At 39.9% G+C, this 66620-nt stretch overlaps 1 protein-coding gene across 1 annotated transcript; it reads left to right on the top strand.

The window, feature by feature from the left end:
- Positions 1-6151: 6151 nt before the first annotated feature.
- Positions 6152-53266, top strand: USP45 (ubiquitin specific peptidase 45; the record flags this gene model as incomplete). Its single annotated transcript, XM_081998386.1, has 17 exons — positions 6152-6251; positions 7546-7715; positions 9905-10008; positions 10511-10611; positions 19789-19934; positions 21194-21289; positions 23418-23548; positions 36917-37004; positions 40586-40667; positions 41667-41758; positions 43821-43877; positions 45216-45359; positions 48437-49106; positions 50762-50859; positions 51242-51328; positions 51779-51932; positions 53133-53266. The coding sequence occupies 17 exons, from the start codon at positions 6152-6154 to the stop codon at positions 53264-53266; spliced, it is 2454 nt and encodes an 817-aa protein (XP_081854512.1).
- Between the last annotated feature and the right edge of the window lie 13354 nt (positions 53267-66620).

The raw sequence follows: 66620 nt of genomic DNA, 5'->3' as shown, positions 1-66620 counted from the left end.
GTCCAACCGTTAATCCAGTGCCACCATGTTCTCTAAAACATGTCTTGAAGTGCCACATCCACACGTTTTTTGAACACTTCCAGAGATGGTGACTCCACCACCTCCCTGGGCAGCCTGTTCCAATGCCTGACCACCCTCTCAGTGAAGAAATTAATATCCAATCTAAACCTCCCCTGGCGCAACTTGAGGCCATTTCCTCTTGTCCTATCACTAGTTACTTGGGAGAAGAGACCAACACCCTCGTCGCCACAACCCCCTTTCAGGTAGTTGTAGAGAGCAATAAGGTCTCCCCTCAGCCTCCTTTTCTCCAGACTAAACAACCCCAGTTCCCTCAGCCGCTCCTCATAAGACTTGTGCTCCAGACCCCTCACCAGCTTCATTGCCCTTCTCTGGACACGCTCCAGCACCTCAACATCCTTCTTGTAGTGAGGGGCCCAAAACTGAACACAGGATTCGAGGTGCGGCCTCACCAGGGCCGAGTACAGGGGCACGATCACTTCCCTACTCCTGCTGGCCACACTATTCCTGATACAGGCCAGGACACTGTTGGCCTTCTTGGCCACCTGGGCACACTGCTGGCTCATATTCAGCCGGCTGTCAGCCAGCACTCCCAGGTTCCTTTCCACCAGGCAGCTCTCCAGCCACTCCTCCCCAAGCCTGTAGCGTTGCATGGGGTTGTTGTGGCCGAAGTGCAGGACCCTGCACTTGGCCTTATTAAACCTCATACAGTTGATCTCGGCCCATCGATCCAGTCTGTCCAGATCCCTCTGCAGAGCCCTCCTACCCTCCAGCAGATCAACACTTCCACCCAGCTTGGTGTCATCTGCAAACTTACTGAGGGAGCACTCGATTCCCTCATCTAGATCATCTATAAAGGTATTGAACAAGACCAGCCCCAGAACCGAGCCCTGGGGAACACCGCTTGTGACTGGCTGCCAGCCAGATTTAACGCCGTTCACCACAACTCTCTGGGCTCGGCCATCCAGCCAGTTCCTCACCCAGCGAAGAGTAAACCTGTCTAAGCCACGAGCCACCAGTTTCTCCAGGAGAATGCTGTGGGAGACGCTGTCAAAGGCTTTACTAAAGTCCAGGTAGACAACATCCACAGCCTTTCCCTCATCCACTAGGCGGGTCACCTGGTTGTAGAAGGAGATCAGGTTGGTCAAGCAGGACCTGCCTTTCATGAACCCATGCTGGCTGGGCCTGATCCCTTTAGAATATCTCAGGTGAATCTAGGGATTAAGGTAAATGTATTTGTACCAGTTACTTTGAATTCAAGCGTTCACTGGTGGAGTAATTAACAGTACTGGTTTCACAGTTAATGGCCAGTCCTACTGGGAGAGTTTTACTTGTATCCAAAATAGTACTGGGAGACTATCTGTAAACTCATTTGGCTATATTTCATAGGGTAAGTATGCTTAGATAAGCTAATGGTTATTACACAGTTTATATCTTGTTGTTTGCATTCTAGTAATGCAAATGTATTCTTCCTGTTATTCATGAATCTGGAAAAATGTTGTGATAGCTATTATACAGATAAGAACAAAAATGTGGCACTTGCCTGAAAGAGCTGGCACCCTAATTATAAGAGGAGGGGAAGGTGGATCTGAAAAGGTGGAATGGAAGCAGTGATGTGGTGGTTGTCAGCATGGCAGGTTATTCCTCTAACATACTGAAGATCTGGTTCAGGTTTCTTTTAAGCATCATAGTGAAGGTACAGCATGGGAAAACTCACTAAGGTGGCACATTTCAAAATTTACCAGGTGAGCTGTAGACATTGCGGGAGGAGGGACTCAGCCTCTAATGAGTGCAAGATTATTATAAGATGGGAATGGGTTTTGGGGATTGTAGACAGTGAAGACATAGTTTGCTTCTCCACCTCTCTTGCATAAAGGTGCTGTGAAGAGGAACAACCTGTTTGGTTTTGGTTTATTTGTTTTTCCCAAAAGAAAAGTGAATTCTAGTTCACACTAGCCTTTTATCTTTTATTGGTCCTAGCTCTACTGAGTTCCAGTAAAATATAAAACTTTAAAAATAACAATTACTTATTTTTGGAACTACATCCAGCTCTTTTTAGTTTCCAAATATATGCTTTATGAAGAGGGTGCATTTCTAAATATAGAAGTATTCACACTTTTAAATATGGACTATTTCAGGCATACTTTGCATTTGAACTAGTCTAGGCATACCTTAGATTTAACGTTACAAATTTATCATGTTGATTTTTGGCACTTTATCATATTTTGAAGCTTTTAAAATTAGACAGATCATTCTGTTGCTTTTGAAGTGGTTTGTTCTTTCTAGAAAGGTGGAAATGAGCAGCTGTAGTGTGGAGCTTTTGATCTTAATCAGCTTTTTGTAGGCAGACTGCCATTAGCAGTCTTAAGAAGGAAAAAGTAGACGGAGAATAGCAAATGATGATGATTACACTTCAAACTCTTGTATGCTGAGCTCAAAGAATCTGAACGCGTTTGTCAAGGACTAGTTCTTAGCTTTGTATGACATGATTGCTTAAAAGGAAGAGATTTAGCTCTTTCTATTTTTATGTTTTTTCCCCCATGAAACTGCATAATTTCTACTTAAGATTTTTTACTGTGTGCCAAATAGAGATCAGGGTGGAGCTAATATACTCTCTGAACTCAGATTTTTCTACCACAAAAATCAGGGGGTTTTATTTGTCAGATTCATTAGTCAAATATAATTTGCACTGTGACTTGATTTTGTGTACACAAAATGAAAAACTTACTGTATTTGTTTTTCCATCTCAAAAAGAAACTACCAAGTAAGGATCCATGGAGACTTCTTTCTGCACAGGGAAAGAGGAAGAATCTGCCTCCTTTAGGACACTCCACATCTGATGGCTGTAGCCACAAATTACTCATTGAACATACTAAAAAAATAGGAGAATGAGTTGGAAGGAGGCAAATCTTGGGAGTATTGCCAAGGTTTTTAATCTTCATTATATCAAGTTCATTTTGTGCAAATCATTAATTTCTCCTCTGCCTGCTTGTCCTGAGTGGCTTGTGCCTGTGGTCAACAGAAACCCGGAGAATTTCTCACTTGTTTTTTTCTTAGCTGTATTTTATGCTTTCTTTGGTCTGTGTTTGTTCAGAGTTGTCATTCCAATAAAATCCCAATCTTTTATTTCCCATGAACTGAAACATTTCTGAGAAGTAATTTCTGAAGCATCTTAGGTTTCTTCCCAGTTTATCTCAATTAGATATAATAATCAAATTCCTGGAGTAAACATTTTGATTTTCAATCATATTTTCAATTGTTAAATGAAATCTTTCACTTGTAATGTTTTCTGCCCCCAAATATACTGGAAAAGGGCAGAGTGTACTGCATATATACTGTGCTACTTGCATCATAGATGCTTCCTGCATAGTTTTTTTCTCTTACCCTTTTATCCCACTTACATCCTTTTCAAAATCAGGCACAAACCCCGCCTGGCTAGGTCCTTAGTATACTGTGTCTTTTCTAAGAGCTCACAGGTCAGTAAACATTGTCTGATGGATGCCTGTCTATATGTGTGTTCATGAAAACTGATTAATCTAATGGTCCGTGTTATCTTTTGTTCTGCCTGCTCTTCCTGAAAAAACACTGAAAAGTCTCTGGGTTGCTTGGTCGGTTCCCAAACCTGCAGTGTGAATGCTGGCTTCTTATGCCAGCGTTCATTTCTAATGCCATGTTGATTACGTTGGGCTAGAAATGCTAACGTTTTCACTCGTTGTGGGTACCAGCTGACACTCTGTCTTTTCCATGTGTCCTGAAGGACCCTAGAGAGTGGCTTGAGCAGTGGGCTGTGTGTGCCCTGATCAGGATCGTATCACCTGGCCTATGGGCCACAGGATTTCACAGGTGGTAAAGACCTGCTTGCCTTTCAGCTGGTTGGGCCCATAATTGTTCTTTCATGAAGTTATCCAAGCTCTCAAAATGTACTGATGTGAACATGACTTCCATTTGGGTGAAATCAGTGGTTTGGACAGCCTTACATAATCTGTCAAAAGAGATAAAAATTAGTATGCTGAAATGAACTTGTAGATCGTTTATGTCAATGCTGAATAACGTAAACACAACTATGTTCCTTTAGGGAGGATGTTTTTGCTGTCTTTGCTACTGACTCTTTACATAATTTAGTGTAAAATCATGGGTTTTCTAACAGTAGCTGTATTGGCTTTACTGTTTCATGAATGTCTCAGTGAATCTTCTGCTCAGTTAAGTGGCAGTGTGACAAGTGGTGATGGGTAGTTCTACATGAACCTTGGATATATATGATAAGATGCCAAGGCAGAAATACACAGTTGAAGTTGTTTCGGTCTGAAGCACGTTTTCCTTCTTCTAGGGATGGTGTGATGTGTGGTGATTGATGTACATTAAGCAAGCAAAAATTTGTTGACAAGAGCTGGAATACTCAGATCTCTCTTATGGTATGAACATGAATTGCAAACCTAGAAAACCAGCAGAGGTGAATTCAGTGCCATTGTTCACTTCTGTGTCTAAGCATTTGAAGCTTTATACCCTTATGTACCAGAAATTTTGAAATCTGCAATTTAAGAGCATCACAGTATTTAATATAGTATAAACTGATTGCTATGTAAATGAAGCATTCTGAAAAAATGAATTGCATTTTGAAAGGTTGAGGAGTCATGATGCCATTGATGCAAGGAAGCAGAGAGTAAAGGTTTCTTTCATACTCTACAGAAATTTGACTTGTCCAAAGTAAATCTCTGATTGATACGTTCATGCAGAAAACATCCAGCCCTAACACTATGCGTGGCAGATGCAGAGATGTCTGTCCAGATCTGTAGGAACCTGGAACAGGAGCTCTGAGGTACAGATTGCCTGCTTCGCCTTCGTGAGGGTTGTTCAGATACCAGTGGCGGTGGTGCCCTAGTATCGATATTGATGATTGTTCTGCTGATTGGCTTAATGGATAAGAAAGGAGAGGGAATACCGAGTTCAAGATACAGGTCAATTCCTGTGTCTCTCACAGTTTCAGTAGTACAAAGAGTCTAAATGCATATACAGAGAAGATTCAAAAACTTAGGTAGACAAACTTTTTAAACTTTGGCAAACTTACCTACTTGATCTGTAGCAAGAATATATCTTTTGCTATTCCCAAATGTAGGGCATTCTAGAGGTTTCCTATACATAAATGAGGTAGCACAGTTGAAAATGTTTGGTACTGGTGGTTCAGGTGACATTACTAACTTGTATGTGGTACACAACAAGATGTGATTTTTTTTTTTTTTTTTCTAAACAGAGTGGCTCACAGGTTTGCAATGTATGAATATTTGCCTATCTTACATTTATATGCTTTGTGTATGAAAACATAAATTTGTTTTTATGAAGCATGTTGTCAAAAGACAACCTGTAAATTAAGCCTCAGAAACTGTTTGTGTGATGCACAGCTACAGTCCTTTAGTGAATTCACATTTGGATTTTGATTAGATGACTGGTGTGCTGAAATCTCTGAGGATTTTTTTTTAAGTTTAGTGGCAAATAGTTATCCTTTGATTCTGTTCCTCATAGGACTCCTTGATTAATGACCCAAATTTCCTATGAGACACTTGATCCGTGTGGATTCTCTGATGTTTACTAGAGGGGTCAGCTCTCACTCTAGTCTCATATGAGAGGACATTTTCATGAGATTTGGAATACTTTTGTATTTTGTTAAAGTGTTTGAAATTGCTTCAAAGCTCTTAGGGAACGTGCAAGGGTAAACGGTGACAGAAACCTTTCCCAAGGGAGATATGTTAAGGAAGAGAAGGCTTTATTTTAATGAAGTTTTTCTGGTAAGGTATGGCTGGAGCTCTGTAGTAGTTTACAATAACAAAAGTAAAGAAAACCTCAGTATCTTAAATATTTAACTCTGCTGGCTGGAAGTGCATTTCCCCTGTAGCTACAGATAGAATTTATAATGTCATGTAATATAACCAGCTGATCTTGAGGCATTCCTAGGAGTTCGTTCCTCACACGTTCGTACTCCTTGTTACACAATAGCTGACATTAGTCAAAGCCTAAAACAGTGTTCTTGAGGCTTGAATGTGTGATTTGATCTCATGGTTTTAGCGTTCAAACTCACTACATTTGAGGAAGCATTTAGACAATGAAGCAACCCCTGTTTCTCTTTCACAGTAAGTAACAGATGCGGGTGAAAGATCCATCAAGAGCCAACCCTGAGAAACCAAAGAGAAGCAAAAGGCCTAACAGGCCACAGGATGAAGACTCTTCAGATGATATTTCAGGTAAATACAGTTAGGTGATGAAGGCTAATAACTTCTGTGTTGACTGATGAAAACCACAAATCAGTGGTACTATGAAATACTTTTTTTGTTTGAATTTATGGCAGAAATATCCTCAGTTAGGTGTTATGACGTGATCGGTTGTTACATCATGTGACAGCCCTGAGGGGCTGGAGACTTGGTTGATCTTCAAGGACAACCTCTTCAGAGCAGGAGAATGGTCCTTTCCAGTGTGTGGAAGGTCAAGCACGTGTGGCAGGAGGCTGTTAGCTGAACGGGGAGCTTCCACTGGACCTCAGAGGTAAAAGGAAGGGCAGAGAGAGTGGAGGCAGGTTTGGGCTGCCCTTGCAGGGGCCCTGACTGTGCAGGGATGAGATTAGGTAAACCAGGCTCAGGCAGAGCTGAATTGCGTGAGGATTGTGAAGAGTAAAATGGGCTTGTATGGATACTGTGACAAGAAGGCTAAGGCAAGCTGCTTGAAGGGGCAGGGACCTAGGGACATGCGAAAAGGCTGGGGACCTCAGTCCTTCCTTTGCTTCTGTCTTCCCATGTAAGCTCTGCACTTGGTCCTTCCTGGTCCTTGAGCCTAGTGGAAGACTCTGGGATTTAAGCATTGTCCAGAATAGAAGATTGATTTTCTAGTGAGGTGATGAAACCTCTGTCCTTGAAGATATTCAACGGACAGCTGAACAAAGCCATGAGCATTCAAATCTAAATTTGTATTTGACCCTGCTTTAAATGAGGGTTTGGACAAGCTGGCCTTCAGAGGTCACTTCAAACCTAGGTTATTCTGTGATATTATAGTGGCATTTGTACAAAAAACGGGACAGAGAAGAGGTTGGTGATATTCATGTTTAGAATGGGCAGTTGGATTAAGGGTGCATGGGTATTCGGAAATCTGTCTTTATGGATGGGAAAGGAGGTCAACCACCTGTGTTGTTATATGCTAAAATAGTAGGTTTATGTAGTATTTTTCTGTTGACACCCCCCTCCCAAACAGGGAAATTAATTTTGTACAGAAGTAATTCTTGTACTTTTGTACAAAATAGTTTATCTGTTTTTAAGAGGTGATGTTTATTGACTTGAAAAGGATTTTCATTATAGAAAGACCGAAATAGATCCTTCATAAAATTCAGTATATGGAGAGCAGGTGGCTGATTTTTCCTGTTTTAGTTCTTTGCCATTTTTTTCCCTAATGTTGCATTCATTGAAGACTCTACTCCCTTAGTATACACATTCTCCCTTTCATAGCTATTATTTTTAATGGATGGAAGTGAGTATGTGTCATTTTCTTTAGGCTTAACCTGCCAGCACGTGAGCCAAGCAGTGGATGTGCATCATGTGAAGAGAGCGGTAGCTCAGAGTGTTTGGTCAATATGTGCAGAATGTCTGAAGGAGAGGCGGATGAGTGATGGTGAGCCCGTGGCACCTTCAGATATATGGCTGTGTCTCAAATGTGGCTTTCAGGTAAGCATATGTTGGAAATCTATGGAGGTGGATAGGCCCCGATTTTCTAAAGGATGTGACCAGTATAGCTCCTTGTCTGTTTGGCATCTTATTACCTTCAGTGAAACAGTGTGACACAAGTGCTTAGTTGTGGGAGTCCATGCTTCAGCTTCTTCAGTGGAGTGGGATGTGGCCTTACGTTCTTCTTGTCTGGTTGTCGGCCGCGTTTTGGGTAGCTTTATGGATCATGGTGTGTTTCAGCATCACAAGTAGTAAGTGACGGTTCTGCCTTTTCGCTGTTCTTCATCTGCATGCTCTTGCCACGTACAGAGAATTTGCTCCAGGAACTTTTTGGTTGCAAAATGTATCCATTCAGATGGCCTCTGCAGAAGATCCTGAAAATATAAATGAATGAAAAAATGGATATGTATATTGCTGAATCGACTTATACTATGGACACTCAATTGCTAGATTTGATTGAAACCAAGGAGAAAGGACTGTGCAGGTGTGAGAATGCTGCTTTTAGTGGCAGCTAGCCATTAGATTAGATCAGTTACAATGTCAAATCGTGGCTTCAGAGTTTAGAATGGCAGGTCCTGATGCCAAGGGCTTGTGCAGATTTCTGTCCTGTGAGTGAAGTAAAGCTTGATACAGAAAAATTTGGTTTACAGGCAGTGTCATGCTTGGTTCAGCTAATAGTTGCCCGAACAAAGCATTTCACAATTTTCTTAGAATTTTGGTAGGTCTTGAAGGACAGAAGCCAGCTCCTACTGGTATTATCTGAACAGATTTACTTTTGCAAAGAAACATACGAAATCATTAGCATAAAATTAGCAAAACTATTAGCCAAAAATATTGGCAGGCTTCAAAATATAGTTAAGTGGATCTGAGAAGGACTCATATAGCTTGTCTGAAAATTTTTAGTTAAGGTGGTGTTGTGGTTTAACCCCAGCTGGCAACTAAACACCACGCAACCGCTTACTCACTTCCCCACGGTGGGAAGAGGGAGAGAATTGGAAGACTAAAAGTGAGAAAACTTATGGGTTGAGATAAAGACAGTTTAATAGGTAAAGCAAAAGCTGTACACAAGCAAAGCAAAACAAGGAATTAATTCATCACTCCCCATCGGCAGGCAGGTGTTCAGCCATCTCCAGGGAAGCAGGGTGCATCGCATGTAATGGTTACTTGGAAAGACAAACGCCAGCACTCCACCAGTCCCCCCCTTCTTTTTTCTTCGTCCCAGCCTTATATACCAAGCATGACATCGTATGGTATGGAATATCTCTTTGATCAGCCTAGGTCAGCTGTCCTGGACATGTCCCCTCCCAGCTTCCCGTGCACCCCCAGCCTTCTTGCTGGCGGGCCAGCATGAGAAGCTGGACAGTCCTTGACTACTTAGCAACAACTGAAAACATCAGCATGTTATCAACATTTTCTCATCCCAAATCCAAAACTTAGTCTCACACTAACTTCTGTGAAGAAAATTATCTCTATCACAGCTGAAACCAGGACAGGTGGGCTTTTAAAAGGAGTTAAATCTGTGTGCTTTTTCATGTTCATGCTGTTAATAGCCTCCAAAACTCATGCCTCATTCAGAGACCAGTCCTGAACCTTCGAAGTCCCACTCTGTAGATACTTGAAAAATTGCAAATGCTTTGTCACGAAGTTGCTGTACATAAATGGTGTGTTATAAGTACCTTTTTAGTACAAAACCAATTTATGTGCCGTTTGTATTTGGTGTCTGGAATGCATTTGGCATTCTTGAACAGTGAGGGTTATCTGTGCTGTCCTTTCCCTGATATTCTGTGGACAAAATATGCTACATAGTAATTTAATTCACTTTTTAGAGAATTCATACTTTTGTGAATGGCATAATTTGCTGTCTATTGATACTTATTGAATTCAGAAGCTAGGAGTTATTTCTATTAAGTTAAAACAAACTTAATAATTTCCTATATTTTTAACTGATTTTCCCAAGTAGAAAAGATGAGGTTTTGATTTTAAAAAAAAAGTTAATTGATATCTTTATAATACTGGATTATAAAGAACATTAAACCCTCTCAATCCTTGAGAATGCTAAATGAGTATTTAGGGCACTATAGCTTTCTGTCTAATCTTGAAAAGTAAAGTTTTTGCAGTTTATTTACTACTAATATAGTTTTCTCCTACTTCCCTTTTTCCCCCTTACTGTGTGATGTTTCCATTTTTAGGGATGTAGTAAGAACTCGGAAGGCCAACATTCTCTGAAACACTTCCAAACAGCACGCGCAGAACCTCATTGCATTGTTATCAACCTCAGCACATGGATCATATGGTAAGAATGAGCATGCAGGTGTTTGTGTATGCTTGTCTGTAAGGATTATTCATAACTTAAAGCAGAGCCTTCTCATGACAAAGAATGATTCTGACAGATAATGTGAATACTTTATATGGAGGAAAGGCAGGCTTTCTAAAGAGAAAATTAGTTTGTCCTTAGGACTCTCAGAGGGGTCACAAATCAATACTAACATAGAAGTTTGAGTCCATTGTGCTCTGTAGAGACTTGGCTGGTTATAGGAGTTTGTCCTTCCTGATTGTTTCTATATGATTATTTGCAGGACTATTAACAGAGATTATTTAAATCTGTATCAGTGAATTGGGGCTAATCTATAGGAGAGCATATATGGGATGAGAGAATTCAATTTTATTCCTCTTTTTAGTATGGAAAATTGTAACCTAGAGCTTAAGTAATTTGCGTAAGGTTGTTAGAGAGGTTTGTTAGAGCTGAGAGGTGCATCCAGATATCCTGAATTCCAGTTCGTTTCTTCTTTTGTTAGGTGTTATGAATGTGATGAAGAGCTGTCCACACATTGCAACAAAAAGGTTTTGGCTCAGATAGTTGACTTTCTTCAGAAACATGGTTCCAGGGCTGAACCAAGTAAGTTTACACTTAGTTTTATTTGGAGACATCTGTAATGTACTGTCTCTAAAAATGAGCATTTCAGATTTTGAATCATGTTAAACATACAATTGAATGATGTGAGTATAATACAGCCTGTAATTGCACAATTACTTGGGCAAGTAATGCCTGTTGAAACATAATTTCATTGTTTTTTCTACAGTATGATTACATTTTTAAAATATTTTGGGCAGCATAGGACAGTTTTTCCAAATTTTGCCTTTAATGAAGAAAGTTTGTTGTAGAACAGATGTTACCTTAAATAAGATGCCATATAAATTAATGCACAAAACCTATGTGGGAGCATAAACGAATTGAATTCTCCTAGTGTGTATGTGTCACACCTTAAATTTGTTCTGATTTAAATTTGTTTTCCACAGTTAATTAAATTTAAGTGGATTTTCTAGTACTCTGTTGGATGTAATGGTTTCTGTTCATTTATGTTATTGGGTTTTAGTTAATAGGACACTCATTTCTATTAATTGAAAATAGTAGGAAATTGTTTTCTTATGTTAGGAGCCTACTGTAACTTCTCAATATATGTAGTAGTAGATAGAACTTTGTTGGCCCTCAGCTGTCTACTTTTGATAATGTTGATGTTATTCATCCCTACTGTAACACACTTGGCATTGTGACTTAGTGCATCTGATTCCAGATTTTCTTCACAAAAAACAGCTTAAGTAAACTTTTAAAACAATTGGTTGCAGTTTTTAGCAGAGATTATCAACTGGTTAGAAGTAAGAATGGAAAAGAATTGCCGTACTGAATTAGACTAGGTATTCCTCTAGCTGCATGTGTATAAATCCTACTGGTTTTAAGAGGTGTTACACATTTTTTTGAGGGGAAAACAATGAAGGGCCACTCAGAAATACATATTATATATTTTGATCTAGTCATAAGTTGTATGTTAAATTACGCAATTTTAATAAATTGATAAATTGCTACTTTTTGCATCTTTTCGCTTGGAGCAATGAAAAGCCAGTACGTGCTTTCACTTCTCTTCACAGCTTCAGTTTCAAGTTTACGTGTAATAAATGGGTGTTGGAGCTTGCTTGCAGATGAAAATGCTGTAGTGTTTGTTTCAGTTAATTTAATGGAAACAATTTTATTCTGGTTTTGTACTGCTGGATAAGACTTTCAGAGTAATATGACTTGGTGTGCTTCATGGTTTAGATTTTTAGTGTATAAATCTTCAAAATATCTAAAGTTTTCAGAGTGTGGTGCTTAGAAGTTTTCTGTGAAATGTCTTAAATTAAGCAACCAAAATTCCAAACTAATTCAGGAAAAGTAAACTTAAATTAGGCTCATATTTTCTTAAAAATCAGGTGTTTATAGAAATATATTCTGCCCTGCTCTTCTGCTGTTTATGTATTTGTGTTTCATTTTGATACTCTGTTTTGAAAATGCATATATTTCATTTAAGTATTTACCTGATATGGCTGGAAATGCTTTTCTATAACTGCAAACAAAATTGTATTGTTTTTGTCTAGGGCATAAACATTCTTTTTTTTTTTTCTTTTTTTTAATTTTTCCTGTTTTAGTTAAACCAGTTTTCCCCTCAGTTTCCGAAACCAGTCATTAAGATGAAAAACTAGCTATCGTACAGCTTCAGTTTGTGGTCGTACATTTTGTGGTAGCAGTGCACTGAGTTGGACCTGCTTGCTTTAGTGCTTTGGAAAAGGAGGTTCATGGCAGTGATGTAAAAGGTAGAGTTGGGTGCCAGCGGTGACATCAGGCGAGCTGTGTGTTGTGGGCAGCGTGAGGGTCCTCCAAGAACGTGGTGGGAGGTGCAGGACAGTTTTAAATTGGTGGTGGACTGCGGAGTCTGCTTTCCCAGTGTCTCAGGCTGTTTGTTACCAGTCTGTATGGTTACATGTCATCCTTCAAATTCATGCACGTGCCTGGTTTTGAGCATGCGAAACGTCACGCCAGCATCCTTCAAAGCTAAGGAGGTCATGTGCAAGCCTTGCAGGGTGGCCGCCTTGACAGCAAGAGGTCTTGGTGCATGGAAGTTGTTCCTGCAAGGCAGTTGTGTATCCAGCTTGACACTGGAAAAGGGCTAAGGCTCCCGTGCGAGCCTGTATTCCCGTAAAAACCAAGTACGCGTGTGTATACGTCCATAATGCTTTGAAGGTAGAGGTCAGTGACCCTCTCTGTGAGGCAGAGAGTATGGCTGTGCTGAGCAGTTTGGATCCCGTTCTTGAGAGCTCTGGGTACGTTGGCCCAAAGACGATCTGTTGGGTTCTTAAATGGCAGGAAAACGAGGAAAAAGCCGTTTGCCTGGCATGGTCTGTTGCTTTGGGCCAGGCTGCTCGCTGGAAGAGGCTGGGAAACAGCCGTGTATTGGTAAGTAAGCGGCATGCATGAGAGGGAATTCCCAGGCAGAGTTGGCATGCCTGTTTCACTTTGGTAAGTGTAACAGCAGTGCCTGTTCTCTTTTATGTCAAATACTCGCGCTGACACATTTGGTACTTCCTCTAAAGAAATGTAACTTAAGTAAGAATTCCTCTTTCCTTTAAATTAGGTGGCCTTTGAAGATTTTTTAAAAATAAAATCTGAAATAGAAATGTTAATTCACGCTGGTGTCCAGAACACAAAGGACACAAAGTATAACAGTGAAAATTAACTCTACTTATCTTTTAGTTTTCTTAAGTGTAGTGTTTTATTTCGTGTTACGGTGATATTTTCACTGTAACTGTCATCCTTTAAATTACTAGCTGGCTTAGTGTTTTTAAATTTATTTTGTATATTCAGCCATTATAAAAATAAACTGCTTTAATTTTAAATAAATGAAAAATAACTTGTGAGAAACAAGTAGTGTAAAACTTGACAATTAGTAATTCATGTTTCCCACTTTTGCTTTTCCCCATTGCTTTTCTATGTCTTCCTAAAAAAGTAGCCAAAGTGAAGACACTGTTACTTAATTTTCTTATCAGAATGTGGCACTGTAACAACAATTCATCTTATGTCTGGACTTCTTCCTGTTGTAACAACTGGTTGGCATGGTGTGTCAGTAAAATTCAAATAACATTGTGTAGAAATTTCTGCAGAAAGGCAGTATGAACATGGATCTAAGTAACAGATGAGGGTTGCTAGGGTTTTTTTTTTTTTTTGGTTCTCAAAAGTGCAGGAGTCATTTAAAGATAAAATAATCAGCTTAAACATGTAAGGGAGGGTTATATAGATTTCCTACTTAATGCATCTTGGAAAATAAACAAAAGCAAAATGCTTGTCATTTGGTACTAATGTGGTGGAATAGCGTGGCAGCAGGATCCCTGCTTTTCACTCGGCCTCTCATAAAGATTCAACTTCACTTCAGCTGTAAAAATGTGCAAATTACATTACTACTACATGACTGACTTTTGTAATTACATTAAGCGATTGAGATAAATCCCAGTGCTGGGTTCCCAAAAGAATGCTTGCAGCTGTGTGATTTTCGCATCTGATCCTATGGTTTGTTGTACCCAGCAGTGCCTGCTTCCCCCGCCCCACCACCATTTTTTTTCCTTTTTTTAGAGGAGTCTGTTTGCTTAAGGGGTCATGTTGGGCACAAGATGGAAGAATAAAGCAAGATTGCTTTCTAGGGTGTACCACCCAGAAATTTGTTTTGTATAAAAGGTTAGCAGGCCATGATGATTTCCACAGAAAGGCAGGTGCAGTATTGTCCGTGTGGCACACTTGTGAGCTTCACATGGACATAATGCACATGTAGTACACAGAAGCCATGCTGAGACATTGCGATCTGCGTGTCTGCTCATTTGCTGGAGAAAATAAATTGTTTTGCAGTCTTAAAAGTGAATATTATGCACATTTTCCTTTACAAAAGCCAAATTAGACGTTGGTGGAGACATAAGATTGCATACTCAGTTTTTTTTATAGAGCAGTTAATTAAATTAGTTTGTGTGGCAATAGAATGGGAAGGAAGAATATTTATTCTCAAATTTTGTAGTTAAATTTATTGTTGGGAAGGTCAAGCAGAGGAATGAGATTTTGCTAGTAAGTTCAGCTGCCCAGATGTGCCAATAGATGAAACTGTATCAAGAAGCTTGACTTCTTTTTTTAATGGACGTAACCCATGTAAAACAAAGATGAAAAAAGATACAGTTCTACAGTACAAGTAATAGGTGTTAACTTGTGTGGAAAAACAAATAGTATGATGAATAGATTTTTAGATTTGCATTCATCTGTGGGTAGTAGCAGTTGACAAATGATCGCACTGAAAAAAATAATTGTGCTCTTTCATAACTGATTTTTACTATGTGTAATTTGGAGCTTGAAGTCATATAAGTCCATTTTATCTACTTAAAAAGAAAATTAACTGTCAAAATAAAGCAGTATATGTTGATTCTCCAAATCTGAGATATGCTTCAGGAAAAAGACATTTCTGTTGTTGGTCATAAATTTTTCTTTCCAGTTTACTTACTTGTTAGTGTGCGTTGTACACGTTGCAAAGAAACGAAAACTGAATCATTGGCAAAAAAAATTTTAGACGTTCTGTCATTTTTATCCACGGATTCTTCCCTTTCCTGTCCACATACTTGTTTACTTGTGAGGTGTAGCACAAGTCATCTAAGCGTAGGGGATCAAAACTGGTGCTTGAATAGCTTGCTCTTTCACACTGTGCAGATGTGATTTTTAGTTTATAACATTCGGGTAGAGTCAGAAAAATAAAATTGTAATTGTAATCTTTAATTTGGTAGGATTGTAACACTGCAAGAGAAATTGGGCTTTTAAAATGTAAAGCTAGTGACCATTTCAGAAGAGAACTGTGCTGTTTTTCTAGGGGTTAGATTCTCATTGTTGTATGGTGTTGAAAAAAAAATTTAAGTTTCTTAAATAAAAAAGGAGCATCAGACAATTTAGTAGCATTTCATAATACAGCATGATGAGAACTTGGTAAAAGAAAGGCAATCTATTAACCTTGCTTTTACTGTGAAGACCTTCAACTGAAGTACCACAGTTGTATTCAATAGAAAAGGCTTGACCTTGGAATAAAAATGCATATTCCTGGAACCCTCATTTTTAATTAAAAAAAAAAAAGTTGCATTGAAAAGATGAGGAAAAATGCTTACTCCCCTGGCTGAAAGAAAAATTGGATGTCATTTATCTTTTTGCTTGCATACCATCTGCACCCCCAGGCACAGCTCAGTTTCAGCAAGTCCACGTGCACTGCATATGTTTGAAATACTGGCAAAACAAGTTGATAGGGAACCTGCGATAAGTTCTCTGAATATCTTTTGCAGATGGATGTGTCTGCACTGTCTGTATTTGTACACCTAGTCTGGTGACTTGCTCTGATTCATGGACTGAATCATTGTCTATGTTAGTGTTGGGCTTAGAAATCTCAGTCACATACCCATGAGGTTGGTGCTGTGCAGCCGTGGGACAAAACGCTGTTGTTCCCTGCCTCTCAGAGACCTTACGAGACAAGACTACAGGTAAGCAGAAGTAGATTAGAAAAAAGCTGGAGAAAAGAGTGCATTGCAAGCAAGAGCTGCAGTAGAGGAGCTGCTGTCCTCTCTCCTGTGGGTCTGGTGGGAAGGGGGGTTGCTAGCATGGATGACGTCGGGAAGCTTATCCGAGCCCAAAGGCTGTGCCTAAGCAGAAACGCAGCTGTCTAAGGAGTAAGTGCAGGAGGTGGACGTCATGGTGGGACCAGAGGCAGGCACTGACCTGGTGCCAGGGAAGAGGTGGTCAGTAGGGTGGGATGGGTTTAGCAGAGAGCTGGGCAATGGGTCTTGGGCAGAGTGCTCTGGTAGAGCGTCTCTGCAGCCAGGTATGCTTCGTTGAAGGGAAAGGAGGTTGTGGTCATCAAGGTACAACTTGGGTGAGAGTTTTCCCTGTGTGACTGGATTAGGAAGGCCACCTCTGCAACACAACTGCAGGAGGAGACTGACAAGAGAGGCTCATTCTGAATGTGAGCCCCAAAACAGTCACAGTCGGGTACGCTGTCCTGCTGTGAAGGGACAGGCCTGCCTGGGGCTGATGTCCACAGTGCCTGAGAAGGGCAGAGAGGTTGAGGAGCACCATGTCAACTCTTTAAAAGATGCAACAGTGAAGTACAGACAAAAATCAGTCTATGAATTTAATTACTTTTGTGCTTTTCACCTGCCTTGCTCTTGTTAACATTATATATATATTATATATTATATATATATATTAAAAAAAATATAACAGGTATTAACTGCACGCAGCCAGATGGCTTGGAGTACTACTTTTCTCAAAATACTGTTTGGCGAGGAGCTGAAGGCCCACGTGAGCAGCAGCGGATGACAGCCATTTCGATGGAATCCTCCTGCTGGGGTCCTTGTTGTGCCTATACCGGCATAAAGGTCACTTTTCATATCGAAAAGCATGCCTGTTAAAACATTACAGGGTTGCAAGATTGTGTTGGCAAGAGTCTATGGAACAGTTCAGTGCAAATTCACTTTAAAAAATTACATATTACCCTTTTGATTAATAACATGCTTGTAGCCTTGGGTTAATCTTGCAGAAGGACCCTACAGCTCCAATCTGTAGAAATATTAGCTATCACAGCCATTACCAGCATCTTCTATTAAGACTGACCAACTCTTCACATGTCAACTAAACATTCAGCTTCAGGCCTGTCTGTCATTTGTCACTGAGCTGGGGACACTGAGCAGAGTTAAATTAAAAACTACTGTCCCTCCTCCAGCTCTGTATATGTCCTTAAAAATATCTGAACGGCATAAGCAAGGCAGCAGATGATTGTAATGGCAAAGCAACATTTTTCTGTCAAGACTTCTTCACAGATACAACAAACTAGTAAAATGTCACGTGGATTATGTTTGTAAAATCTATTAAAAAAATCAAGAGGCAGTAATTAAAACCTTCTGAATGAAAGGAGTTGCCTGGACTTCAGTAACAACATACAGGCCTTTTCTTAATTTGCTACTACTTCTCCTCGTGCCTATACTAATTATCCAGCTTTGTGGCAATCGGATGTCTGGTTCTCATTGATTGTGTTTTATAATGGCGTATTCGTCCAGCTCTTATTGCAAACTGGGATGCTTCGGCTTTGTTTTCCCCCTTAAACAATTTATATGTGAGATTCAGCAAATGGAACCTTGCTACTTGTGTGAAGCTGCCATTTAACCATGAAGTGAAGTGCTTTTATGGAGTTTGCCCTGCAGATACGGTCTGCTGTGGCAGTGCTGTCCATATTTGGTGGCTGTGCAAGGAGAGCCAGGTGGTGCTGCAAAGCATCGCACAGTGAAGCGTGGACAGATCTAGGTTTGACATTTGTCATCCTCTACTGCTAAAGGGAAGGGAAAAATCTGCTTTTCCATATGCTTATGCTTTAATTTTTGCCTGCAGTTTTGTCCAGATGGCCTTGTGAACATTGTTTACTTTAAGATGCTGTCCCAGATGTTTTTGAATGCCAATGGATAAATGCAACAACTGTGGTACACTAATACACAAATTATTTACACAATTTTGGCTTTCCCCCCCCCCCCCCTTCTCTTTTTAACCATCTCTTCTCCCCAGCACTTCTCTGTATGGCACACTTTTCTGGGGGGAAAAATTCTCCACTTACTAAGTTTCTGAGAGTGAGCAGTGCCTTCGAGTTGCAGACACTTGGAGCTCCCATTCTCCTGCTGAGGTTCTCTTTGAGCTCTGGGTGGGTGGACAAGTCTGCGACACCATAGTGTGCCCCTTGCAACTGTGTAAATTAAAAGGTGTTGCTGCACGTAGCCCATAAAACAGGGGCCGTTTCAGGGTGTGAGCAGCTCCCAAGCTATTTGTCATTCGTTGCATTCAAAAACACGTCTCCTTTTTCAAGGAGAACTTGATCTTTTACTTTGCCTTTGTACTGTCTTAATGTTCCACACCAGTGGAAAGGAGAATATTTTAAAGCTGTGTAAGCAGTATTAACAAGAACATTTAAACATGATTTTAAACAGCAAAGCAGCTCTGACTGCATTTTGACAAACTTGGATACAATTTGGAAAAATAATTATGCCTTGATAGCACTGTCGGGTGCAAACTGTGTCACAGGCTTGTTGCCACACACAACAGATACTGTAATGACTTCTTTTTTATTTAATTATATTTTTTCATCTTCTAAGCAAGAAACTACCTAGGAGTGTACGTAAAAGAACCTTTTGGCGTGAGCATTTCATTAACGTAAATAGGTCTGTTAGTTATTTCTCAAGAACACTTTAATGAGACTTCAATGTGAAACTCATTAGAACAAATATATGAATTCATATGTCAAGACAGAGATTGCAGCATCACAGTTCTTGGCATCTATTAAGTCCATAACTCGTTTACATTGACATGCATTGTTAATCAATATTTAAGACACTGCAGATGTCAGTAATGTTCATATTTAGTCCTGCAACCATGACAGTATGAAAGTTGCTAGTAGAATTCGAGGCTAAATATTGTTATCTCAAGTCTTTCCAGTACCTCTAGGCTACAAGTTAATGACTGTCTAACTTTGCTGTCCCTTATCTGTTTAAATAATAAGGGAAATAAGGAAATACACTGGTAGTGTATTCCATTGCATTTTTATAAATTTTTTTTTTTTGTGTAAAATTAACACAGGAGCACTGTATGCATTTGGGTTGTCTTAGCAATTCCTCAGGCTGTGACAAAGGGAGGCGGGTGGAGGAGCAAATGTAGCATTTGGGGAAACTGATATCAACTCCGATTTGGCCATTGACTGAGTTGTACAGTGCAATTCAAACAGAGCGCAGTAATTGATAAAGACTTGCAGCATTCAGGTGGTAACTTTCAGTTACCTCTCTTCAAATGCCTGAAAAGCAGCCTTTGTGTGGTGTTTCTAGTGTGTCTAATGAACATACATCTTCACTGCCTATTGTTAATGAACTAATAATAGAGCCCATTTTACTTTATTGCTTGGGTAATTGAAGAAGTTACAGTCTTATGGGCCAGTGTGATTATTGTGGAAGGTTTTGTTGGATATATGTGGCTGTTGGGGGGGACTTTTTTCCCCCAGGGTTTTAACTGTTGATGTCTCTTTTTTTTAAAAGATTACATAAAGCAGCTTCGAGTACCATCAAGGTATCTTTCTGCATATGTTAAAAATAATAACTGTAATCCATGGAGGGACTGAATTGATTAAATGATGCAGTTATACGGTAATGCTAATCTTTAGTTTAATTATAGGTTCATCAAAAATCATACGACTCCATGAAGAAAACAGTGAAACAAGTGAAATACTGAAAGGAAAAAGTTCTGGTAATGGTGCATCTGTTCCAGTCAAAGGAATAAATAATTTAGGAAATACGTGCTTTTTTAATGCTGTCATGCAGGTAAGATGGAAAGCTCATACAGCTTTCTCTTCATAGATTTCAGAAATAATTAATCCATACAAACTGTGGACTTCAGAAAAGGTTCTGACTGTTACCAGTCTTCATTCTGCTTTTGGAGGTCCTTTTCAAATTCTTTTATCTCCTTGCTATCCAAGCAATATTTCCTGTTATAACAAAAAAGAATTCCTGGATCAGTAGCATTTTTCACAGTAATGAGAGAAATGAAAATGTCAAGTGTTTTACACACTGCATATGTGTGTGGGTTGTACTCTAGCATATGGTTTTATTTGTAGTTCAACATTAGGCAGTCATGAGTAATGCACAGTATTTACCATACTGGTGGGTGTGAAAAGTGATGCTTTATGCATAATATAAATGTCTGCACAGTGCATTGTGATGATTTTAAACCCCTACAATGGATGCAGTTACAAAAGTACTTTTATTGATTATGTTGGTTTTTTTCTGACAAGAATAAAAGGAATGAGTTATACCAATACACTTTTATTGATGTTGAGTGTACAACTAATCCAACATCCTAAAAAAAGCAGTAGCCTTAGTGGGTTTTGTATTGCTTGTCAGTTGAGCAGAGGTGTCTGTATGTCTGCGGACAGGAGTGAGCAAATGAGAGAAAACTGCTCCAAAGGTGTGCTGAACTGGCAGCAGTTTACCTTGTGTTTATGGTTGTGATTACAAAACTCAGCCAACAAAGTAAATTTGTAAGGGATACAATTACTGCGAATTGTTCTCTGTCCATAGTTAGGGCATTGTAGAAACCTAAGTGATCTACAGTCTAAGTTAACCAAAAATAAACAAACAAAGCTGAGACATGTTGAGTTGGTTTCTCTCTTAAATTCAGAGAGGTAATGCTTTTCACTGTGCCAAAGCCCTTGTGCTTCTTGGGGCATGATGAGGGGGGCTGCAGAGTTTAAAAAAATAAATGTCCTCACCATAAAAAAAAATAAATTAAAGAATATCATTGTTCAACAAAAATAACAAAGTTATTACTAGGAAACTATTTTAGAATTACAGAAACAGAAGTAGATACAGTTTTAGAAACAGCGTGAGATCAATGATCAATAATAATGGCTCTTAGAAGGGTGATGCCTGCTTTTTCTAGTGGTCTGATTTAAACTTCAGTTGTGCGTCATTAAATATATCTGTTTTTGTCTATCCCTGAAGTTAAAATTTATAACTAAAGAAAAATATATAGTTGAAAGATCAGCGTGTGTTTCTTATGTTTTTTTTTTTTTTTCTTTAAGAACTTGGCACAGACTCATCTACTAAATGAACTTATGTATGAGATGAAGGAGAAAGGAACGAAGTTAAAAATCTGTCATACTGCAGACTCCCAATTGGTAAGTACACAGTGAGAAATGCAAATTTGGGGAAATGTGGGAAGAAGCTGGGAGGATGGGAAAGTGCATCTCCATTAAAGACACACTCTTACTGTCCTGTTTCTTTCTGCCTTTTAATTGTTTAGCCAGTTGATCGTATCTGTGAACTCGCTCCCTTTACAAAACATGTTATTCAGACCTGAAGGAGGAGGAATAATCACCTCCTTTCACATTTTGTAATACTGAAGCAGTGGATAATGCCTGACCTTAAGAATAGTGGCTGGCTTAATTTTGTTTCCCATTTCATCACATCAGCATGATGTGTAACACAGGAAATAGTATATTTGTCTCTAGAAAGTGTTCATGAAATATTTTATTCCAGTTTGTCCCAGACCTTCATTGATTAAGGCTTGTAAAATTAAATACATGCTTCACATGCCACAGGATTAAACTGAGAGAAGCAAAATTTCAGTGAGGAACAAATTTTTTGTCCTCAAGCTCATTGGAGGCATATGGGAAAGAGACTTTTGTGGTTATTTGCACAAGTATATGCTTCTCTTCCCAGTCATGTCTTAGGGCCTTGGCTTTTTGTAATATGTAGTTGGCAATAAAGATAATACCCCTTTTCCTCTGCTAGCTAAAGAAAGCAGCTTACAGAGGATTTATTTTTTCTTTCTTTCTTTTTCTGCTGTTTGCTGGGAGCTTTCTGGTGGCAGTGAGGTCTGAGGGGTGGGATTCTATTCCAGATACCTCTGAAATTATGAAGATTTCTGTATGTTGCTTTTGGCGATGTTCATAGCTTCTCCAGGCAAGAACAGTGTGAAATTCACTGCATTGCTGTATTACCTCCAGTGGCAGTTCTGAGCAGCAGCATGTTTCACTAAGTTATTCCTGAGCCACAACTGAGGTCTGGAGCTTGTTTGTGCCCGTAGGCTTAGAAAGCCAGTGGTACATTGGCTTATGCTTGATGTGAAACTTGTGCAGCCGTAAGGTTGAAAGATTTATTTTTGTGTTTAATGACAATGCATGCAATGTAAGAAAGATCTTTGGAGCAAAGACTGTGTTTTCTGGTCTTTGTATATCAATGCAGGATTAGAGGGCTACAAGTAGTGTAGCTAATAGTAATGTAGAAACTCCCAGCTTCCCGCTTGGTCAAAGGCATTTTTCCACCTTTTGGTAGTGTATATAATGCAAATACTTTATATTTGTGCGTATCCATAGCGCTTGTGTTTTGTGTGGATCCACTTTCTGGATGAGACAGCCTCTCTAATTGTTTGTCCAGCGGTTGTAATCTGTTTTCATGAGAATCAGGCCAGCTAGTAGGAAGCACTGTGGTCACCTATGAACCTGGGAGCGTGTTAGGGAGAGCTGGCGATCTGTGGCCATTGAGACACAGTGACATACAAGCAGTGCAGGAGTGTCTCCTGCTCTAAGACTGGCTCGGGTGGCTGCTAGCCGGCTCCTCCAGCCCTGGGACCCACTGGCTGGGGCGAATCTCACACCAGGAGGTGTTGTGCAGGATGCACCCTCTGCCTGCCCTCCACACTCCACCACAGCGGACCTCTGGGGTCTGCTGTCAGCCCCTGCTGCAAACCACTGGTGCCTGCTGGTGCCTTCTTGGCACCTGGGTCCTGGAGGAAAAGGGTATCTTTCTGTGGCTGTCGGATGTGTGGAAATTTCGGTGTGCTGCTCAGAGGTCAGAGAAGCTGGCCACCCCTTCCCTAAGGTTAAGTAGAGAGAGTGCCACTGAGCTCTGCCTTATGCTGGTCCATGGAGGAGGTCACCCGCGTTGTCTCTCCAACTGAATTTCAGTGCAGGTGGGAGTAAGAGTAAAGCAGGTAGTACCGGAGGTAGTCTGTTTTTGTGAGAATCAGGTTGGCTCATTGACATGCCTGTTTCCAAAACTATTGATTACCAACCAGTTTACTCAACGAAAATTGTTTGCTTTTGCAACTATTACTGCTTAAATAATAAGCTTTCTCTTCAACTATTTCAATCATGTTGGTGACATTAACATTTAAAAAAAACTAACCAAAATGCTCTAAGACTAGAAGTTACATTGTTCTTTGTCATGAATGTGCTAACTTGAAATAAGTCTTGTGTGTCATTAACTTTGAAATCTGATGTGCAGTTTACTTTTGCTTTGAAGGATCCTTTGGTGGTAAACCTCTCCAGCCCGGGACCCTTGACCTCAGCAATGTTCTTGTTCCTTCACAGCATGAGGGAGGCTGGAAAAGGTCCTCTTTCTCCCAAAGTGCTGTTCAGCCAGCTTTGTCAAAAGTAGGTATTGTCAGAATCTTTTACTTACTTATTTGTTGTTTATTTCCAGTGATATGTTTCTAAGTGTGCCATCTCTGTTGTCCTTTCTAAGGTGCCATTAGATTTTTACCTGCAGTCCAGAAAATGTCTTTGTGTTTTAAAGTTGCAGGGCTCCTTGTTGTGCTCCAGGGTTGTACCCGCTCTTCATGAAATGTACGGCCCAGTCCATAACCACTAACTTTTAAGGGGCTTGAGTGTGAGGGGGTGGAAGAGGACGTGGTAAAACTGAAGAAAATAGACTTGCCTTTCAGGTTTTGTTGTATATTGGCATAAAGCCTTGCTAATACTGCAAAGTGTGTGGAGGTATTTTGAAAAAAAGGGTAAGCTTTTAAATGGGAAACCTCTGCTGTGATGTCTGACCTTGGCATCAATTCAAAATTAAAAAGGGTCTAACAAGTGAGGACTTGAAGCAGTACTGAAATGGCATATGGCTCCAGATTGCAAAGAGCTTACAAGCCCTAAAGAAACTCCTGTTTCTTGGCGTGGAAAATGTTTACAGTGGTGCTTTGTAGGTGCCTTCAATTATGATGCAAACAATCTTGCTTTTTAAAACACCTGTAGAAGACCTATTTAAAAGTTGACACAAATATTTAAATACTGACTTTACAAGTAAAAGAAGCTATAGAAGAGCATAACTGGAGGATGATATAGCTGAATCTCACATTTAAAAATATTATTAATGTATGTTAATTTATTTGCTACAATATTATTGTATGGAATTTTAAGTGTTCTGCAGCAAGAGAGTTAGGAGGATAGTTGCAGCCTGCTACCATAGCATTCCAGGCAGGGCAACCTCACTGTGCAAGCATGGGTTTAAAATACGGTGTAAAGAAAAAAAAGCTTTTAGAATAGAGCAGGACAATTTAATTCTGTTAATTTAGTTACTACTTTTTCTTTATCCTCAAAGTTCAACTTCATAAACTTAATATTATATTTTTTTCTGTTGTACTTCCTTTTGATTCTTTTGAGCTGTAAAAGGAAAAGTGTATAAAGTGTCCTTACAGTGATTTTGAGTCAAACAGCAGTGTTTTCTGGTTAGCATCATCTACCTGGAAGAAAAATATATAGGGAAGAAAAATATGTTGTTTCCTCACTCCTGCTCCTGTTTTGGGGCTGACGCAAAAATGTGATTGTAAGAACAAAATTTAGTCAAGAAATGGAAGGGAAATTATTAAATAGGAATAGTAGTTTTTTCTCTGTGAGTATTAAAGATAGAAGGGAAAAGATGAAGTAAAACATGTTTTGAAGCCCACCTTAGCAAACTCAGTGTGGAAGAATGATGATGCAGTGCACTTCAGATGGCATTGTGTTTTTGAAGCGATAGCTGTATTGTGTCTGCTCTGTGTGTTTGTGTGGTCATCAAGTGATGGCTACACAATATATCAGTATTAAATCCCAGATATCTAGTTGTTGTTCTTTTCTGTTGTTGTTTTTTGATCTTTAAGATGGGCATATACTTTAACTACCAGATAAAATTGAAAAATATTTTAATGGGGGCAGCAGACTTTTGCTGTTTAAGCATGTATGTGTCAGCTTCTGCCATCTCTTGCCTTCATCCCAATTCTTACTTTCGTTAGCATTGCAGAACACAACTTAGATATAAATCCTTTACTAGCTCTAGTATCAATAACAAAAGTGTCAGCCACATCCTGTTAGCAAGAAATTAGGTGTTCAGGAGCACTAAGTGGATGCACAGGTATGACAGAAGGTTTTGGTCTTTTGATTATTTTGTTATTGAGGGTGATGCAAGCAAGAAAGAAGAAAGGGATGGTGGAAGTAGAACAGGAAATCGTTATCTTTGCAAACTGAATACATTTACTATATAGTAACTTAAATAGTATGAATGCAGTGTTCTGTCATGCCATTTTTACAAAGCCTTTTTTTATCTTTTAAAGTTGGCTTTTTACTCTTTAGCAAAGCTGAAATGAATGAGGAAGCATGAAGGAGAGAGCATGGTAAGACTGCTGGAGTCCCAGCTAGAAAGAAGTCTGTCTTGCTGCAGCATTCTCTGTAAACTGCTTATTGAATCCTGCCAAGAAGTCGTATTGATAATCTTAAAGGCATGCACTACTTGTGGTCTTCATATGTATTAGCACAAACTCTTTTTACTTAACGAGTAAACTTCTTGTTAACAAGAACTGTTAACAGAATCCTCCCTAAAGAGATGCCAGAAAAAATGTGTAAAAGGAAGAACTACAGTGAAAAAAAAAATTCCTATTTCAGAAAGGTGTGACAGAGAAAGACAAGTTGGTGAACTACTGGGGAAAAGGGCATGGGGACGGACTTTAATAATAACATTTTGGAGTTACTTATTTTACATAAAATTTTGCTGACTCCAGTTGCAGCCTTGTTTTTCTTTTTTTTAATTTATTCTTTCCCCATCATAGATATTGCTGTCTCAGTCCCAGTCTGCAGTATATGACCATACCTTGCTTCAGTGAAGTACTTACGAAGCAGATGGTACAGATAGTATAGGATGTACTTGTCTGTGATATAAAGAATTGGACCCAGTGACTCAGGAATTGTCTTCCCAGTCCTAGTCTTTACCATAACATTATTTTGAGTAGTTGCTTGTAGCTTGCAAAACACTGAGTGGCCATGCAGAATATAGATGTTTTACTTAATACTTAGTATAGTCACTTCCAAATCCTACTAGACTTCTTATAAATGTACATAGTTGAAATGCTGAAGCTGTCAGCAGGTGACGGTATGCTGCTGTTCTTTATATACTTACATCTGTCTACTTGTCAGGACTGTTCAGTACGCTCTCTAGCCAAAATGTAACACAGTAATTTCCTAATAACATATTTCTCATGTGTAGCTGATCCTTTAAAAATGCTTACTTTTCCCTAATGACACAACTAGATTCTATCTGTCTGTCTGTCTGTCTATCTATCTATCTATTTTTTTAAAAAATTAAATTGGTATTGAAGAGTTTGGATGTTTTTTTGTTTTTTAATCTCCTAGCTGAATGGTGACGTATTTTCATGTTGGATCAGTTGACACATGATATGGTAAAGGTAGCTGTATAATTTATCACCTGACGCTTGCCTTCATTTCTAGCTCAATGCTGGAATAACACTTCTAAATTTGATGTCCAGAGTTGGTTTTTTTTATGCCCTTATAGAGCTGCAGGACTCCACCTGCTTCAGATGTTGCAGTATGAGTTTGAATGCTCGCATCTGAACTGGGCACCCTTACTCAAAAATTTAAAAGTGCTCACTGAAAGAAAACCTAGGGAAGGAAGTAGGAGCAAAAAAGGAGCAGGCAAAGACACGTGGAAATACAGCTAGGTATGGGCAGAGAGCCTGTAAAGAAAGGGAGTAGGTGCTGCCTTGTTCAGCTGCAGCTCTGTCGTGGCACCAGGTGGGATCCCAAAACCTCCAAGTGAGAAAATCTGCAAGTCGGTGCACGTTTGCCACTTGAAAGTGGTGAGAGAACTGGGACACAGTCCTTTCAACTGCAGACTGTGTCTTTAAGAGTCTAGGGAGATCACAGCATGAAGTTCATCGTCTTGCGTATGAAAGGGTATTTGTGCTGCTATTTATTAAATAACAAAAGAAAAAAATGATAGTGACTGTTAATTTTATCAAGTGGTGGTGTAGCCAGGTTGAAGAAGGGGAGAAGAAGAAAAGAAATGGATGAGTCTTTCTCTAGCAACTGTTTAGCGTCTGGTACTAATTCATCCACTGTTAATTTTGTTAGTGTTGCAGCTGTCAGATGTTTTGCGAGGACAGATTGTGAGCATAGCTACGGGGCCCTTCTGTTGGTTTTCCACTATGCTGAATATCAGGACTGCAGACTTCTGACTTATCTGGAGACTTAGTGACTAATGCAACACTGATGTATTAAGAGGACATACATTTTATTTCCTGTATTTGTTATGATTGAATAATTTTATTGGTGGAAGAAAGCTTAGATTTGTGTAGCAAGTAACTGTTGCAGCATATACGTCATGAGTCCAGAAAGTAGTTACAGAATTCAGCTGCTTCAAACTACCACCAAATAATTATTTATAGGGGTATTATATTGCTACACTAACATGGAGGAAAAAATACTTGCCTAACAAAGATTTTATTGGTGGTCACAAAATATATGCAGGTCTTCCTTCTGCAAGGAGTATTCATCCTTCCTTCTCGGGTGCAGAAAGTAGACCTCAAGACAGAGGTGTGACTGACAGAACAGAGGTCATGTGCAGGTAGGACTATTGATTAGTTTTGGAGGGTAACCTAAACAATGCTTGGAGCATTCCACATTTATCACTTCTGAGACGAAATGCTGAGGGAGACTGAGGAAATGGACAAGATTTAAGGGGTGAAGGAGACAGGATTTTTCTCATTAATTAGGAATCTTTGATCCTTTCCTTTCAAAATAATGTTGCTGTAGAGAAAAATCTCTTTTTAGGAAAGACTTCCAGTTTGCTTATTTTTCCCATTTAACTTTTACTATTTAAAGGTAATAGCAACAGAACACACAGTTGATATTTTCCTGACAAATTGTGAAGAATTGTTGTCCCTGTTGTGCCTCCATGTGCTTTGCTGATGGTGCTGCATCATGTTCAGCAGCTCTCTGACAGAGGAGATTCAATTTTCCTCTCCTTGCAGCAGCAGTTGAGAGACTGCACATCTTTATTCCATTTAACTTTGTCAGAGTTCCCTTAATTTTAGGAACAAGTTAACAAAGCTGGATGGATGAGGTTTATGAGTGCAAAGTAGATTAATTGCATGTATAAGTAGTGTGCCTTGGCAGGAATCATCTGCACTTGTCCTTGAGTTTTGTGTTTGCTTCTTCCACTTGGGAGGAAGGCCTGTGCAGCATTTTGGACAACACAAGTATTTGTAATGTGTGTGGTATTGGTGAGCTATGTAAGCAATGCTTGTAGATACAATGAATGAGAAAACCAATAATTTCATTAGGTACATTGGAGGTATATCTTCAGTAGCAATGTTCATGTTAACCAGAATAGAACGTTACAAGATAAAGCCAATTTGGAGCTTTAGGGAGAGGTAACAAAAATAGGAAACCTTCACATCAAGAGGGACTTGAATATTGGGAATATAGGCAGGAGAGGACATGAGAAGGAGGCATGACAGCAGGAGAAGACAATAAATGATAGAAGATAAATTAGTTGTGCCTTATTTAGCTGCCCTCATAAGAGTTCAAGGAGCTGTCTGTGGAACTGAAAGGCAAAAGATTTAGATCCAGGGGAAAAAAAAAATATTTTATAGAGGTAACCGGTGGAACTTGCTGTCACAGAGTGTTGTTGAAAATCTTCGCAGGACTTAAAGGAAGAAAGAAGAATTAAATATCCATATAAAGAGAAAACTTTTTTCATAGGGATGTAAGACCTCATGCATAAAGGCCTTCACTTGGCTACCAGTTGGCAGGAAGAAATTTCTCCAGACAAGTATTTCCATTACTTTGTAAAAAGAGCCATATTTTCCCTTTGATGGTCAAGTGGGAAATGGCTGTGTTGTAGCATGTCAGCTGTTGTGTCCATTCAGAGCTACTTCTAACAGGTACATTTTGCTCAGGTACCAGAGATCTGCTGCATCGCAAGAAAGCAGTGGTGCCTCACTTTCCCTTTTGGGGCAAGGTGACACAGAAAAAGATGAAAGAAATCAGCCAGCATGACCAAAGGAGAGCTAAGTGCTGTCTTTTCATGCCATCAAGATAGGACAGGCATGTCTGGTGTTATTTGTTAGTCACTGTCCTGTTTTTGGCTGGGATAGAGTTAATTTTCTTCACAGTAACTGGCATAGTGCTATGTTTGGGATTTGGGTTGAAAATAATGTTGATAACATACTGATGTTTTCAGTTGTCGCTAAGCAGTCAAGGACTGTCCAGTTTCTCGTGCTGGCCTGCCAGCCAAAGGGCTGGGGGTGCACGGGGAGCTGGGAGGGGACACAGCCAGGACAGCTGATCCAGGCTGGCCAAAGAGATATTCCCTACCATATGACGTCATGCTCGGTATATGAACTGGGGGAGTTGGCCAGGGAGGGCCGCTGCTTGGGAACTGGCTGGGCATTGGTCGGCAGGTGATGAGCAATTGCATTGTGCATCACTCATTTTGTGTATCCTTTTATCATCATTATTTTTTTCCCCTTCCTTTTCTGTCCTGTTAAACTGCCTTTATTTCAATCCACAAATTTTACTTTTCTTTTTCTAATCCTCTCCCCCATCACACTGGGGAGGGAGCGAATGGCTGTGTGGTGTTTAGCTGCGCGCCAGGTTAAACCACAACAATCCTTTTTGGTGCCCAACATGGGGCATGACAGGTTGAGATAACAACAGATCTGACCAGAGTGCATTAGAACAAATTTGTTATAAGCTTTTGTTATACTCGTTTGATAGTCGCTGGTCACAAGGTTGACTTATTTGCTCTCAAAAGTTGTGCTTTTTCTCAGGGTTGTGTTATGGAACACCTTACTTGCTGTATATATTCCTTGTTGTCCTGTTTATCATCTCCAGAAACTGGGTCGAGGTTATAATTTTGCTGTACTTTGTAACAGTGGCTTATGATACCATAAAATGGCTGGTCATGACACTAATCTGGTATCTGTACTCAGTATTGCCATCACCTCCGTACTTTGTGACCCATCTCTTGGAAACTAATTACAGTGTTTACCTTTTCTCCTCAGAGAGCAAATTTACGAGGGAGACACCTTCCTTCACCTTCCCCTTCTCCTCCAGGCTAGTTATAGTAGCTCTTGAGAATTTTAAATATCCTTGGGATGTTCAGACTAGCATGTTCCTGTTGCTCCAACTCCTGAATGTGTTTCAGGCCTTGTGTAAAGTTTAAATGGCACCCACAGATCTACCCCAAGGGTGGATAGTTGTGAGTCATGGGGTGTGGGGGATAGTACGGGCACGTACCTGGGACATGGAGCAAGCCCATGTTTGGTTGGGTTTTTTTTCTACCAAACACCTCGTGGTAGCAGAACTCTTATGTCTGTGGGGCAGGTTTGAGATAAGATTAATCATGGGGATTAATAGTGCTGTAGGATTTTGCTCTCTTTTCTGTCATAGTGCTGCATATAACTTGGGATCACTAATGAGAACGATTGCTTTAGGAAGAACAAAACTTTTCATTCTAGCTGTTCTATAATGAGAGTGAAGAGGTATTTAATAGTGTCACTGGGAAAGGTAAGTCCTGTGAATTGTGGTAACTCTTGTAAACTGGCCCTTTGCATGCTTTTTTGTAACTTTCATTGGTAACTGGTCAGTCTTGGGGGATGAACATCATCATCTGCAGATCAGCAGAATTTCGTCTCTCAGGCTAACATTAAGTAACAATATTACTTTGCTTCTCTGTAGTGTCCTGCAGTATTAAAGGGGTTCCTCTGCATTTTGCACTACTGGAAAAAAAAATCAAACAGTATGTTCTGTTTTCTGTTTCCAAGCACTTACTATTGTTTCTAAAGTTGCCCAAGGCATTGGGCTGTTTTCTGCTCAAAGATAGTTATTACTGAAAGGATGATTTTGGAGAGGATTTTTATTAGAGGCAGTAAAGGTATGGCAGTTCTGTGCAGTATGGTTGAATGGCTATAATTGTATCCCAGTTTTGCTTTTGAAGGATAGCTTAATTTCCCTCAAATATAAGATAGGAATTAAAAGTATTAATGCTTAGAGAACTGTTTGTTTGGTTTTTTTCCCTTTAAAAATTATGGTTTTACATAGTTTTTATTATTAAAACATTCTAGGAAGTAGATGATCATGAAAAGTATTTCTTTAACTGACAGTCAAGCAATTATAACCGGTCTCCAGATGAGTAGTAACGAGAGGCTAGATAAGTAGTACACATGTAGATGTCACAGTTGTCCTTCACCGCTTATGGTCATTAGCAGGAGTTCAACCTGTTCTGTCATTATCCTGCTGACACTGTACAACAGGTTGTACCGCATTGGCACTGGCTTCCATATGTCAGCACATCTGTGAGCGGTCAACGCAACCAACCATCTTCAAGTCCCCCACTTTTGCCAAGGATCTTGCTTGAAGCATATTTTCAAGGAGACGAGAGCGCACATCTTTTACTTGTCAGATTTCTGTGTATCAGCATGGGTTCTTCTTTTATTGTTGTTTTAGATTTTCATTTGTGGCTTCCCCCCAAAACCAAATGCACTAATCTGAAATGTTTTTCCGCAGGACACCAGATATTTAGAATTATATACAGCATTACATAGCATGCTGTGTACATGAGTGACAGATTAACTATATGTTAAGCAGAGTTAACAATGACATAATTTGTCAGTCGAAGTGACTGAAACCTTACATAGCATCTTTACAAGTCACTTACCCTGCCACTTCACTCTTAAAAGTGGTAGGTGTTACATTCCGATCATCCTTGTTGCCATTAAAATCCAAGCATGTAGGTTGGAAGAGGATTTAGTACAAGCACAGAGAAGCCTACATAAACTTGTCCTCGTAGATGCAGTATGTGCTAGTAAAATGAAAGAGAAACGAAAAACTGCCATGGCTGAGTTAATTTTTCCCTCCTTTCATTTAAGCTAATAAAACAGTGTGCAACATACGGGTAAACTATTTTCCCTTGAAATATCATTTAGTAAATGAATATTCATCTGAAATGATTATTGTATGTTCATCAGTGGGAGGCTACAGTGCAAACCATAAACAGTAACGACAGGAGTGTGGGGGGCTTTTTTCTGATTGGCATTGAAGACCTAGCTCTGTGAGGAGTGCCTGCAAGTGAGAAAAACCTCCTGTAATAGTGATGGAGTTTTTGCTTGCTTCTTTGTCAAGTAATTATTCATTTTTCTTAACTTTTTACTATAACGTCTCTTGCAGTGGCCCTGCTTCTGTGGCAAAAAAAAAAAAAATTTCCTATTATTACCAGCATCCAGGTTGTGTAAATGCAAGATTTTTGTTTTCTCGCTATACACTGGAGCTATTAATGTGCATCTATTGAAGGAGATAGGCTGAATATATTCATTGATTCTCACTGTCTCAGGAAAACAAAAAATTTCTTAACATTTTACGAATGATAATACTGTGGCTAACTAACTAGGTTTCTCAGAATTGAACTGATTTCAGCATCTGGGTGGAAAAAAAAAAAAAAAGATTCTATTAGATTCCTGGCCATTCAATGAAAGAAACAATGAGAAACTGTGGTGGGTTGACCCTGTCTGGACGCCAGGTGCCCACCCAAGCCGCTCTGTCACTGCCCTCCTCAGCTGGGCAGCGGAGAGAAAATGTAATGAGAAGTTTGTGGGTTGAGATAAGGACAGGGAGAGATCAGTCAGCAATTACCGTCACGGGCAAAACAGACTCGACTTGGGGAAAAATTAATTTACTTTATTGCCAGTCAAATCAGAGTAGGGTAATGAGAACTAAAACCAAATCATAAAACACCTTCCCTCCACCTCTCCCTTCTTCCCGGGCTCAGCTTCACACCCAATTTCTCTACCTTGCCCCGTGCTGAGCAGTGCATGGGGACGGGGAATGGGGGTTGTGGTCAGTTCATCACACGCTGTCTCTGCCGCTCCTTCCTCCTCAGGGGCAGGACTCCTCACTCTCTGCCCCTGCTCCAGCCTGGGGTCCCTCCCACGGGAGACCGTCCTCCACGGACTTCTCCAACATGAGTCCTTCCCACAGGCTGCAGTTCTTCACGAACGGCTCCAGCCTGGGTCCCCCCACGGGTGCCGTCCTTCAGGAACAGACGGCTCCAGCGTGGGCCCCCCGTGGGGTCACAAGTCCTGCCAGCAACCCTGCTCCAGCCTGGGCTCCTCTCTCCACAGGGCCACAGGCCCTGCCAGGAGCCTGCTCCAGTATGGGCTGCCCACGGGGTCACAGCCTCCTTTGGGCATCCCCCTGCTCTGGCGTGGGGCTCTCCCCGGGCTGCAGGTGGGGATCTGCTCCCCCGTGGAGCTCCATGGCTGCAGGGGCACAGCCGGCCTCGCCATGGGCTTCCCCAGGGGCTGCCGGGGAACCTCTGCTCCGGCGCCTGGAGCCCCTCCTGCCCCTCCTGCTGCTCTGAGCTGGGGTCTGCAGGGCTGTTCCTCTCGCGTGTTCTCACCCCTCTCTCTGGGTGCAGTCACTGTTGCGCAGTAACTTTTCCTCCTTCTCAAATACGTTACCCCAGAGGTGCTGCCACCATCACTGAAGGGCTCGGCCTTGGCCAGCGGGGGGTCCATCTTGGAGCCGGCTGGCGCTGGCTCTGTCAGACACAGGGGAAGCTTCTCGCAGCTTCTCACAGAAGCCGCCCCTGCAGCCCCCTGGCTACCAAAACCTGTCCATGCAAACCCAACACAGAAACTGTTTTAGCAAATTGAAAAGTGAAAATGTATGTTCACATTCCTGTAAACATGTACACACACGTGCATATTTTACTTATTTTTCTAATGTATATTGAGTGTTTTATTGGATCCAAAATAAGGGCTTAGTGCTTTTCAGAATGCATTTGGTTTTTATTATGAAACTAATTGGAAATAAACCATTTTATATTAATAGAAGAAAACCCTGCATTTTTATAATACTAAACAAAAATATTTTTAAGAGAAGTATTTCAAGTTTGAATTTTTTTTTTAATTTGAAATTAATTTTTTAGGTTGACCTGCACATGCAAAAAAAAAAGGGGGGGCAAAAAAATCACCTACTCTGCTGATTGCAGATTTTATAGTAAGCCTCATAATTGAGCAGCATCATTAAATCATTTTTAACTAGGGATATTGTCCACTTTGTCTCAAAAAGTAGATGCGAAGTATGAATGTGAAAGTATCATATTTGTAAATGTGAACATGTTGTTTTGCATATGCAAGTCCAGATTTATTCCACTTAATTTTAGGCACTGACCTTAGATGCCTCGTCACCTTTGATCCTTCTCCAGTTGCACCCCGGAGTGCCTCCAGCAAGCAGTTCAAAACCGAGACCCTTGTATCACTCTCCCTCCTGTAGCCCAGGACCGCTGTGTCTTAACTTGGCATCTCGACATCTTGCCCAGCTTTAAGTCTTAGTGTTGTAGGCACATTGCGTGTCTGATGCATTTTGTGGTCGCCTTTAATTTCTCTCATCCGTGAGAAATTTCTGAAGCAAACCTGAGCAGCTTCAGTGTATGAGTGGGAAAGAAACCTCACCTTCAGGACCCTAGAAGAACTGAAGAGCGTGGCTAGTTCCAGCTCAGGTTAGCCAGAGCACGCAGTCTGAGGCTGGAAGTGAAAACTGGCTCAACATGCCTTTAATAATGTCAAGTAACCGAGTGAGTGGTTGGTTTTTCTGGCCGCTGTGACAGTTTGATAGGATTCCTGTGCGAGCTCTGCTCACCCAGTTGTCTCCCATGCTATATTTTGGAAAGGGTGCACGGAGGTGTGCCTGCATGTGCTCTTCCCAGTGTGCAGTGAGAGTCACAGCTGCTATTTGGTGGGATTACTGGAAATGCAAAAAGCCACCCTTTCAAATTCCATTTTAGATGAATTGGTCTAGGACTGTAATTAAAGATCTAAAGGATCCTTGGAAAGACAGGCCTGTTTTGCCAACTTTTTTAAGTTACAGTTAATGTGAATAGAGGTACGTTAATAGTGAGTATTTACACAGTCGCATCTGGGATTGCAAGAAGCTGGAGATCCAAATTGTTACTGAGAAACCTTCTAGCTATGGTTATCTTAGTAAGGATAACACCTTAAGGACCTATCCACATATTCATCAGTGTATTTTGTAATTTCTATGTAATCTATGCCTGCAAAATATGATATTCAGAATATCTTTAGATGCTGTGATTAGTGAAAAAAGGAATCTACAGTTTTTGAGTAGCAGTGATTGAGAGTACCGAATGGCTGTCTTACGAACAGACGCGTTACCCCTGTGCATTTGGCTAAAACATCACTGGTGTGAATGGTAGCATCGCCTGAAACAGGTTTTTTCTCTTTTGGTTTATGAGGCTCATGCGGATGCTGCTGGTGGCCTTTTTACAAGAATTGCCTTTCCTGTGGAGCCTTTGGTTTTTGTTTGTCCTGCGTAGCAAAGCGTTAACGGTACAAACTCAGCCAGTGCCTGCGTCCCTCCTGCGTCCTTGGGCTGACTGGCAAGCTGGCTCGTCTCTGCTGGTGCTGTGGCCAGGCACCACGGAGGAGGACAGCTTGGAGGATGGTGTAGTCTAAGAGGACAAGGGCGACACCAGATGTGTATTTTCTAAGGCGTATAGACCCTTCCCTTCGAGACTTTTAATTTCTAGAGATGAAAAGTTTGGAAGTACACTGAACTTTTTTTTTGAAGAACCTGTTGTAGTCTTTGGAGATTTAAATCTCTCTTTAACTTCAGTAGCCAGTATATATTACTCCAGAAGGTGGGCTTGTAGTCTGAGAATTTCAGTCATTCAGTATCGCACATCCAAAAAGTAGTGATGTTATTTACGCAGAAGCAGTATCTTTTTCAGTTGCAGCTCTAATGCTTTTTAGCTCATGTGGATCTCAAAAACAAAACAAAAAAACCCCTCCTTCATTCAAGTTTATTGTAAAAAGGAGGGCTGTGGCACACCGTTGTACAAGAAGTGCTTATCGCTCACCTCACAAACAAAATCACAAGCTGGAGACCTGCAGCCTCATGGCTTTCTCCTACGGGCCACTTCACGTGCTCAGCCCGAGATGCTGCTTACCACTGTTTTGGGGACGGCCAGGGAAATCCCCATGGGGGGCTACCATGCAGGAACTGATGCTGGTAGGCTTGGGGCTGGCGTATCTGACACCTGTGCTCACGGATGCAGCATGAGAATGAGATTTAGAAGATTTTACCAAGCGTTATAAAGTTCGGATGGGATGGACCACACCATCCCCCATCTTCTAAACCTGGTTAGCGTGAGAAAAGAGCATTGTATCGGGATTTTCTTTTTAATGCTGGCTATTCAGATTAGTAAAGTACATGAATAGCGATAGGAAACATAGCGATATTATATCACAGTAACAGTATGGATCATTTATGATCTTCCATGGGTTGTCCAGATAACTTTGAAAAAAATGTAAAAAAAGAAAAAAAAGGCACTTTGAAAATCTTCTTTCTCTTTCCTCCATGACATCGTGAATGTTTGGCAATACAGAAGTACTGGTGTAGTCTGTCAGGAAAGTGCTGCTAGCATGGATGAAACTCTATTGGCAAAGCTGTGTTTTAGTTGAGCCATCCCCATTAAGGTCAAAACACTACCAAGATGAAAGTGCAACCTTGTTGGTGTAATTACAACCACACCAGTAGCTTCCTAAAGCCCCATTTTACATCCAGCAGGGATTGCACCTGTTTGTACCCCTGGCACCCAAAAGTCTGATGTAGATTTTGTCTCATTAAGAACCTCTCAGTGTAAATTCAAATTCCTTACCACTTCTTCCCTAGGGCTCCTCGATTTAAGGGGTTCCAGCAGCAGGACAGCCAGGAGCTTCTGCACTATCTGTTGGATGCAATGAGGATTGAAGAAACAAAGGTAATGTCTTTGTGCGTGTTTTTAAAGAACTTACTAGACTGTATGGTAAACTACTAGTTGTTGCTTCAACGTTCTTCACGTTCCCAATGTTTTGAAGGTGTACTTAATGGATTAGGTATAACTATTTTTGTTATCTTGAGAAAAATAATGACTTTTTTGAAAGAGGATTTAATTATATTCATGTTGATATGTTAAAATTGCTAATTGGAAGAAAAGTTTCAGTCAGCAGTAGAAAGAATATGGTAAGTAGATCATGATAACTTTAGGAATCTGAATTGTTTGCCTTTATTAAAAAAAATAAAAGGACTCCTGAGGACTCAAGAAAGTAGAACCTCTTATCTACCTGGCAAAGTGCATTTTAAAGTGTTGGGACAGAAATTAGCAGCTCCTAGCTGTGGGCCTGCCCATAATTTTCATTGAAATCTAGTTCAATTAAAAAAAAAACAAAAATAAAATCTTGCAAAGTTTTTTGTATCTTTTGTGTGAAGAACTACTTGCTGTATAAATAAGGTGCTACTTTTCATTATTTAAAATCTACATCTAAGCATGGTAAATATATAACCAGTTATATTACATTAGAAATGTCCCCATGTGGTTTTTCTGATGTGTCCTTTTTTATTTCTACCTCCTGCATTGTTGAATGCAACAACGTGTGTGTTTGCTTCCTCGAACTATTTTGACCATATCTGATTTCATTTGCCTGACTTAGTCTTGGAACCTTCTTTTCAGATGATATTCTGGTAATCATCCTTTTCTAAGTCTTGTCAAAAGGAGGGCCTTAAATCTCGTTCTTCCGCTTCCCTCTCATTTAGCAATGTGATGAATGTCGTGATCCTGAGCTGAATTATCTTGGAGATGAGATATCAAGCTGTGTCTGAGCCCAGTTCCTGGCACTGGAGTAGTGCTAGAATCCCCATCCTAGCAGGATATTAATATACATGGGTCTTGTCAACAGTATACTTGATCATAAGCAGAACTGAACTACAGGGAGAAACAGCTAAACCTTGACTTTGTCACGCTTGCAAAATAAGGTGTTGAACGCAGCACGCAACAGAAGAAGCAGCTGACCTTAGTTAAAAAACAGTTGCCGTGTTTTGCAGTACAGGGAAACCTTATTTTGTTGTTAATTGATTCTTATGTAATAAAAGGTGGAAAACATATTTCCTTCACAAAAGAGGATTCACCAAAAGCAGGATTATTACAAGAACTAAGCAGCTTCTCCAGTGGGTGATTGCGCTTTCCCCTCAAGTCAATCTCCTGTTTCACCAGTGAACGTGCTGTCATTATGATAACCTGTGTTGCTATTTGCCTTTTGAATCATTTATTATTAGAGTGCAGTGACAGCTACGGTAGCTACCACAAAAGAGCAATGGAAGATGGTGAGAATTTTAAGTGACCTTTTGGGCAGCAGAGTGTTTCTGCCGCCCCATCACCAGGCAGGGAGAGGTTGGTCCCACCCTGCCCTGCGATTACTCTCCTCTGCTGCCCTAATGGCACATTACTGCAAACACATCTCCATCACCTCGGGCTGCTCCGCCAGAGACAGGACATGTAAAAGCTCTGTCTTCCTTTAATTATCCCGTGTTTGGGGTCTTGTAGATGGCGTGCTGAATGGCAGGCGGGTGGTGAGGGAGCCTGGCAGCTGCCCCCGCGGCTTCACCATCACGCGGGCTCTGGCTGGGGACAGCCAGCCTGCAGCAGCGTGTCTGCCACCAGAGTCCTGCAGCAGGGGTTAGAGCCCCTAACCCTGCTCTTTCACGCCACTTTTAAACTTCACTCTCGGAAGAGGGAACAGGCCTGCTGAAAGGGCAGCCGGACTCTTTGCCATCCACTTGCGAGAGCGCTGCTTCCGTATCCCTACCGGATTTAGTTGTTTTTAAACTTGAAGAGTTTTGATGAGAAATACATGTGATACATAACAAGGCACTAATTATGGGAGCTAACCAAAATAATGTATTCCACTTCTTCCACTTCTCCGTGGTTTTGTATCTCATAAAAAGGCTTTCCGACGCCAGTGTTGAACTTTTTCCTAACCACATTAAAAAAAGTTCGAAAATCTGTATATGTACACAGGTGGATTTTTTAAGATAAAAGCTTGTCGATACTACAGTGAAGATGACATACTGTCTGCCATTCCCAGCAATGTGGGCCAGAGATGGTTTCACACCAAGGCCTGAAGTGGCTGAACCCTGCTGCTAATTGATTAATGTCTGCTTCCATTGTCCGCAGCACCCTGCCCATTCAAAGACTATGTCTTTCTTTGACCTAAATAAATGGTTCAACGCACTAATCTCAACAAAAGGGTTGCTTATGGCCCTAAACCCATTTATGGTGCTCAACTTCATGAATTACCTATTGATTAGTCCTTTTAGTATATTGCTGGCTTTAAGATGAATAAAGCTGAGCTCGGGGCAGCCGGAGTTAATTCACAAGCCAGGTCACATACTCATAAGGTAGGAGTATGACTTAGTCTGATGAGTGCCTGAGCTGGAAACAGAACCTCTGATGCTGTCTGTCATCCTAACACTTTTGTAATAGATGGGTATTTTGCTGCCTGCAAACAAGAGCTATTTATTAGTCTTCTCCCATTAGGACACAGGGTTTGAGTTACTTGCAGAAGGTTTGGTATTGCCATTTGTTTCTCGAATGGTACTTTGCTCTAAGTGTGACTTCAGTGACGCGTTTAATTATAAATGTCATCTGCCTGACATGGGAGACCTGTACGTACTAGAGTTTGCGGATTAGAGAGCCAGTACATTTGCCAGGAAAAAGGGAAGCACGGGTCATGCCCGCTACAGTGTTCCTTGCCAGGGGACCTGATTCACGCTCCTGCTTCTCTCTCCGTGGTGTGTCGCAGGTTGGGCTGAGCCACCTTTTCTACCAGCCTCTGCAGTTCTGCTGCCAGGGTACACGTCCCAGGAATACAGCATCGCCTTATCCCAGGGCAGCTGAGAAATAGGCAGGAAAGCACGCCCTGTCTTGAAGGTGCAGCTACAGCTCACCTGGATGAATTTGCTTCTTTCTGATTCTTCTTTCAACAATGTGATTTTTAGGATTTTTTGAGCAAATGTTGATGACATTTGTATGGATTCATAAAAAGTTTTGTGTATCTCCTAAGGTTTTCCAACATAACTCTGAAATGTGCAGTGTTAGAAAACAAACACAGGTAATAAAAACACTTCCCAAACACAAGTCTGTCTGTTAAAAGATACTTAGCTGCCTTCAAGTATTTTGTATCCTAGTCATTCAGTAATAGCCCATTCTTCAGCATGTTTCCCCCCACAACAGATGAAGCAATGAATAGTATTTGTTCACTGAAAATCTTACGGTTTCCTGATAACCTATTGAGTGCTCTACAATGACTCCCTTTTTAAGGGGAGGAAATTTTTGGATGGTTACCTACGGAAGTTAAGCTCACGTAGTTTTGATACTGTTAGTGCATAACAGCAGTAGTTTTAAAATATTAGGCTTATTTTATGGACATAAGAGTAGATAAAATGTAATCATATATTAATAGTTTTTAGAATGTTTACACTTAAAATACTTGCTAAATGTTTTGGCTTTTTTATTTTTAATTATAGCGTATACAAACTGGTATCTTAAGAGCATTTAATAATCCAACTACTAAGACGGCAGATGATGAAACTAGAAGAAAAGTCAAAGGTATGCAACTCTTTATTGAAAACTTTTATAAATGCACAAGTTTTTAAATACCATTTTCTTCAAAACTGAGTATTGCGAACAGCAGTCCTGAAGTACTGTAGTTACAAGACTTTTATTATGTATTATTCTAGTGCCACCTAGTGCATATCTAAAGGATAGAGAGCTTAGTATGTGCTGACTTGCATCTTTGCATCTAGGATCAAGTCTTCCCCTGTATTAATAATGCCTCTTGTAAAGATAGGTAGCATTTAATTTTGTTCTCTAAAATAGTTTGCTGCATTTTCAGGTGTGTTCTACAGCCACAATTATTGTATCACTCAGAGAGGCCACTGCCCATAAACAAAACTGACTTCTGTCAGCTGACTCATACTGTGAGCACTCTAAATGTGATTACAAAGCCAAGATAGGAAGTTGTTTCCAAAGAAAACGTATCTTTTCAAAACAAGAGTTTTTAAATTCATTTTTTTGTGTGTGTGTGTTTATGCAAAAGTTCTAATTTTGGGGATTTTGTTTTAATTAAAGTCTCAACAATGATTAAGCTGTTTTGAAAGTCACCCTTCCCAAATTTGGAACAGTTAAGGCACAGAGATGTATGACAAGCTTTTGTCTCATTTTTTAGAGTTTTATAGTTTCAAAAACTATTTAGAAGGATAACGACCTGCCTGGTACTCTAGTGCCTATATCAAGGCTATACAATACTCTGTATTCAAAAGAAAACTGAGATTTTATTTAATGACTTCTTCTTGAGAGATACAGTATTATTATTCTGTTACAGTAGGTGGGGAAGGGAAGGATAAAAGGGAATCGTATCACTAGAATATTTTTAAATGTTGAGATAATACAGTATATGATGCATTAGTTATTGTATTGTGTTCAAAACATTTTGAATATGTTTAAAATTGTGCTTTCACAATAAATCTTAGAAAGAATTTTGTTGTACTTATAGTGTGGCATTGGATCTGTTCTTTTTCACATTTAAAAAAGGCAATGTTTTTTCAGCATATGGAAGAGAGGGTGTGAAGATGAACTTCATAGATAGGATCTTTGTTGGTGAATTGACTAGCACTGTCATGTGTGAGGAATGTGAAAATGTAGGTATTCTGGAATTTGGTTTGATGTGGAATAGATCACATATTGGTTTGATTACGTTGTCTTGAAAGTATAAAATTGTATTGCCAATTTTATACTTGTTTGTTGTTTGTAAAAGCAAGACTTTATTGAAAGTTTTTAATTTAAAATTATTTATTCCTTCTTTAAAGCATTATCCTCCCAAACCTAAGAAGAAGGATCCTTTGAATTCAAAAAAGGATTCAAGTCCTGGGCTTGATTTTACATCTAACTTAAGGCTGGAGGTTCCAAATTCTGTAATTATCTGTGTTACACCCCGATTTTATTTGATAATTTTAAAATACCTACCTATCTTAAAACATAAATCCTCCTGCCTGCTCTTCTGGAATATACATGAAAATTGGGAATTACTTACTTGGAATTAGTATAAGTGGGGAAATGCTAAAATTACTTTTTTGTTTCTTGAAATATTTTTGACAATTAACATAATAACTCTAATGAACAGCATATTCCTTTCATAATTAATATTACTGACATTTCATCATAAATGCTTTCCATGATCCTTGTAATTTTCTTTAACTTTGGACAAGAAAAAAAATCTTATTTGCATGACTTTTCTAACTGAATGTTACATTTGTGTTTGCTATAAAACATTATATTTCATATTATAGAGATTAAGTAAATCAGTCAGTCTGAATAATTAAGCACAGACCTGCAGTGCCAGGTAAACTTCCCTGTGTGATATGTGCAGATTACACTTTAGTGTGGTGCTAGCATCAATGAAGAACTTCGACTATATACAAAATAGAGGTTGTATGTATTTTGTATGTCTCATTTAGTTTTGCTGGATTTTTATATTCTGCCTGCACAGGGCTTGGGAATTTTTTAGCTGTAGCCGTTTGAGGAAGAGTTTAGCATTCGCTTTGCTTTGCCTGCATTGGCAAAGATATTTTTGACTAATGTCTGTTCATGCAAACTCACTCTTCAGAGGAAGCCCTGTTTGAACACCGCTCATCAGGCAGTCCTCACAGTTACAATAGGTTTGATCTCATTTATTGCTTTTCTGGAAGCTAAACCATGCTGAGTTCCTCACACAACAGGTAAAAAGACGCCTACAGTCCGTATCAAATGTCGCAGGTGGAAGACAGGGTCACAAATATGAGAGAAGGGCAACGATGACAGTAATTGAGCGTATGACTGTGTTGAGTAACTTACATGTACAAGATGATTTTTATTTTTTTTTAAGGCCTTGTTTTTCAGAGTCTTCCCAGAGGTAAGGTAAGTCAGTTTTGGAAGAAATTTGAGAACAGCAAGGGAAAGAGCTTAAGGGACAGGCTTAGACAGGATGTTCTGGTCATAAAGGTAGATGGACAGTGCTGAGGGAGAATGTCTTTATATATGATTTGCCAGATATTTCCAGTTTCAGCTTAGATTTTTACATGGCTTGTAGATGGCAAAATAGAACTTCAGTATAGAAAAGAAGGTTGTTTTTTTCTCAATCCTTTTCCCCCAGTAACTGGATTTATTTTAACAACTACTAGCATATGTTATGGTGTGAAGATTTCTAATAAAGCTTTTGGCTGTAACCAGTAAGCCTGACAATCTTTTCTGAGAGTGTCAGGTTAGAACCTGTCATCTAACTGTCATTAACCAGTCCTTGCTGCTTAACTGTGTATGAGGTCCAATGCCTGTGCAGAAGTGTCCAGGGTCAGGAAGCTCTAAAAGTTAGCGTTCTGCAGAATTGTACCATCTAGAAGGCCCACGACTCGAAAATCTGTCTGGAGCTCAGAGAAACTGAGTACCACACTGTGTCTAGGTCCAGTTCGTGCCCAGATTAAAGGCCTTGCTCTTTGTGTCTGTATGCTGAAATTTTGGGCACTGTTAGAAAGAAAATCAGTGCTAACTTAAAATTAAAAAACAAAAAAGAAGTTTGTGGGAAGTTCTTCATTGTAGTTTGATACACCTTGTAACTAATTTAGCTTTTTGTATAGTTTTTGATAATAATTTGATTTAAGAATGGGAACTATGTGCTAAACCCAGGTATTTTTCTTTGCTTTTAATATGCATTTTCTCTTTTTCTTCAAGATTTCAACAGTAAAAGAACCTTTCATTGATCTTTCACTTCCTATAATAGAGGAGAGGGTAAGAAACAGAATATGTAATAAATACCTATTGCTTCCAGTGGATTGTTTTCACATACCTTTATGAAGATGTTTATGGATATACACACAGTTTTGATTTCAAGCCTAAAAATGTATGCTTGTCCATAAATACATGTACTGTCATAACTCTATTTATGATATGATTTTATTTATATATATAGATGTACAATGTCCTAAGTGCATATATTTTTAAATTAGTCCAAACGTTGAATAAATGACCGTTGTAATTTACAGTATATGTAAGTCTGAGATTAGCTTAATTTAGTAGTATTTTTAGTACATACTTTATGAACAGAATGATTATAAACTTTTTTTTTAAGGTCCAGAAAGTGAGATTCTAGCCTAGTGGTTTGCATCTAGAGAACCTGAGTCTCTTGGCCTAAAGCATGCCTATGGGATGAGACAGTGTAAAAATGGATAGACTTTGAAACTTTGAATATATTTATTCTGGCATTTTTGGCATTTCACAGAATGCCTCCATTAGCTGCAGAGGAACTGTGTGCCTTTAAAGGAATATACTCTGGTTTGGCAGGACTTGGGAATTTCATTTGAAATTAGGGGGGGTGGGTTGGGAATGGTTCTTCCCCCACCCTGCATATATTCATGTATATTTAAGGGAGAGTATTTAATGTAATATTTAATCCTGTATAAAATGTACTTGTCTTCAAACACCAGTTTTGCTCATAATAAATTCTTATCTTTGTTGCTGCATTGAGCACAGATATCTGTGGGAGTTAAAGTTTTAAGAACATTTTGAGTGTCCAGGCCCCAGTGCTTCCTGGCCCACATGTGTGACAAGGAAACTTCATGGGTTCTGTTTGAGACAGACAGATCTGGCGGCTTTTAGCAATCGCTGCTCTTTCTTGAGGACGTGCGTTACTTTATGGTCATCTCTTTCCTTTTATAGTCTCGATATGCTGGGGGATGTGTAGCAGCTCCTTCATCACGTCATAAGGTGTACCAGGGACTGACTTATGGGGAGCTATGCCCCCTTTGATAAATTCATATCTTGTACAGTTACGTATGTGCTTATGCAATACTAAAATAGATTATTTGGTATGTATTCTGTGCAGGAATTTCGTATCATTCCTGTTTCTTGTGGCCCTCAGTTGATTCTTCAAAGATGCTGACAGTGTGTTTATGATAAAATTAGAAAGTAGCCTTAAACCACAATTCGGGGGCAGTTAATTGGATTTATGCGGGTTCCTGTTTTCTAAAGTAAAGGATGAAAACCCACCTACATTCATCTTTTCTCTAGGTTGCAAAGGAATACAAAATTGGCATATTTCCTTTCCTGATTTCCTGTCTAATTTCTTAGGTTGCAAAACCTGTGCCTTTGGGAAGAACAGGTAAAGGTAAAAGTGTACAAGAGGCACATCTTGGGCAGTATAACTGTTCTTCTTTCACCGCACTGAATAATCAACCCAAAATTGTCAAGAAACACACTTTAACAAAAGATAAGGTAAGAACTTAAATACTTGCACTAACCAGTCATCTTGAATTTATTCTGAAGTTTCTAGGGCTACATGGGTGGGAATTTTGACATCTATCAATGGGGATTTTTTGTATACATATAGCTGACACAAACTTGTTTTAGAATATTTAGGTCATTATTAGAAGTGTTGAGAAATGACAGTCATTGGGAAGCATTTAGTTTTCAGTTACAGGGTTTCATTTGTAAGCGGGAAAAAAAAATCTGCAAGTTAGTTTCAATTCATGTTGCTTTTGGTTTTGTGGACTGCTTTTCTTTTGGTGTCCTGGTAGTTTGTTTCTGGTTGCAATCACAAGAACTGTAATGCTGGCTAAGAGAGCAGGCAAGTCTGCGTTAGTGCCATCTGAGGGATTAGCTGGCAGTGGGTACAGCAAAAGCAGTACAGCCAGAGACTCTTGGAGACTGAGAGCACAGTTTCTGTGACCCACTTGACCTTCAGCAGCCCCAAGGGTTGGGGAGCTCGGTTCAGCCTGTCTCCAGTGCAGCCTCCTAATACAGTTCTTTCTGACGGTAGCAAAAGGGTTCTGCAAATGTGCCAGCCTAATGGAATTAATTATTTCTATGTAGTAGTGTTTACAGATTAAAAGAAATATGTAATAATTACTGTGCACATACATTATTGTTAATGAAATGTGACAAAGGCTCATTGTCATTATTGACATGTAATGTCATTATATGTCATATACTGTCATTATTAACATTCTTTTTTTTAATAAGCCTTAACATCCACATAGGGTTATGTGGCCAATTAGAATCTTAGTAATGGTGTTAATACTGATACATAAAAAACAATTACTGAAACGTTTTCAAAATTAAGAAAATAAAATATAGTATGGATTCAATAAACTACATTAGGCAGACTAATATAAAGGAAACAATAACTCTGCTTTCAGTAAGAATGGATAAAGTGACCTATTAAGTATGTCTGTCTAGTTGGTGAGGCTTAGTGATTCCCCACTCCTTTTCCATCTTTTCAGACATTTATTTATCATTATTTTAGACTTTTTTTGTAATTATTTTCAGTGTAATATATCTGTTCTGCATATCTTCTAATCCAAAACAAGTAAGTGTTGAATTCCATCAGTGTTTGTTGATGTTCTGTGACTTCAGTTCATCAGTTTGTAAGTTTGCTTGTGAAAATGAGGGGTGTACCGTGGGTGATTTTGTAGACAACAGAGTACCTCAACACTGGTTGTTAGGCTTTTCTCCGGAAGTGGGGAGCTTCATAATTTTAAGAATTTTTTGACTGCTGTTTGCATAATATCCCTGAACACTAGCAGTAATTTCAGATAAGTTCCTCTCCCTCTTCTCTATTTATAAAGCAAGCAAGTTTAATGGAGACAAGAAATGGGTCTAATGTAAAATATTTTAGGGGTTTCTAACGATTTTTATTGTGATTTTATTATTTTTTTTCTAAACTGTTTACTTGCTTATAAGTTTAAGGACTTGAATTACGGAGTTGTACATTTAGTGTAGCTTTAAACCCTGTTTAAGAAAATATTCAGTAATTTTTTTTGTCTTCCACATGGACTTCATTTGGATTAAAACTGACTATGTGCTTCGGGATTGTTCATGAATTGAGTCTATTTAAGGGATAGGCTGACCAAAGTTCCGTACCTGCAAGTTAGGCAGTTACCTGTAGTGCCTAGTGTTTTGGTACCCATGACCTGGAGTGGGATCCAAAACGAAAGAAGTCCAGAAACTCTCTCTAGCAAATGAGAAGCTATTTAAAGATAGTCAGGAGGAAATACTAAACCCAAAGCCATGTCTAAAGTAACACCCTCGCTGCAGCTTAGGCACATGATCAGGTGTGCAGAAAGGTGTTTCCCTCCACTTAGGTTCCCTGTAACAGAAGCAACCTGTGAAAGTTTCTGTAGTTTGTTCTGTGAAAGCACTGATGTGAGCTTAACTGGTCCTGTGTGTCACTTTGTTAAAAGGCAATTTGTTAATGCCAGGAAGTGGAAGATGCAAGTGCAGGGCCCCTGACGCTCAGAGGGAATTATGAGCCTTATCTTAGGAACATGCCTAGACTACAGGTTATGAGGTCATGGCAATTTTAGATTTTTGTACCTGGTATCTGAGTCGCTCCTACTGAAAGGGGTCTGTGCCTGAATCAGGTCCTAACACACCAAATACATGTGAAGAAAAAATACAACAGAATAACCATATAAAAGACTGATAGGAGAAGAGAACGAGACAGAAGTGGAAAAAGGCCATGTGGTAGAAACAAAGGAAAGGATGGTAAGAACAAGGTGCAGGTACTGACTGTTAGAGGAGAAAAGGCCTGAAACTCAAACTGTTGAGGTGAATGGAAGGATTCCTGCTGCTATAACTGGAATTTTTATCCAACTCTGATAAAGGAGAAAGCAAAGGGGGAGGAAAGTTGCTCATTTCTTTTGGAAAGCAGCCAAACAAAAGAAAGAAAGAAAAGAATCCTGAGTGTTTATAAATCACCTAAAATTATGGTAGCTTTGTATGTTGTTTATTTTAATCTATAGTAGTAGTTTTCTGTCTCAGCAAAGTTTTTTTTCTTCTTGCAATCTTGATAAAATAAAAAAGTAACTTAAGATAATACACAAATTGGCAAACATACTACTAGGGATGCTTTATTTAATTCTAAGACAAATGCCTACAAGGTTAGTTGAATTTTCTTCTGGAAGTGCTCATCAGCCAAGGCCTCTGATGGGAGGCTAGGGGACTAGCTTAAACTTGAGAGCCTTTTAGAAGCTGAAGTTAGATTAAGTGAATACCGCTTCAGATATGCCATCCACAGCTGTCATAAAGTGAATGTAATTAGTTGTGGGAAGTATTGATCTCACAGTAAGGATAAAATGCTCTTAGCTGGCTGGGGTGTAGGTTTCTAATCCTAAATTGGTTTTAAAAGATCTTAAGGGAATCAACTAGCTTAAACATCTAAGAGATGGAGAATATAAAATAATGGGTTTAATTTGCTTTGAATTTGTCATGTTTCAAAAGCTATGTTAGATCACAGATCTTTTTTCTGTTTCCCCCCTATATTACTGAAATAATAATGCCATAATTTACAGAATCAATTGAACCAGGAGAGACGGCTTGCCAGAAAAAGTTCCTCAAATGAAGAAGAAAGAAGCCCTGTTATCATGCAGGAAAAAACCAAAAAGCTTGAGCTGGAAGATAGCTCTGGTGTCCTGTACTCCAAAGACACGACTGCTGACTCTGCTATAAATGGAAGTCAGACAGACGGCAGCGAGAAGGAGGCCAGCCGCTCTGAAAGCAGCTTTGATGCAGACAGTGAAGCCTCAGAAAGCGAAAGTGCTTCTAAGCAAACAGCTTTCAGCCCATCCAGCAACATGTCTGGTTTGCACATCAACCACATAAATCTTAAAAAGCCTTACAACAAACCAAGTGACAGTAATGATGAAATGATTTCCAGTGCCATATCCAAACTCAGCTTCTGTGATACTATAAACGAAGATAAAAACTTGAGCCGTGGGGATCCAGCATTGGGTTTATCAAATAATTCCATGTTCACAGTAGACAAATCCCCACTATCCCAAAGCCCTCAAAATGCTTTCCAGACGCTTTCCCAAAGCTACATAACTAGCTCAAAGGAATGTTCTGTTCAGTCCTGCCTTTACCAGTTTACTTCTGTAGAGCTTCTAATGGGGAACAACAAGCTTTTATGTGAGAGCTGCACAGAAAGGAAACAGAAGTATCAGAAGAAAACCATCTCCACAGGTATAGCGCTTGTATCTGTCTGGACACTTTACAAAATGCTTCTGGAAACCTGTGCGCTCACTGCTGTTTCATTGCTCCAGCATGGGCCTCCCCCTCCGGATAAATAGAAAATGCCTCCCCAAGCGGAACTTGCTTCTAACAATTTAAAACTTCATCCTGCGAAGGCAACAAGACTAGGTTTTATATTAGAACATAATCGTAGATGTAGCTTAGAATTTATTTTGCATCTTTTCTTTATTTTATCCAAGATAAGCAATTTAAAGATGACCAGAAACTGAATAGGCTCATCATTTGATATTAATCTTTGCTGCTGTTTCTGTTCTTTACAATCCCAGAAGCTTTGATATAAATGCTGTAATATTCAGCTCTAGCATCTTATATACTCAGGGAAGTCATGTCATTAAGTATGTAAGAGAGGCAAGAAAAGACAATTGTAATGAAGAGGGGGAAAAAACTTACAAAGATTTGTAAGAATGGAGATGAGAGAGAACTACCTCTTGTGACAATGTTTTCCTCCATGTTTCTCTAGCCTGAGCAGACCATTAGGATTCACCAAGTAAGAAAAACAATTGAGATAATGAAAAATGAACTTTTAAAAAGGACTGGAGCATTTTTTTTAATGTATTATAATTCAAAAAGATTAAAAAAATTAAGCTCTTCTGATTATTTGTAAATAAAATAGAAAGGGAAGTCCTACAGTGACAAAAAATTGCCTGTTTTCTGTGCATTTATAGCTAAGTTAAGCATGAGTAAATTCAGAAAAACTCATGTAAAAAAGTATTTTATAATAATTCATTTGTCATGACTGGACTGAGAGTAATTGCTATATAAATAATATTTTGGTTCCATGAGCACAGTGAAAAATGGAAAGGGAAAATCAGTTCATAATTAATCATTAATTCTTTTCCTTCTAAAGCAAAAAAGTGTAAGAAGTCACCTACTTTTACTTGAAATGCTCTATTCTACCTCGAAATATTTTCCTTTGTACATGTGTAAAACCAGTAAATGAATTAATTATTCAGCACAAAAAATGCTTTTATTGTAGAGGTGTCCACTGAACTACCTTTTGTTAAGAGCCCCAGATTCAATTCCCACTGCACCACAGGGGGCTTGGGGTCCCCATTTCCCAGTCCTGTGTGCTCAAGCCAGCAGATCATGAAGCATCCTGAAGTAGACACCCTCCCTCAGTCCCTTCTCTTAAATGAACACAAAGTATGTAGTCACTCAGAAGGAACTGAAGAATGTAAAATTAATCTTTATCTTAGTGGTTAGGACATTAGCATAGATGAAGAGACCAGTGCCTTCCATTTCTTGTTCCAGTGATCATCCATTTCAGGTGAAGTGGTTTTAACAGGGAAGATTGCTATAGTAACAGACAATGTATGTATCTCTGTGCAAGCTGACCCAGATAGTGCACGTGCTTCCAACTTTTGATCTGATTTGCGCAGGACAGGTTAAAATAATGCACAGATTTGGCAGATGATATTTATTAAAAACAAGAAAAATGAGAAAATATTTTTCTGTTACTCCACAAAATTTCACTTTATACAACACGAACAAAATCATTGCAACGTAGTTCTAATCTATCAGATGTTTAAAAAATACTTAAATTCTGCATGACTGCCCTCACTTTATTTTGATATTCATAAATACAGAAAAGAAAATGGATGGTGTCTACACAAATGCTCGGAAACAGCTGCTGATTTCTTCAGTTCCTGCTATTCTTATTCTTCATCTGAAAAGATTCCACCAGGTAAAAGGCCAAAATCCCCTTGTATATTCCTCTTCCTCACTGGTGGACAAGCAATTTTTTAAGCATCACTGTGCATGCTGATATTTGCTTTTTGTATGGAGAACTGGTACAACCACTATTTATTTCCGTTCTGAAACATTTTTGACTGTCTAATACCTTCACAGTACATTTAGCCATTCGGATGTATCCAGGGAAACCTCTTACATGTCCATCATGCTTATGTGTAGCAGGCACTGTATTGAAAACATAAGAAAGGATGTTTACATCAGTTACAATCTTATTATTGGTTTTGGTTTATTTTCATAGTATAGTAATACACTTTAGCTTTAAAAAGCTTCCTAGTAAAAATATTTATCTTACAGTCTTGTCTTTTCTTTTGAAGGCTGGTTTGAGTCTACGGAAAGTAAATAGGCATGTGGATTTCCCACTGATTTTAGACTTAGCACCATTTTGTTCTGCATCTTGCAAGGTACATATTTCAAATTTTATTTTTATTGTACTTCAGCAGTTGTTGTCTTGAGCACAAGTTAAACTGGATTGATGATGATGTTTTTTATTCCTTCCTTTCCTAGAGAAATTACAGAGTGAATGTTTTCAAATAGTATCCCAAGATCAGAATTGTAACTAATTGAAATTCCATTCATATCAAGGATATCATGGATGTTAACTAGTACTGGTTAAGCTATGGTGCCTGATGGTGGTAGTTTATCTAACAGCATTAAGGACAAGTATTGCTGCTTCTATGGTAACTAAATTCAATTAATAGACTCTTGAGTATTTTTAATAGTTGTATTTCGCCATTGGAAGTGCTGTAGATGTCTGCTTCTTTTAAAGTAATAGTGATGAAAGCTAGTTAAGGTATCTGTACAGTTCATCGTAAAATAATTTATCTTTGTTTTCTGTGTTTCTGGGAGTGCAGAACGTTACGGATGGTGCAAGAGTGCTATATAGTCTTTACGGAATAGTGGAGCACAGTGGGTCAATGAGAGGTGGTCATTATGCAGCTTATGTGAAAGTCAGGACACCTTCCAAGAAATTACTAGAGCATATTTCTACCACTAAGAACATTCTAGGTATGTACAAACAGAGCCTCCTTTCTCTGCAAGTAAAACCAAAAGCAACCACTGGCTATAGATGTTTACTCATAAGAGGATTTATAGCAAATAATTGCTTTAGCTCAGAATATTCTGGTACTGTTAGGGCCACATAAATCAATTCCGTTTTATTTTCTGTTACACCCAGTAAGTGACCTACTTCTGTATTAAGCCCACATAAAGCTGAGTGAATAATGGAATTTTCGTTCACTTATTAAACAGAGAACTGATGGAGAAGTCTCCTCTCTCTCCTAGTCAAAATAATATGTCCAGAGGAATAGTTGTGCCCTGTAAAATGTAATTATTTGGCATATTTGGTATTTGAAAATATTCTAGTAGAAGAGCTGAATCCCTAAGAATTTAAATTAAATTTTTGATATATTGGAGCATTTCACCTATTTTAGGCTTGGAAATTTTTTAATGCTTAAAAATCTGGAATACTCTGCTTTAATGTGAACAGCAAGAAACTTTTTGATGGAGGATATGAGGTTTGCTGTAGGGTTTCTGTTGGTATTTTGAGAACAGCATACTAGTTCTTATTAATATGTTTTGGATAGCAGAATGAAATACGATTCTAGCATAGAATCTGTTAGTGAATGACTTGTGGAGGCAAGAATGTTGAGCTGTCAGAGTAAAGTAAATATATTTACTGTTTCCCTTCATGGGGGAAGTGAGAACCAAGCACTCTCCTGTCTGTCCTGTGTAGTATCACTTGGCATTTGAAGGTCATTTCCCAAAAGAACTTTTTTTTTTTTTTTTTTAAAAACAGAAGTCTCTCTCTTCTTATACTTCCCTTGCAATGATTATGAGAACAAATTACATCTTTTTGTGTTCTCAATTTCACACTGGTCAGCTTTTGAACTATGGTTTCTTTCTATGTTGGAGCTGGTTGTGTGCTAGCATAACTTACTGTTAGAACTCAGTAAGCTATACCTGCAATGTTTTAGGCTTTTTAAAAAAAAAATGAAAAAAGCTATGGCCGTGTACATTTATAAGCACGGTTTTCCACCAGTTTCTCTTACTGACATGTAAATTTCAAAGTACAAATACCGGGCTGCATCTAAATCATGAGTTATTCCTGTGGGTTAGAAGCTTCTCTTGCTTTTTGAAATATCCACTGAATTTGTTTGATGATGAGGTAAAAGACAAGAAACAACTTTTTTTACTTTTGCATTTCAGGTTTAAAAGAAGCCATGGGAGCATCAGGAGGACAGTGGGTGTATGTTAGTGATGCCCATGTTCAAATGGTTCCAGAATCAAGAGTACTAAATGCACAAGCATATCTACTTTTTTATGAAAGATTATTATTATAATTCTCAACAGTTCAATTTAAAAGATGTTAGTGGTTATTTACTTTATCTTATTTAAAGCTGCAGCGGTAAGAGTACCTGTAAATATTGTGCCTTTATCTTGTAGAGAATATATCATATGTTGACTCTGAAGTTTAGTCACGCTATTATAAATATCTGAATGGTTCTTTTTAAAATATGCACTTTGCCAAACATTTAAAATTCCTGGATTCATTAAAATACAGTACTGTTAGAATGTAAAGTGATGTCCTATCCTACTGAAGTCTATGGGAAGTTTGTTCTTGATTTTAAGATAAGCTTTCACCCATAGTCTAGAACAGTTGAGAATAAAAATGCTGATAGTGTTAAGTGCCTGGATTTGCTGGTGTATAGTAATGGTATGAAGTATTTCAACTTTCTGTGATCTACTCCCGATGCTTCCCATCACTGGGTTGGATGTCAGCTGTTAAGATTTCTGCAAACAAGAACCTGTCAAATTGTGTTGCTTCCACATGTAGTAATTGGAAAGCACAGTGTTTCCAGGATGGAGTAACAACAGCTGTCGCTGAGTAATGCTGCAGTGCACTTTCCTGATAGAGCTGGGAACAGACTGGGAAAACATGGCTTCTGCAAAGTCACAGTGAATCCTCAGATACCCAGTAACCTTTCAGCTCTCTCCTCCTGGCACTGGTATAGCAATGTGCTCCTGTTTTAATATAAAGATATACTTGGTGTGCATATGTATATCCTCCGATATATATACACACATATATATGTGTATATATATGCACACCATAAATCCATCAGTATATATTGTAATTTTACCTACTAGGAAATAGAGTTGCAAATACTTCTGTATTTAGTAAATTTTCAACTCCATCATTATGACAATGTACAGCACATAAGCTTGTGTATGAATATGTATGGGGTTTAAGTGTAACAGGGTAATTCTGTCACTTTTCGTCCTAAACATGAATTTATCTGTTCCTGAATATTTTTCTCACAGGAGTAATAAACTGTAAATTATTTTTGCCCTGTGTGTGTGAGTTGGACAGTAAATGATGACTTTTGCCCTCTCATACATGTCTGGACTGCCCTTTGTCATCAGTGGAGGACAGCAGGTGTCCTAGTGGCAGAACTTGTTTCTGTATCCTCTGTGACTGCCCTGTTTTGAGTTGTTATTTCTTTTGGTAATTTCTCATTTCCAACCCAGAGAGTAATACGTACATTTTAAGGTCAAAATCTGATGACTGCTTTGAAGCTATGTGGTAATTCATTTATTTAATAAGCAGTTACTTAACTACAAATTACTTCTGTAACTGTTGCATCCTGTCCAACTTGCTCTTTGGTAGAGAAAAGACTCTTGTTTATTTCTGCTTACTATTTTAATTTATGGAAATGTTTTTTGGTGAAAAAAAATGTAGCCCCTATTACTATCTCTACCACATGCATGTCTTTCCTATCCTCTAGTTCTGTTTCAGAGCTTCATCCCACCGGCATTCACCCTTTTGCATACGAAAATAGCAAAATGTGCCGTAGTTGCATTTGCTCAAACTGCTGAGGTATATTTTCTAGCCACATTACTTGTATGTACTTGTGCCGGCATGAAGGAGTGTGAGGCCATACAACTGACTCCCATAACAGAGTGAGCTCCTGGTCACACAGGATTTTATTTTCTAAAGGAAAACTCCTCTGTTTAGGTGAAAAGTAGACTGTGCATTTTGGCCAACACAATCATTTTTTTCCTCCACAGATTAAAATTCTGTGTATACCCAAAAGTAGTAAAACACAGAGAAACCAAGCATTCAACTTTAGCCATCTGTATTCCAACTAAACACATCTTAACATGAGTCTACATTAAGAAAGAAAAAAAAAATCATGTTTAGACTAGCATTGGTTAAAATGTTAATTCTTTTTTACCTCCTTATCTTCTCATACCCTTCATCCACCTATACACACCTTCTCCCTCTTCAGAATTAGTTCTGGGCAAGAATCACAGCAAATAGCAACTAAGTTCCAATTCTGTGAGACAATCTACTAGGAGACCACACAGTGTATTTGATCCACCATAAAGCAGACACACTAGATGAGGACTGAAGTTCCTAGTTTTGTTGACTTCTGTAACACTATTGAACTTAAGTACCTATATTAATCTCCTACTTTTTTGCCTGGAATTACCTCCCTAGACTACAAAACTAGGAGAGAAGCAGAACAAGGTTCCTAACCTGAATTTTCCTAATTTCAATGCTATTTTCAGGAAACTCTTGAGGTGCTTTTCACTTCTCTTTAACTGGAGTTCACACTCCGTTTGGACCACTGAAATCTTCCCAGGTGGACTTTCATGGCATCCTGTAAGATGTTGGCAGGATTATTTCTTCATTAAAAGCCAGTGAACATTTCCTTGCTATTAGGTATTTTATAGAACATGGAGAGAGAATGGCATGGAAAAAAGCTAAGGCCTTTATCTGAGATAGTCGTCACTATTGCTCCTGGATGAGGCTTCCTGAGTTGAAATAAAAAGCAAGTGTTAGCAGCAACTACAGTAAATTCAGAGTCAGGAATTGGTATGAAAATATTGGAAAAGGAAACATTCTTTAAAAATGAAGGCAACGGGAAATTATGGATTTAGAATGAAGAATTGATGACTAATGTGAGATGTCATACACAGTTTTAGATGCAAGTCACACTTAGTGTGTCATTCAAGACATAGTTTTTTTTTTTTGTGGCAAAATTTGGCTCCAAAGCAAGTGATTGTACATAAATATGTATACTGAAGGCCTGTTATAGTTCCTTATTAGGAATAGCAAGAGCTCTGAGTGTCCCAGGAGAACAGGGGTGTACATCCTGTATTTGCTAAAACGTTAAGCATGATTCTAGAGGCTATTTGCAAAGTCTAGGAACTCGTAGTTTCCTGCAACTGCCAGATGCATGCACACTATTGAAAAGCTACGTGTTTTCAGAATTTAAGTGAAGGGCTCTAAAATTTAAGACTCTCCTTAAAATATCTTCTGTTACCAGGCCAAAACTCTTCTCAGGCCTACAGCATCTACTCATCATAGAGCTACATGATACCTTTGTGGTTCCCCCACCCTGAGAAAGTGCAGTAGCCTGCTTCTTCATCTGGAATAGCTTAGAAACCGCCTTCTCTATGTCCCACCCTTCTCATCAGAGCACTGCCATTTTCTTCGTCAGCCTCATTTGTTCTTTATGTTTTTGGGGTCTCCATAAACCTCTTTGGCCATGCCTCTTCTTTCATTGATCCTTAACCATAACATAACATTTCCCACTCCCATCACTTGCGTTCCATGAACTAGCAAACCTCTTACTGGAAGAGCGACTGTAACTATAGTCTTGCCTCTCCCTACCACCACACTGGCTCTACCTACAGATAGCAATACAGATACCTGAGAAAAGCTGTGACTCCTGAGCAGCAATCTGCTAATCAGTCACAAGGCAGTGCCTTTAAAACAATGAGAAAGAAAGCAAAGTAAATAGTTCCTTGCTCTTCAGTAAGTAAACCGAATTTATGAGAAGTACTTGATTTGCGTATGGACAACTAGAACCCCCTACAAAAGCTTCCCCAGAGTGGAGGCATCAACAAGGACGGCTGTTATCAGCTAAGGAGTTAGTCCAGATCATAGAGGCTTTCTCCTTAGAAAGAACTCCATTATCTTTGGATTTATATACCATTTATGCTAAATATGGCAAAAAGTGATGGGGAGAAGATTTATTATGCTAACCAATCTACACCAATAAGCATTGTAACTGTCTTTGTTTAGAAAATTAAATCCATGCAGTTTGCCAAACCCTCCTCCCCTATTCCCATCTGCACCCTCTGCGTCTGTCAGTGAAGTGCTCTTGCCTTATGGATTTCAAGTGGTAGCAGGCGAGAATGGCTTATGAATTCATTAAAACTCTGAAATATCTTAACTTCACCATTTGCTTCTCTTTAGACTTCTTTTTTTATACTAACAAAGACAAACTGACTCTTATAAAAGGATGTGAAATTAATACATCTACGTTCTCAACCCACTATAAGAATCTTATTTGAACATATTAGTAACAAACTAAGATTTGGAAAGGAGTAATTTCTTGAGGAGAAACTTTAAGATGTATTAAAATGGGAACAAAGAAGGCATTTGAATACAAGTCATGTTAGCAAAAATTAGGCAATAAAATTTTTATTAAAAAGTGGTAGCTTATTTCACAAAACAGCTTCACAGCAGACCTGATTAAACAAAAATCTGATGTTCCTCAGTTTTCATCAGATGGAATTTTTTTTGCTGTGCCCTGTGCATCTTTATGCATTTGTACAAAGTTTTATATATCTATGCGAAAGAGATGCCACTAATTTTCAGTAGAACCATTTCCATCTAATTATTTTAGAATAGATTATTTTTGCTTCTCTATCTATTTAGTGTGTCTTAGGATGTCATTTTGCCAGCTGTTTTAGCTCTTTGTACCTCTCGCGTTGGTATATAAATAAACTGCAGAAACAGTGGGAAAGTGATTGTTCAAAATGATTCAAAATTATTTTTTTTGCAAACTGAGATTATAAAATATATTTTCAGACGGAAGTCTGTTAGTGCAAGTCAAAACACTTCCTTTGCACAACATTATATAAAAAGTCTAAGTGAATTTATTTGTTATAATAAAACAATTGCAATGCATTGTAACTACTTTAAGACTACTTGGTATACATTCCATTTATATAAAGTTATAAATATGTCTGTCTTCATTGATATGAGTAGAAAAAATATTTTTTAAGTGTCAAGAATGTTTCTTACGTCTATTGCAGCTTCAAATATTTTTCTAGTATGAGATGTAAAGGGTGCAGTAGTGCTTTTAAAAGAAAACATAAAAGCATTTATTTGGTGTAGGTATATATGACTTCTTAACACTTACCTCATTGCTTTGGTAGGTTAGTTTTTTGGTTTTGAGCTGTGAAACCTGGGGATTATTACAGTGAACTCTGTAATGCAACCACCACGTCAATGGCAGCCATTCCCTATTTAGCCAATACACAAAGCTGAGTTCTGATTCTACTGTCATTTATGCATGGGCATAATCCCTGGTATGTTTGTATGTGCTTGCACTCATACAAAAGACAGTCCAAGTAGTCAAAAAAACTGTTGCTAAGTCCAAAATACTTGTGACCAATAAATCAAGCATGCTAAAAGTTTCATCTTGTTTTCATTAATTTACTTTTTTCATCTGTTTGAACTAATAGTCTCTTTACTCTGCAGTTATATAGATAACAAATAATATTTTTAGAATTTTACTATAGTACTGATATATTGTACACATTATTTGTAGATTTCTAATTCCAAAATTTACTAAGTAAACAGGGCCTTAAACACAGACTGTATTTAAAAAACAAACAAAAGTCTGATCAGTTTTCCAGTTTATCCCAAGTGCTTTCACAAGTTTCTCAGAATAAAGCTGTCATTTGTCTTCTGTTAATTTTGTCTTTACATCTATGGTATATATTATTTGACAAATGTACAAATAAAACATCCAACCATTTTGAAAACTGTATTGTTGAAATATAAGCTGCATGTTGTACAATCAAGTTCACAAAGCTTCCATTTTTTCCCCAACTAAAGAGAGAATATTTTTTCCTTTCATCTTGTGTCACAACTTCGCTGAACTTGGAAGAGCTACCCAGAGATGAGTCCACGTCCTTGAATATTTAAGCTACACCAGTTGTTTCCCCCTGCCTTACCATCTGTGGCAGAGCACAGATTAAGAGACGGAGTTTGTTCCCTTTACAAGAACAGAGTTTCAGTAGTAGTTTATAGCCTGCACATCCACCAACTACCAGGGCTCTAGCTGCGTGTCAGTGGATGCTGGGCAGACTTACACACTTCTGTCCATAAGAAAGCGTTTTCAGTCCAGCCATTCTTTGTGACACAAAAAAGGAAAAGTCTAGAACACTTCAGTTAACAGAAATACATAGCATAAGTGGCATCACCAAATCTTACAATGAAATCATTACATGATGTAAAGCACAAGTTTCTTGAAGCTCTCAATTTTCTGTAGTTAAAAGTTAATATATAGTTATAAAAGTTAATTTATTGTGTTACACTATGTGGGTATTAATGTTAATTTATCCAATGATCAAAGAGGTGATGGATGTTTTAGGCATTTACATCTGATGACGCTAAAGGAAGGAAAGGAAGTGATCGCAACAGTAAGTAATGCACTAGCTAATGAAAACCTCTGTTCCACAAAAAGCAATGCAACCACGAAGTCCTTGCCTGCAGAATCAACCCCAATATTGATACAAGAAGCGCCATTTAGCACAGATCACTTTGGTTTATCTTCATACATTAAAATACAATGACAGTTTCGAGGTAAATCTCATGATAACTTAAAAGTTAACTTGGATATTCTGAATAAGCTACTTACCCTGCTCCATGAATGCTCCAGATACACATACACCAACCTGACTTACCTAGAATGCCAACACTCTGCACCTGTGCAACACGTAAGTTACTTAGATGTTTCAACCCAGTATGACTGCCCAGAGTTACATCCACTTAATGAACGAGCTTTATATACTTCACGTAGGCTGCACCCTCCGCACTGGAGCCTGTGATCGTGCTCTCTGGCTAGCAGTTACCCGTGGAAGCCACAGAGCTGATGAGCTTCCCATGGGTCTCCTCACACTCAGGCATGCAGGCCGGACTGTGAATCCCGGTTGCTTCCCACCGCTCCACGCTGCGCTCCAGCGCCGCGGCGCCCCGCAGCCGGCCGCGGGAGGGTGAGGGAAGGCCTCCGGGAGGGCGTCCTGCGCTGACAGGGTGAAATGGGCCGAGGGAGGGCCCTGTCGTCGGGGCCGAGCGGGGCCCAAGCGCCCCTCAGCGGCGGCCGTTGGCGGGGCTACCCCGCCTTGCTCCGCCGCCACCGCTGCCATGGAGAGCGGCGAGCGACAGGAACTTGTGTGGCTGCCCACAGTAAAGATGGCGGCGGCGGGGCGTTGGCCGCGGCCGGGCGCTTCCCGCCGAGGGGGGGGGGGGGAAGGGAGGCACCGCCCGTCGGCGAGCCCTTAGCAAAGATGGTGGCGGGAGGCGTTCGCGTGTTCCAGGCAAGGGTCAACACCGTGACGCGTTTTACTTCCGGGTGAGCGCCAGTAGGCGCCATATTGTCTTGTTCGTGAAGACGAGGAGCGAAAGAGGGGAGAAAGCGGCTGCGGAGCGATAGTAGCGGCAACGCCTGCGGTGGGAGGCGGGGGAGAGTGTAAGTAGCGGGGCAGATTGCGCTCGCCAGCGCTCCCGGGGGACCGGCAGGTGTCGAGCTGACCCGATCTTCCCCTTCGTTCCTCCTCCTCCTCCCCCAGCCGAGCCGGGAGGCGTTGGAGGGTGCCGCGCGCCGTGGCGGCAGCTCCTCGCCGGGCGCGAGGAGCCGGCGGCGTCGCGCTGCCGCGAGCGGAAACCGCCGGCCTGGACGAGAAGGGACGACTCGAGCTTCTCGCCCTCCCCCGCCGCCCGGCGGCCCGCTGCGCATGCGCGGAGGGGGCGCGAGGGACCGAGGGGCTGCCGGCGCCGGGGCGCCCGAGGGACCCTGTCCCGCCCAGCGCGCATGCGCCGCCACCCCGCTGGGGGGTCCCCGGTAGCTGGCGGGGACGGGTCCCGTTACCCGCCAGTGCGCATGCCTCGGGGCCGCGCGGGGGGCCCGGGGCCGCCCGGCGCCGCCTCTGCCGGGGGTGAAGCCGCCATGGGTGCTGTCGGCCCTGCGGGGTGACCGGGAGAGGACCGAGCGGGGCGCACGTAAGCAGGCCCGCGGGGGGAGCGCGCAGCTGCCCTGGACGTGCCGAAGGAACGCTGCTCGTGGCTGGTAAAGCAACGCCCCTCGATGCGCAGGGGAGAATCTCTACTTATTTAGCCGGTAACCTAGTTAGGAAGCAACACGTGCACCGGGATTTGGTAGTTGACCGTGTCAACAGCCTGTCTCCTGCAGATAAAATGTCTTTGTGGAATATTTGTGCTGTTTCATGGGCTTCGTTCCACTGGAGGGCTCCAGAGAACTGAAATTAACAATATCATCACATGCAGCAACGTTTGTAAGATGCTTCGACCTGGTTCAGTAGCTGGGCGAAGGCAGGATGTCTCTAAATGGATGCTCAAACAGACCATGGGTTTGCGAGCCTTTTTGCATTAAGCACTTATCCAGACAGATTCTCAGTACTTTTTTAGACAATTCCACAGAGTCCAGCGTCGAACTAAACTTGGGATGGGGTGTGCTAGGCTTTACAGTTAAAAGATGGGGCCACAAAAACGATCAGAGGGCTGGAACACCTCTTGTCTGAAGAAAGGCTGAGGGAGTTGGGGTTGTTCAGCCTGGAGAAGAGAAGAGAAGGCTCCGGGGAGACCTTCTTGCAGCCTTCCAGTGCTTAAAGGGGGCTTGTAAGAAAGATGGAGAGAAACATGTTAGCAGCACCTGTAGTGACAACAGCACAAGGGGTGATAGTTTTCAACTGAAAGAGGGTAGCTTTAGACTGGACATAAGGAAGAAATTTATCACCTATTTTTATGATAGGGTGGGGAGACGCTGGGACAGGTTTCCCAGACAAGCTGTGGATGCCCCATCATTGGAAGTGTTCAAGGTCAGGTGTTGCTTTGAGCAACCTGAGCCTAGTGCAAGATATCCCTGCTAGTGAACGCACCCCTGAAGATGGCAGAGGTGTTGGAGTAGTCTTTGAAGGTCCCTTCCAACCCAAACCGTTCTATGATGTGTTACCCCAGCTGAAATTCATCAAGGTTCTGAAACAAATTACAGAGTATTCAGCCACTTTCATGATTGTTCATTTCTTCTCATACAGTCATAGCTGTAAATGTTTGTATGTAAACAATCTTTGTTGAAAGGTGCGAGTTACAGGGAGCAAGGGATACTCTAAAGGCAAAGGGTCAGCTACCTTTTAAAGATGAAGTATGGTAGTCTTCAAAGTATAGGGCCTGTCTACCAGCAGACAATATTCAAGCATCATTTTACAAAGACAAGATTACAAATAACAGGGCACTCCAGCTGAATAGCTGTATCGTGTGTAGGAGTAAGAAATCCCTTTTGAATTCTGAAGTTTGAATTCAGGCCATGCTGAGAGATGGTGTCTCTCTCGCAGGTGACAGATGCTGCAGCTCCCCCTGACTGTAGAGCACAGGAGGAACTGGGAGCCTCGGCTTTGTCCAGGGACAAGTTGCTAGCATTAGTGACAACTCAGTGACAAATTGAAAGACAAACTACTGATTTTGTTCTCTGGAGCAGCAGCAAACCTTGTGTCATCTCTGCTATTATGCCATTATGAGACTTCCTACATAGTCTTTGTCTCATGTGACATGCAAACTCCTGCTCTGAAAGAGTGGTTTCTCCACTTTTAGGCTCAGAGGTATTGCAGGGCTTGAAGGGTCCACAAATTTAGCACAGTTCCATGATTTTTTAGTGGACAATTCACCATATAACCAGTTTTGGTAGAGAGGAGTTTTAACCATGTTTGATTTTCAGTTAGGTGCAGGATTATGGAAAGACATTATGGAGACAGGAGGGTCCAGTCTCCCTTCTTTTCATGACTGAGGTACACATTATGGTTGCAAGTCTGCCTTTGGCAACAAATCATACTGTGTGTAGGTTTTATTAAATGTTCTTACTTTCATCACTAGCTGATATCTCTTCCTTCACTGATAACTGTATTTATCATTTAGGGTAATACCTGCTCATGAGCAGTGAGGAATAGTTGTTTTGTGTATTTAGTTATTGGTACTATTCATTTTTTTGTGCAGAGCATGTTCATCAAGGAGGAAGTTGCAGATGGACGGTTCATTTCAGAAAAAAAATAATGCTGTGTTACATGGCTAATTGAAAATGTAGCATCACGTCTTCTATTGGAATGATACTATGGTGTTCCTGTGATAGTAAGCATTTTAGCAGTGGTTTTGGTGCTTTATGATAATCAAAGCATGTGTTTGTCCTTATGTCTTCAAATACAAAAAATAAGTAAATAATGATACCTGAGTTGCCAATATCTGGTCTTTTTGTCTTTTTCTTCTTTTAGAAGGGTTGGCTTCAGCTCAGTAGATATGTGGATTTAAGTTTAAAATAACAGGCCTTGGAAGCTACACTGCTTGAATGACTCACTGAAGAAGTTTTCATAGTACCTTTTTTTTTTTTTTTTTTTTTTTTTTAAATTTGGCGTTTGTTCAGCCTACTGCATCTTGGTAGCACTGTAAATATTAGTCAGACATGTTGACGTGTGAGCCAGGTTCTGGAAAACTTTGTAGATACCGAACAAGCTGTTTTCTTCAGTTCTTTTTCTGGTTCTGTATTTTGGATCATGGTTATGTGTTTGGAAAGCCTTTATTCTTCAGTCTGAGAAAGAATAGTTCTGATGTTGAAAAATGCAGTGGAGTCAAGCTGACTTCTATGATTCTAATGATACACAATTGTAAATAGACTAGAAGAACTTTAGACATACATTTTTTGACTGGACATCTTGCTAACAGATACTAGCAGGCACATTGGTGTAGCTTCTGGCTCTCAAGCAGAGAAAAGATGTATAGTATCTGGTCATTAAATACTGCAACAATTTAGGGTGATGCACAGTCTCACACTAGCTTCTGTGAGGAAAACCAGCTCTATCCTGGCTGAAACCAGGACAGTTATGTAGAGAACTCTTTAGCCAACTAAAAGTGGGATGGGTGAAAGAGAGTAGTAGTCAAGATAGTTATTTTAACTGTTTTTTCTGATTTATTGCAAACTTAACTCACCCCATAAATGTTTCGTTCTCTAATCAGTAGCTGAGTATAGTACAGTAGTAAATACTCATTTTCCCAAATGAAATGGAAGCTGGTATGTTTTTGTCCGAGTGGTGGTATGCATTTGTTCTGACTCTGAGTGAATGTGTGTCTGCAGCCCTTCTGTAGCAACTCCTAGAGTTCGTTCCTATGTGGGTGCATAGGGTGCAGCGCTTTTCCATACTCCCAGATCTTTTCAGCTGCAGAGGTGTTCTGACTTTCCTGGTTCTCCCACATTAAGACCACCAGATAATGATTCTTGTACCTTTTCTGCATTAAATTTTTCTTTTTGGTAGAGGAGCTCCTCCAGGTGTGCAAGGCCATTTTTCCTTTGCATCTCTCTTTTCAGTCACACCTGTTGTGTACAGACTCTTACAGTAAAATATTCTTTATTCCAGTGACACAGTCATGGAAGAAGTGCTCTGTTTGTTTCCTTCCAGTTTGGAGCATATTGAGATAGATATTCTTGGAGTTTATACAGTCTGTGTCCTTTATTGACTTTGGACTCCAACTTGGTTGGATCTTGACAGTACCATGGATGAGCTGTCATTCCTTAGGAGAAACATGTGAACTGTTGGGGTTGTATCCCTAGGGTATTTATCCACTACTCCTTCCAGCCTTGTCAGTGATGTCTGTGCTATCATGACCCTGATGAAGCAATAAAGCAATAGCATAGTGGTGGAAGTGGGAGGAAGTGTGTGTGGGGGAACAGCTCTCAAGCAACATTGTTCAGCTTGAACTCTTGGTGGCATTGGTCCAATTCCTGTCCTTCTGCTAACTGCTTTGCTCCAGGTGTTGTGAATGTATAGTTAGATTTATCCTGTTTGCAACTGAGCGGTTCCACAAAATTCATCGTGGAGATTCACCAATAAACCATCAGTCACTGTGCTAATACTTCACAGAGTCAATATCAACTACTTTGAATGGAAGAAATAGACATTAGAAGGTGCTTGCACAAAAGATCAGGAGATCAGGCTGTTGATTTCAAGGGCCTCTGCTTCTGAGACGTCTCTATTTTCCTTTAGGTCTGTCTCCAGAGCCTAAGCCTGTATGGGACAGAGAAGCTCTGCCCACAGAGCATGTGGTGCTTTTGAGATCCTTCTCAAAGTGTGGCATGGATGATGCGCTGCAGTCCAGGAATTCCACAAAGAGCATCAAACACAGACTGATGTACCTTTGCTGCTTGTGTTGTCTTGAGCTCAAGCCAAAAGATTACCTAGCTAATGACACTAATTATTAATATTAATTTGTTTCAAAAACAGTACTTGCAGTTTATTATAAACCAGGACTCTTGCCTCTTGGGGGCCTTTCCTTCAGCTACTCTGTAGACCTACAGATAGTCAAGAAGTCATGGCTGCAATAGCAGGTTATCTTAGAGGAGATGGAACTTTTTTTTTTTTAACCTAAATATCTGACCGATGAATGGAATGTCAAAGAGAGTGTGTTGCCTTTAAACCTTGGGGTCCAAAGACTAGCTGTGTAGGGGTTCTCAAAGTATGCATGATGGCCTGGGGTTTCAGCTTCTTTGTTTATTGAGATAATGGATACTTCTTTGCTAAAATGCAGTGCCTGTTTGGACATCCTGCAAGACAAGATCTTTAGTCACCAGAAGAACTTCAGCTATGTATGAGAGTTCAGATTGCCAGTAAAACTTGTCACGCCATCTCTCGTGGACCTGCTGTTTGGGGATGATGAGTAACATTATCAGAAAGGTGATGCAACATCCTCTCTTCTGCATCAGAAAGCACTTGATTATTGGCTCTGGTTCCGTAGTCTTCAGAATCATCTGTCATTAGTCTGCCTGTCTACAAGGTTCAATAAACCAGACTGCCAGATAGTTTTGTGGAGATATGGTCAAATGATGTTGATGTCTGATGTAGGAGTTCCTAACCTTGATCTCTTCAGCTCCTGACACAGCAGAAGGTACCTGCTACTTTCTCCTAGGTACAGCCTGAGTCCTAGGCTGTCTGCTGATTTCTGGGAGTTGAGGTAATCTTGCTTCTAACAAATACACTATTTAGTTCCATCTTCCAAAGAATACTTGTTTTTCACTGCCAAGATATTTCACTTTCATGAATTTCCTGGGACAAGCTGTTCAGAATCTCCAAATCTCCTCTTCTGCAAAAGCTGTTGATGTGTAAGGTGTTCTGTGTAGTTCGGATGCTGTGTAACATTCCTGTTGGGGAGAAGCATGTTATCACAGTGATGGGAGGCTCTTAGAAGGAGTAAGAAAGAACTAAATATGGTTAGTTGTACTCCTGGTGCTCTTCTGGAGCTGAACAAACTTTGTAAGTCTCTGTGCTTGTCTTGGACTATCTGCATGAACTGGAGCAATTCAGATTATCTATTAGCTCTATTAGATTTTATTTAGGGGCAGGTCTTGCTTATCTTTCCAGGGAAGATTTCTTGATATTTTTCAGTTCTGCTGCAGCCAATGTTGTATGGTGTGTAAAGAAGATAGCATCTCCAGACAAGTGGGCTTTGTCTTTTGACATAGCAGAACTGAGCCTCACTCCCTAAGATTGCTCTTCTCCATTGTTGAGAGGTCTGAGCATAGTTACCTCTGCGGAAGTGCTGTTGAACTCTATAAT

Source organism: Phaethon aethereus (genome assembly GCF_964289735.1).
Source record: "Phaethon aethereus genome assembly, chromosome: 3".
In the NCBI taxonomy this organism is placed as follows: domain Eukaryota; kingdom Metazoa; phylum Chordata; class Aves; order Phaethontiformes; family Phaethontidae; genus Phaethon; species Phaethon aethereus.
This window is presented reverse-complemented; position numbering and strand designations above follow the sequence as displayed.